We start from the raw sequence: 72089 nt of genomic DNA on the forward strand, positions 1-72089 counted from the left end.
TGTTAAGTTAGCGGTCCAACGTTAGTAATCTACAACTAGTTGTCCACAGTTGGATGTACAGAAATAAATCAATATATATTATCTCGAATCAATCCACGACCCAGTGTATACAAGTCTTAGGCTAGATCAGAACTCAAAGTATATATATATATATTATTTTGGAATCAACCTCAACCCTGTATAGCTAACTCAAGCATTACTGCATATAGAGTATCTATGGTTGTTTCAAATAATATATATAGATGGGTCGATATGATATGTCAAAATATTGTATACGTGTCTATGGTATCCCAAGATTACATAATATATGTTAGAATACATGTATAATACAATTTAAGTTAGTTAAGTTATGGTTAGTCTAGATTTGTTACAAAATTTTCGTAGCTAAAACTAGCAAATTTATCCAATTTTGTTTTACCCGTCATTTCTTCGTTTCAAATCCGTTTTGAGTGATTCAAGTTGCTATTGTTTCATAATGAACTGAAATTTATGAAACTAAACAGAAAAAGTATAATTTTATAGTCGGAAATACATGTTACAAGTCATTTTTGTAAGAGGTAGTCATTTGAGTCGAAAGAACGACGTCTTGATGACCATTTTGAAAAACATACTTCCAGTTTGAGTTTAACCATGATTTTTGGATATAGTTTCATGTTCATAAGAAAAATCATTTTCCCAGTAGGAAAAATTTTAAATCAAAGTTTATCATAGTTTTTAATTATCTAACCCAAAACAGCCCCCAGTTTTACTACGACGGCGTATGTCTGGTTTTACGGTGTTCTTCGTGTTTCTAGCTTTTAAATCATTAAGTTAGCATATCATATAGATATATAACATGTGTTTAGTTGATTTTAAAAATCAAGTTAGAAGGATTAACTTTGTTTGCGAACAAGTTTAGAATTAACTAAACTATGTTCTAATTATTACAAGTTTAAATCTTCAAATAAGATAGTTATATATATATGAATCGAATGATGTTATGAACATCATTACTACCTCAAGTTTAGTAGGTAAACCTACTAGAAGTGATAAGAAATAATTTAGCTTCAAAGGATCTTGGATGGCTTGAAAGTTCTTGAAGTAGAATCATGACACAAAAACAAGTTCAAGTAAGATTTTTACTCGAATTAAGATAGTTTATAGTTATAGAAATCGAATCAAAGTTTGAATATGAATATTACCTTGAATTAGAATGATAACCTACTGTAAATAACAGAGGTTTCTTGATCTTAGATGATTACTTGGAATGGATTAGAAAGCTTGGAAGTAGACTTGTAAACTTGAAAATATTCTTGATTTTATGAAACTAGAACTTATAGAATTTATGAAGAACACTTAGAACTTGAAGATAGAACCTGAGAGAGATCAATTAGATGAAGAAAATTAAAGAATGAAAGTGTTTGTAGGTATTTTTGGTCGTCAGTATATGGATTAGATATAAAGGATGCGTAAGTTTGTTTTTTTGTAAATAATTCATGAATGATTTATAATATTTTTTGTAATTTTGTGAGATATTTCATTCTAGTTGCCAAATTATAGTTCTCACATGTTTAGGTGACTCACAAGGGCTTCTAAGAGCTGATCATTGAAGTGTATATACCAATAGTAAATACATCTAGAAGCTGTGTATTGTACGAGTACGAATACGGGTGCATACGAGTAGAATTGTTGATGAAAATGAATGAGGATGTAATTGTAAGCATTTTTGTTAAGTAGAAGTACTTTGATATGTGTCTTGAAGTCTTTCAAAAGTGTACTAATACATATAAATACACTACATGTATATACATTTTAACTGAGTCGTTAAGTCATCGTTAGTCGTTACATGTATGTGTTGTTTTGAAACCTTTAAGTTAACGATCTTGTTAAATGTAATTAATTCATTGTTATTATACTTAAATGAGATGTTACATTGTTATGTTAACATGATAACATGGTGTATTAATATATCTTAACATCATATATATGTTAAAATACTATTACAACGATAATCGTTACATATATATATTGTTTCGAAATCCTTAAGTTAGTAGTCTCATCTTACTTGTATAGTTCATTGTTAATATGCTCAATGATATACTTAATTATCATTTTATCATGTTAAATGTAGTATATCAATATCTTAATACAATACATATGTATTTAGTAAGACGTTGTTATAACAATAATCGTTATGTATATCGTTTCGAGCTTCATAATTCAATATTCTCATTTTTTATGTATATCACACATTGTTAATATACTTAGTGAGATACTTACTTATCATAATCTCATGTTAACCATATATATGTCCATATATAAGATCATGTCGTTTTTACAAGCTTTAACGTTCGTGAATCGCCGGTCAACTTGGGTGGTCAATTGTCTACATGAAACTCATTTCAAATAATCAAGTCTTAACAAGTTTGATTGCTTAACATGTTGGAAACATTTAATCATGCAAGTATAGTTTTCATTTAATATATAATCATGGAAAAGTTTGGGTCACTACAGTACCTACCCGTTAAATAAATTTCGTCCCGAAATTTCAAGCTGTTGGAAGTGTTGACGCATCTTCTGGAAGTAGGTGCGGGTATTTCTTCTTCATTTGATATTCACGTTCCTAGGTGAACTCGGGTCCTCTACGAGCGTTCCATCGAACCTTAACAATTGGTATTTTATTTTGCTTAAGTCTTTTAACCTCACGATCCATTATTTCGACGGGTTCTTCGATGAATTGAAGTTTTTTATTGATTTGAATTTCGTATAATGAAATAGTGAGATCTTCTTTAGCAAAATATTTCTTCATATTCGAGACATGAAAGGTATTATGTACCTCGGCGAGTTGTGGTGGTAAGTCAAGTCGGTAAGCTACTGGTCCAACACGATCTATAATCTTGAATGGCCCAATGTACCTTGGATTTAGTTTCCCCCGATTACCAAATCGAACGACGCCTTTCCAAGGTGAAACCTTAAGTATGACCATCTCCCCAATTTCAAATTCTATATCCTTTCTTTTAATGTCCGCGTAACTCTTTTGTCGACTTTGGGCGGTTTTCAACCGTTGTTGAATCTGGATGATCTTCTCGGTAGTTTCTTGAATTATCTCCGGACTCGTAATTTGTCTATCTCCAACTTCACTCCAACAAATCGGAGACCGGCACTTTCTACCATAAAGTGCCTCAAACGGTGCCATCGCGATACTCGAGTGGTAACTGTTGTTGTAGGAAAATTCTGCTAACGGTATATGTCGATCCCAACTGTTTCCAAAATCAATAACACATGCTCGTAGCATGTCTTTAAGGGTCTGTATCATCCTTTCACTTTGCCCATCAGTTTGTGGATGATAGGCAGTACTCATGTCTAGACGAGTCCCCAATGCTTGTTGTAACGTTTGCCAAAACCTTGAGACGAATCTGCCATCCCTATCAGAGATAATAGAGATTGGTATTCCATGTCTGGAGACAACTTCCTTCAAGTATAGTCGTGCTAACTTTTCCATTTTATCATCTTCTCTCATTGGCAGAAAGTGTGCTGACTTGGTGAGACGATCGACTATTACCCAAATAGTATCATAACCACTTGCAATCCTTGGCAATTTAGTAATGAAATCCATGGTAATGTTTTCCCATTTCCATTCTGGAATTTCGGGTTGTTGAAGTAGACCTCATGGTTTCTGATGTTCAGCTTTGACCTTAGAACACGTCAAACATTCTCCTACGTATCTAGCAATATTGGCTTTCATACCCGGCCACCAAAAGTGTTTCTTGAGATCTTTGTACAACTTCCCCGCTCCGGGATGTATTGAATATCTAGTTTTATGTGCTTCCTTAAGTACCATTTCTCTCATGTCTCTAAACTTTGGTACCCAAATTATTTCAGCCCTATACCGGGTTCCGTCTTCTCGAATATTTAGATGTTTTTCCGATCCTTTGGGTATTTCATTCTTCAACTTTCCTTCTTTTAAAACTCCCTGCTGTGCCTCCTTTATTTGAGTAGTAAGGTTAGTACGAATAATTATATTCATAGCTTTTACCCGCATAGGTTCTCTGTCTTTTATACTCAAAGCGTCGGCTACCACATTTGTAACAACCCGGAGTTTTCCAACGTTTATTATTAATAATTATTATTAATACTTGCGCTTTAATAAATGTATTGTTATGCATTTACTTGTTACCGCATTTAACTTTACTTGGCCCGACAAGTCTTTGTGACACGCGTAACTTTCATGAATAATATTTTTAGAATATTATTTACATTCATGATTATTTATTTTTAATCATTTTAATTAACTAAGGTTAGTGGTTAATTACTTGAGCTTTATCTATTTAATTGCATACTTACTTGGACTTGGGCCTTTAATTAATAAACTTGGACTAGTAAGCCCACCTTACACTTTAATGCACTTGTAAGCCCATTCTTTAAACTAGTATTACATTAAGTTTAAGTGTAGTTTTATTAAGCTAATTTAGAGACAAAGTACTACAAGCATGCAAGACCATTTCTCCATGCTTTTAACCTTATTACTCTTCTTAGCTTTTCACATCTTTCCCATGCTTGAAAGTTGCCATTTGACCTCCCATTTTTGTTACAAAAACCGTTGGCATTAGCTAGCATATGGGGAGCTCATTTTTCACTTCACTTGTTACTTGTATACTTGCATTTCTCTTTCATTTACACACACATCCAACACCACTTCATACTCTCTCAATTTTTCCCTCTTTTTCTTGTAAGTAATAAACTTTTCTTCTCATTTTTCTTGCTACCAAAACCGTAACATTGTACATCATCATCATCTAGATTACTTGCTTTATTACTTGTTTGTTACTTGTAGTTTGTTAGTTGTTATTCAAGATCAAACTTATTAGTTTGCATCTCCATGAACCTTGTTTTTCTTCACTTCTTTTGTTGATGAAAATCAAGAACAAGAACAAGAACTCAAACTTGTTAGTTTGGAGGTCTACATTTAAGTGTTTCAAAAGTTCATAAGATTTATAAATTTCTTTCTTTGTTTTAATGTTTGTAGACTTAAACCCTAAGATTCAACTTTGTTTTGAATCTTCCTAAGTATGACACAAACATGAAACATAATACTTATAGATCTAGTTATTTTCTTCATTTATGTTCACTTTAAATTCGTTATTTCAAGTTCATAAGTTTTAGAATCTTCTTTATGTTTATGTTTTGTAGACTTGAACTCTTAAGATCTAAACTTTGGGTTGGATCTTCTCAAGTATGAAACAAATATAAACATAATACTTGTAGATCTATGTTATTACTTTCTTTTGTGCAATTTTGAATTCGTGATTAATGTTCTTGGTCAAGTATTTACTAGTTAAATCTTGATTATTATTCTTGAAACTTTGTAAGTTCAAGACATAGAAGTTTATCTTTCTAGTTACAACTTCATATACTTGTGTTTGATTTAACTTAAGAACTATAGATCTAGACTTTTGAGTCTTGGATCTTCAAGATCTAACTAAGAACTATGTTCTACATCTTAAGATCTTGATTAGTTAGTTACTTTCAAGTTTGTAGTTCCATATTTACTTTTATAGTTCATGAAAGTGTCAAACCTAAGATATTGATGTAACTTTGGTTCATCAAAACACTTACAACTCTTAAGTGAAGTTGTGCTACATGTCTTAGATTACACTTGGGTTATGATGGTCAAATCTTGGTAAAGATGATGTAAACACATCAATGAGTTGTACACTTGAAGCTATAGGCATCAAGGATGAGAACCATGATGAACATCAAGCACCAAACTCACCGGAACCCATTATTTTTCTGTTTACTGTCTTCTACCTACTGTTTTGGTGATTCTGTAACAGACCAGTAGACCTGGGCTGTTGTGATTATGATTTTCAGATATCTCAGTTCGTGTAGATAACTTTTCATTTAAGACTCGTCTTAATCCGAGTTACGGTTTAGAATTTATGGCCCTCCGATCATCACTTGGTCCTTTTAACGTTGTGCAGAAATTTCAGACCTACTCGCACTTAAACCGTCACCACGGTTAAACGAAGAAGAGTTTGCTTCTGTAAATTTTACCACACTTATAGGACTCATATATGGAGTCATGGTCACTAGTCTCACCTCTGTTCGGTTTGTGTAGAGGCCGTGGCAACTGACCGATGCCAGCCTTCGATTTAAACTTCTTTTATAAACGAAACTTACTTTGTACCTTTTGTTTGATGATGATTGATGATGACCTTTATGACCTTAATTACATACTTATAAACCTTTTGAGACGATTTACTGACCTAGTACTATTTAACTTAGGTTGAGGACTTTCGGACCGACTACTTGCACACCTTTCCCGACTCAACTTAACCGCTACTTATCATTGTGAGTTATAGGATTCCCTTTTTACTTTAACTTATTTTGGGAACTGAGAATACATGCGGATTTTATGTTTTACATACTAGGCACGAGTACTTAAACTTATATATGTGTGGGTTATACAACGGCATAAACATTCCCTTTAGCTCGGTAACGTTTAATCATTGGTTTTTGAACCGTGAACGTGAATCTTAGATATGGATCCATAGGGTTTGACATCCCCACTCGGGCTAGTAGCGCTAGCATTTAATGAGTGTTGAATACTTCGTAAACATACGCACTTGCCAAGTGTACTTTCAGGGGGTATAAACGTTAAGTTAGTTACCAAGTGCCCACGGTTAGCATATACTTTACATACTTTTGAAACGCTCGTTGTAGCACTGAAATCTCGTGGCCTACTTACATTACTGTTATACTTAAACTATAGCTCACCAACCTTTGTGTTGACATTTTTAAGCATGTATTTCTCAGGTGCTTGAGGTTGCTTCCGATGTGTACTAGTTGTGCTGTAGACACCCGCTGCTTAGAGTTGTCAACGCATGAACTACTTTACTTTGCATTCAAACTTTAGTACTTTTGAACTATGACTTATAACGACCATTTGGGGTCACGTACACTTATTTATTGCTTCTACTTAGTGAAGCATACTTTTGGGATGTAAAACTTTCGATGTTGGATTGACATCACTTTTAATTATGAATGCAAACTCTTTTTGAAAACGCATATAGTACTTAACCTTGTAATGATCCTGTTGTTGATGGTCCGTACATGATGATTTAGTACGGGGCATCACATTTGGTATCAGAGCATTGTTTGTAGGGAATTAGGTTGCATTAGTGAGTCTAAGACCGACCCGAGTAGGAATCACTAATAGGACTAATCTACAACTTGCTAGTTTACGTATTTCTGCTGAACTTACTACATGCTGTTGCTTACTTTTACTGCTATATGCCTTATGTTATTACATGATTTCACTACTGCATGATATTACTTGCTTTCGATTTCATGCTACTTCTGTATGATTCGTTTTTATTGCCATGCTACTTATTGTTATACATGATTTTAACATTTTGGCCTAATATTTGCTTGCTATACGACTTACTGACATGGAAAATTTATTTTTCCTTGTTCAGATGTCGGATGCTCCACCTGCTAGCGTTTTGGGCAGTTCAGACTCAGACCCCGTCGCCCCACCTGCTGCTGCTGCCGATACACCGGTCCCGCTACCCATTAGTGATCCCGTCGCTTCTACTTCTGGAGCCAGTAGTAGTACACCTGCCCCAGTGGCTGCTTCCGATGGACACGTAGGCCCTACGGAGATCCCAGCTCCGTCTGCTCCGGAACCCTCGGGGTCACAGCCCCGCATCGGTGGGATTGAGATTCCCGCGGAGTTCGGGGAAGGGCCATTTCGTAACCATATGCGCACGCCTTGCCGACGCACTCCCGACGGATGTTTAGTGCCAATTCCGCCAGGCAGACACAGACAGATGTTGGCCGCCTTCGGACTGCCAGTTGAGCCACCCGTGTCGCCACCACATGATTCAGACGACGGGTCTTCCACTGATGCTCCATCAGACGACACCTCCTCGAATGACTCCAGTGATGATGAGGATCCCGCTGACGTACCTATTCAGGCACCCTCTACCCCATCGAAGAAGCGGTACCGCTTCGATGGCATTATTTCGGGTATCAACGGAGGCCGTGCTTTTACTGACGCTTTTGGTCGGCGTCGTAGGGTTACCGCCCGTAAACGGCTTGTGCCGTCCCCTGCCGACCCACAGATACGTAAGGTTCCCCGTTACGTATTGACTATTCCTAGAACAGTACCGCCTAGATTTAGATACGGACCATCTACATCTAGGGACGTACCGTCTACGTCTAGAGTCGGACCATCTACATCAGCACCACCCGCACCACCGGCACCTCCTGCACCACCTGCACCACCCGCACCACCTGCCCCACCATCTCCCTCTAACGAGGAACTGAGGCGGGAGATTGAGATTCTCCGAGCTCGGGTTACTAAGCTCGAGGAGCAGATGGCTCAGGTTTTGGACATCCTACACCCACCTTCACCGTAGGACTTTTGTATTAGATTTCGTGATGTAATCTAGTTGTAGTTTATTGTATTACTCATGTATTGTACGGACTTATTCAGATGTATGAAACTTATTATTATTAATGAATGGAACTTTGCGTTATTTAATTCTTGCACAACGTTCTATTCACATTACTGTACGATGATTCTGTGGTATTGTACCTAGATGCGCTAATTGATAACATGTGATGTTTTGATTCCATGTTGGTTACTATATACTGTATTATTACATATTGAATGCTGGATTTTGACTTAAGTCAAAACTTTTGTTTAGAACATCATGGCTAACGGTCGATCCATACCTACTGCTGCTCAAATTGAAGAGATGATCCAAGAATGTGTAGCCGCAGCCCTAGCAGAAAGAAACCTTCAAGCTCCACCACCACCACCACCGGTTATCCCACCCGTTCGAAATGGGTGTACTTACAAGGAATTCCAGAGCTGCAAACCGCATAACTTCAGCGGCACTGAGGGACCGGTTGATCTCACCAGATGGTTCGAGAAACTTGAATCAGTATTCCGAGTTAGCAACTGTTCGGAGGACAACAAGACCAAGTTTGCATCTTGCACGCTATCTGACGGTGCGCTAACGTGGTGGAACACGTTAGCTCAAGCGAAAGGCATTAACGAGGCGTATGCTACGCCATGGGAGGAATTCAAGGCTGCTATGATTGATGAGTATTGTCCGAGAACCGAAATCCAGAAGATGGAAATCGAATTTATGCAGTTAAAGGCCATTGGGAACGACCTTGATGGCTACAACAGGAGATTTTTGGAACTAGCTCTTATGTGTCCGACAATGGTCACCCCGGAATTCAAGCGTATGGAGAGATACTTTTGGGGACTCCCTAAGTCCATCAAGGGTAACGTCACCTCGTCCAAACCACCGAATGTTCCCAAAGCAATGCACATGTCGCATACCCTCATGAATCAGATTCTTATTGATGAGCCGGAGAAGGCTAAGTTTGAAGCTGGTGGTAGCGAAAAGCGAAAGTGGGATAATAATAACAACAACAACAACAACAGGGGGAGAACCTATGACCAGACCCCCGCCAAAAGGCAAAACAACAACGGTGGAAACCCCAACAACAACAATAACTCCAACCCGAATTACAAAGGAACCTTACCACAATGCAAGAGGTGTTACAAACACCACACTGGGTATTGCAATGTTGTCTGCGAGAAGTGCCAACGGACAGGGCATATCGGGAAGGACTGCAAGGTCACCACTTTGAATGGGAAGCCGAACACCAATGGGCCGAAGAAGTGCTACGAATGCGAGCAGACGGGCCATTTCAGAAATGCGTGCCCAAACAAGCGAAAAGACGGCGGACCACCCCGTGGTAGAGCTTTCAACGTTAATGCAAGGGATGCACGCGATAACCCCGACTTGGTGACAGGTATATTCACAATCAACAATCTTTTAGCTTCTGTCTTGTTTGATACTGGTGCGGATAGAAGTTATGTATGTAGACATTTTTGCGATAAGATTAATTGGTCATTAGTCCCGTTAAAAGAAAGTATGCTTGTCGAGGTCGCCAATGGAAAACTTGAAAAGGTTGACCATATTAGTCGTGGAGCTATTATCAACATAGCTGGTGCAGATTTCGAAATTGACTTGATACCTATCAAACTGGGAAGTTTTGACGTGATTGTTGGTATGGATTGGTTGAGCAAGATAAAGGTCTATATTATTTGTGGGGATAAAGCTCTTAGTATACCGCAAGGAGACGACGAACCACGGGTTATCTATGGAGAGAGATGTACCTCGAAGTTGAACCTCATTAGTTGCGTGAAAGCGCAAAAGATTATGAAGAAGGGACGTTTTGCTGTTCTAGCACACGTGAAAGCAGTAGAAACCAAGGAGAAGAGTGTGAACGATGTACGTATTGTGAACGAGTTTTCTGATGTCTTTCCCGAAGAGTTGCCTGGATTACCGCCAGCGAGAGCCGTAGAGTTCCAAATTGATTTAGTGCCAGGAGCTGCACCTGTAGCTCGCGCACCCTATAGACTCGCACCTTCCGAGATGCAAGAATTACAAAGCCAACTGCAAGAACTACTTGATCGAGGATTTATCCAACCAAGTTTCTCACCTTGGGGCGCACCTGTGTTGTTTGTGAAGAAGAAGGATGGATCCTTTCGTAGGTGTATCGACTACCGTGAGCTCAACAAATTGACAATCAAGAATCAGTATCCTCTTCCATGAATTGACGATCTTTTTGATCAACTACAAGGATCGAGTGTCTACTCAAAGATCGATTTGCGATCCGGTTATCACCAGTTGAGGGTGAAGGAAAGTGATGTGATGAAAACTGCATTCAGAACTCGTTATGGTCATTATGAGTTTCTTGTGATGCCATTCGGGTTGACAAATGCACCTGCCGTGTTCATGGACCTCATGAATCGTGTCTGCAAGCTGTACTTGGACAAGTTTGTCATCGTCTTCATAGATGATATCCTCATCTACTCTAAGAGCAAAGAAGAACATGAGCAACACCTCCGACTAGTACTTGAACTCTTGAGACAAGAACAACTTTACGCCAAATTCTCCAAGTGTGAATTTTGGTTGAAGGAAGTTCAATTCCTGGGTCATGTTGTGAGCGACCAGGGTATCAAGGTTGACCCCGCTAAGATTGAAGCTATCAGTAAGTGGGAGACCCCCACTACTCCGACGCATATTCGCCAATTCCTAGGTCTCGCCGGTTACTACCGAAGGTTCATTGAAGGATTTTCACTGATTGCACGTCCTTTGACCGCGTTGACTCACAAGGGCAAGAAGTTCATTTGGGAACCCGCACACGAATCAGCATTTCAAACTTTGAAGAAGAAGTTAACCACCGCACCTATCCTATCACTTCCTGAGGGCAGTGACGACTTTGTTGTTTATTGTGATGCATCGAAGAGTGGTTTTGGTTGTGTACTGATGCAACGATCGAAGGTTATTGCCTATGCCTCCCGCCAATTGAAGATTCACGAGCGGAACTACACTACTCATGATCTTGAACTTGGAGCCGTCGTCTTTGCGCTCAAATTGTGGATACACTATTTGTATTGAACTAAGAGCACTATCTTCACCGATCACAAGAGTCTCCAGCACATCTTTGATCAGAAGCAACTGAATATGAGACAGCGTTGATGGATTGAGATGCTCAACGACTACGATTGTGAACTCCGTTATCACCCTGGCAAGGCCAATGTTGTAGCTGACACTTTAAGCCGAAAGGAGAGGACGACACCTCTTCGTGTTAGGGCTCTGAACATCACCATCTATTCGAACCTCAACAGCCAGATCAGAGTAGCCCAAGATGAGGCTCTTAAGGAGGAGAATATATCTCATGAACATTTGAACATACTTGTCTCTCGATTCGAGGTTAGGGAGTCTGGACTCCGATGTTATGCCGGAAGAATTTGGGTACCTCTTTATGGAGATCTACGGAACCTTATACTTGACGAAGCACACAAATCAAGGTATTCGATTCATCCTAGAGCGGGCAAGATGTACCACGACCTTAAAGAACAGTATTGGTGGCCGAATCTTAAGAAGGACGTTGCGACTTATGTTGGTAAGTGTTTGACTTGCTCAAAGGTTAAAGCCGAGCATCAGAGACCTTCTGGTTTACTTCAATAGCCGGAAATCCCACAATGGAAGCGGGAAAGGATTACGATGGATTTCATTACTAAGCTGCCGAAGACGGTGGGCGGATACGATACTATTTGGGTTATTGTTGACCGCCTTACTAAATCTGCACATTTCCTAGCGATGAAGGAAACTGATACGATGGAGAGACTTGCTCAATTATACATTAAGGAAGTGGTATCTCGTCATGGTATACCTTTATCGATCATCTCCGATCGCTATCCCCGTTTTGCTTCTAGATTTTGGCGTTCTTTGCAAGAAGCCATGGGAACTCATCTTGACATGAGTACTGCTTATCATCCTCAGACTGACGGGCAAAGTGAACGAACGATTCAGACATTGGAAGACATGTTGCGTGCATGTGTCATTGATTTCGGAAAGGCCTGGGAAAGGCATTTGCCACTCGCCGAATTTTCTTACAACAACAGTTATCACTCGAGCATTAATGCTGCACCTTTTGAAGCATTGTATGGCCGCAAGTGCCGATCTCCTATTTGTTGGGCCAAAGTAGGCGAAAAGCAAATCACCGGACCCGAGGTAGTCCACGAAACGACGGAGAAGATTGCTCAGATCCAAGCTAGACTTAAGACTGCCCGTGATCATCAAAAGAGTTATGCTGATCTTAAACGTAAGGACTTTGAATTCAACGTTGGTGACCACGTAATGTTGAAGGTTGCACCTTGGAAAGGTGTGATCCATTTTGGAAAACGTGGAAAGTTAAACCCACGATACATTGGTCCTTTTGAGATCTTGGAACGTGTTGGACCCGTTGCTTACCGCTTAGATCTCCCAGCACAATTGAGCTCAGTTCATCCTACCTTCCACGTGTCGAACTTGAAGAAGTGTCTTGCTGCACCAGAACTTATCATACCACTGGAAGAACTTACGATTGACGACAAACTCCAATTTGTGGAAGAACCTGTTGAGATTATGGACCGAGAGGTCAAGACTTTAAAACGCAACAAGATTCCGATCGTCCGAGTACAATGGAATGCCAAACGAGGACCTGAGTTTACCTGGGAGCGAGAGGATCAAATGATGCAGAAATATCCTCACCTTTTCCCAACTCCTCCATCTACCTCAGCTTAAAATTTCGGGACGTAATTTTCTTTAACAGGTAGGTAATGTAACAACCCGGAGTTTTCCAACGTTTATTATTAATAATTATTATTAATACTTGCGCTTTAATAAATGTATTGTTATGCATTTACTTGTTACCGCATTTAACTTTACTTGGCCCGACAAGTCTTTGTGACACGCGTAACTTTCACGAATAATATTTTTAGAATATTATTTACATTCATGATTATTTATTTTTAATCATTTTAATTAACTAAGGTTAGTGGTTAATTACTTGAGCTTTATCTATTTAATTGCATATTTACTTGGACTTGGGCCTTTAATTAATAAACTTGGACTAGTAAGCCTACCCTACACTTTAATGGACTTGTAAGCCCATTCTTTAAACTAGTATTACATTAAGTTTAAGTGTGGTTTTATTAAGCTAATTTAGAGATAAAGCACTACAAGCATGCAAGACCATTTCTCCATGCTTTTAACCTTATTACTCTTCTTAGCTTTTCACATCTTTCCCATGCTTAAAAGTTGCCATTTGACCTCCCATTTTTGTTACAAAAACCGTTGGCATTAGCTAGCATATGGGGAGCTCATTTTTCACTTCACTTGTTACTTGTATACTTGCATTTCTCTTTCATTTACACACACATCCAACACCACTTCATACTCTCTCAATTTTTTTCTCTTTTTCTTGTAAGTAATAAACTTTTCTTCTCATTTTTCTTGCTACCAAAACCGTAACATTGTACATCATCATCATCTAGATCACTTGCTTTATTACTTGTTTGTTACTTATAGTTTGTTAGTTGTTATTCAAGATCAAACTTATTAGTTTGCATCTCCATGAACCTTGGCTTTCTTCACTTCTTTTGTTGATGAAAATCAAGAACAAGAACTCAAACTTGTTAGTTTGGAGTTCTACATTTAAGTGTTTCAAAAGTTCATAAGATTTATAAATTTCTTTCTTTGTTTTAATGTTTGTAGACTTAAACCCTAAGATTCAACTTTGTTTTGAATCTTCCTAAGTATGACACAAACATGAAACATAATACTTATAGATCTAGTTATTTTCTTCATTTATGTTCACTTTAAATTCGTTATTTCAAGTTCATAAGTTTTAGAATCTTCTTTATGTTTATGTTTTGTAGACTTGAACTCTTAAGATCTAAACTTTGGGTTGGATCTTCTCAAGTATGAAACAAATATAAACATAATACTTGTAGATCTATGTTATTACTTTCTTTTGTGCACTTTTGAATTCGTGATTAATGTTCTTGGTCAAGTATTTACTAGTTAAATCTTGATTATTATTCTTGAAACTTTGTAAGTTCAAGACATAGAAGTTTAACTTTCTAGTTACATACTTGTGTTTGATTTAACTTAAGAACTATAGATCTAGACTTTTGAGTCTTGGATCTTCAAGATCTAACTAAGAACTATGTTCTACATCTTAAGATCTTGATTAGTTAGTTACTTTCAAGTTTGTAGTTCCATATTTACTTTTATAGTTTATGAAAGTGTCAAACCTAAGATATTGATGTAACTTTGGTTCATCAAAACACTTACAACTCTTAAGTGAAGTTGTGCTACATGTCTTAGACTTACACTTGGATTATGATGGTCAAATCTTGGTAAAGATGATGTAAACACATAAATGAGTTGTACACTTGAAGCTATAGGCATCAAGGATGAGAACCATGATGAACATCACGCACCAAACTCACCGGAACCCATTATTTTTCTATTTACTGTCTTCTACCTACTGTTTTGGTGATTCTGTAACATACCAGTAGACCTGGGCTGTTGTGATTATGATTTTCAGATATCTCAGTTCGTGTAGATAACTTTTCATTTAAGACTCGTCTTAATCCGAGTTACGGTTTAGAATTTATGGCCCTCCGATCATCACTAGGTCCTTTTAACGTTGTGCAGAAATTTCAGACCTACTCGCACTTAAACCGTCACCACGGTTAAACGAAGACGAGTTTGCTTCTGTAAATTTTACCACACTTAAAGACTCATATACGGAGTCATGGCCACTGGTCTCACCTCTGTTCGGTTTGTGTAGAAGCCGTGGCAACTGACCGATGTCAGCCTTCGTTTTAAACTTCTTTTATAAACGAAACTTACTTTGTACCTTTTGTTTGATGATGATTGATGATAACCTTTATGACCTTAATTACATACTTATAAACCTTTTGAGACGATTTACTGACCTAGTACTATTTGACTTAGGTTGAGGACTTTCGGGCCGACTACTTGCACACCTTTCCCGACTCAACTTAACCGCTACTTATCATTGTGAGTTATAGCATTCCCTTTTTTACTTTAACTTATTTTGGGAACTGAGAATACATGTGGATTTTATGTTTTACATACTAGGCACGAGTACTTAAACTTATATATGTGTGGGTTATACAACGGCATAAACATTCCCTTTAGCTCGGTAACGTTTAATCATTAGTTTTTGAACCGTGAACGCGAATCTTAGATATGGATCCATAGGGTTTGACATCCCCACTTGGGCTAGTAGCGCTAGCATTTAACGAGTGTTTAATACTTCGTAAACATACGCACTTGCCAAGTGTACTTTCAGGGGGTATAAACGTTAAGTTAGTTACCAAGTGCCCACGGTTAGCATATACTTTACATACTTTTGAAACGCTCATTGTAGCACTGAAATCTCGTGGCCTACTTACATTACTGTTATACTTAAACTATAGCTCACCAACCTTTGTGTTGACATTTTTAAGCATGTATTTCTCAGGTGCTTGAGGTTGCTTCCGCTGTGTACTAGTTGTGCTGTAGACACCCGCTGCTTAGAGTTGTCAACGCATGAAATACTTTACTTTGCATTCAAACATTAGTACTTTTGAACTATGAATTGTAACGACCATTTGGGGTCACGTACACTTATTTATTGCTTCTACTTAGTGAAGCATACTTTTGGGATGTAAAACTTTCGATGTTGGATTGACATCACTTTTAATTATGAATGCAAACTCTTTTTGAAAACGCATATAGTACTTAACCTTGTAATGATCCTGTTGTTGATGGTCCGTACATGATGATTTAGTACGGGGCGTCACAACATTCGCCTTCCCCGGGTGGTAACGAATCTCAAAATCGTAATCATTTAACAATTCAATCCACCTACGCTGCCTCATGTTCAGTTGTTTTTGATTAAATATATGTTGAAGACTTTTGTGGTTGGTATATATAATACTTTTGACCCCATATAAGTAGTGCATCCAAGTCTTTAATGCAAAAACAACAGCGCTCAATTCCAAATTGTGAGTCGTATAATTTTGCTCGTGAATCTTCAATTGTCTGGACGCATAAGCAATTACCTTCGTTCGTTGCATTAATACACAACCGAGGCCTTGCTTTGAGGCATCATAATATATCACAAAATCATCATTCCCTTCAGGCAATGACAATATAGGTGCCGTAGTTAACTTTTTCTTTAACAATTGAAACGCTTTCTCCTGCTCATCCTTCCATTCAAATTTCTTCCCTTTATGCGTTAATGCAGTCAAGGGTTTTGCTATTTTAGAAAAATCTTGGATGAACCTTCTGTAGTAACCAGCCAGTCTTAAAAATTGGCGTATATGCTTCGGAGTTTTCGAGGTTTCCCACTTTTCAACGATTTCAATCTTTGCCAGATCCACCTGAATACCTTCTTTGTTCACTATGTGGTCGAGGAATTGAACTTCTTTCAACCAAAATGCACACTTTGAAAACTTAGCGTACAATTTTTCCTTCCTCAATAATTCTAACACCTTTCTCAAATGTTCACCGTGTTCTTGATCATTCTTTGAGTAAATAAGTATGTCATCGATGAAGACAATGACAAATTTGTCAAGATATGGCCCACACACTCGGTTCATGAGGTCCATGAACACAGCTGGTGCGTTAGTCAATCCAAACGGCATAACCATAAACTCATAATGACCGTAACGCATCCTAAAAGCAGTCTTTGGAATATCATCCTCCTTCACCCGCATTTGATGATACCCAGAACGTAAATCAATCTTCGAATAAATCAACGAGCCTTGTAGTTGATCAAATAAGTCGTCGATTCTCGGTAGTGGGTAGCGGTTCTTGATGGTAAGTTTGTTCAACCCTCAGTAGTCGATACACAACCTGAATATACCATCCTTCTTTTTGACAAACAAAACAGGAGCTTCCCATGGTGATGTTCTTGGTCGTATGAAATCACGCTCTAAAAGTTCTTGTAATTGGCTTTGAAGTTCCTTCATTTCGCTGGGTGCGAGTCTGTATGGAGCACGAGCTATTGGTGCAGCTCCTGGTACAAGGTCTATCTGAAATTTAACGGATCGATGTGGAGGTAGTCTCGGTAATTCTTTCGGAAATACATCGGGAAATTCTTTTGTGATGGGAACATCATTGATGTTCTTTTCTTCGGGTTTGACTTCTCGACATGTGCTAGCGCAGCATAGCAACCTTTTCTTATTTGCTTTTGTGCCTTTAAATTACTAATAAGATTAAGCTTCGCGTTGCTCTTTTCTCCGTACACCATTAAGGGTTTTCCTTCTTCTCGTACAATGCGAATTGCATTTTTGTAACATACGATCTCTGCTCTCTCCTTTTTCAACCATTCCATGCCAATCATTACATCAAAACTCCCTAACTCTACCGGTATCAAATCAATCTTAAACGTTTCGCTAACCAGTTTAATTTCTCGATTCTGACATATTTTATCTGCTGAAATTAATTTACCGTTTGCTAATTGGAGTAAAAACTTGTTATCCAAAGGTGTTAATGAACAACTTAATTTAGCACAAAAATCTCTACTCATATAGCTTCTATCCGCACCCGAATCAAAGAAAACATAAGCAGATTTATTGTCAATAAGAAACGTACCCGTAACAAGCTCTAGGTCTTCTTGCGCTTCAACCGCATTAATGTTGAAGACTCTTCCTCGGCCTTGCCCATTATTATCCCCCTGATTTAGACACATATTTTTATAATGGCCCTTCTTCCTGCATCCGAAACAAGTAATGTCTGCATAACTTGTTCTGGCATTATTTGTTCCCTTAGTCATTGATCCGTAGATTTCGCACTTTGTCGCACCATGGCCCTTTATTTTACACTTAGTACACACTGCCGTACAGAGCCCAGTCAGATGGTATCCTTCACACCTCTAGCATGGTTTCTACCTCTTGTTGTTATTGAAATGGTTGTTGTTGCGATTGTTATTATTGTTGAGACGGTGGTTGTAATGGTTATTATTGTTGGGATGGTTGTTGTTGCGAAATTTGGTGCGATTGAAGTTGTGATTGTTATGTTGATTGTTAAAATTGTGACCCTTGTCAATGGTTTCTTCCCACTTTCTCTTGACTTGTTTTGTGTTGGCTTCTTCGGCCACCTGCTCTTTAATTCTTTCCTCAATCTGATTTATGAGTTTATGAGCCATTCGACTCGCCTATTGTATGGAGGCAGGCTCGTGTGAGCTCACATCTTCTTGAATCCTTTCTGGTAACCCATTCACAAACGCGTCGATTTTCTCTTCTTCATCTTCGAACGCTCTTGAACACAATAAACACAACTATGTGAATCTTCGTTCATACGTGGTAATGTCGAAACCTTGCGTTCGTAATCCTCTAAGCTCTACCTTGAGCTTATTGACCTCGTTTCTGGGACGGTACTGCTCGTTCATCAAGTGCTTGAATGCTGGCCACGGTAGTGCGTAAGCAGCATCTTGTCCCACCTGCTCGAGATAGGTGTTCCACCATGTTAACGCAGCACCTGTGAAGGTATGCGTAGCGTACTTTACTTTGTCTTCTCCAGTGCACTTACTTATGGCAAACACCGATTCGACATTTTCGGTCCATCGTTTTAATCCGACTGGACCCTCGGTTCCATCGAATTCCAGAGGTTTGCAAGCAGTGAATTCTTTGTAGGAGCATCCTACACTATTTCTTGTGGCATTATTTGCATTGCTAGATTCAGAGTTATTGTTGTTGTTTTGCATTGCAGCCTGTACTGCGGCTATGTTTGCTACAAGAAAAACACGGAAGTCTTCCTCGCTCATATTCATGGTGTGTCGAGTCGTCGGTGCCATTTCCTTCAAAAATAGCCAAAAGAATTGAGTTAATCATATAGAATATTAAGAGTAGTCAATAGTATTTCGTAGCGTAATATGAACTTATTTATAAAAGCTTTTTCTTCATATTAGCGTTTTTTAAGTTTTAATTCGGGTAGTACCTACCCGTTAAGTTCATACTTAGTAACTAACATACAATTCAACTACTACAATTCTATATGAAAAACTGATTACAATAAATTTCACGTTCAAACTTTTATACAATATTTTATAAATTTATGCTATTTTACATATAACATAAAATATAGCACACAATAACTTTGATACAAAGTAGTTTCGAAGACAATCCTAGTTAATACGCAAGTCGTTCAACAAAGGCAATAAAGACACGTAATTCATAAGTTCAGAAACAAGTCATGCATTCTGGTTGTACTAATATTATTTCCCATCCTTGGTTATGTGGCAGATAACCATTGTGACCGTTAGCTAGGCAGCATGTTGTAACGTCGTCAAAAGGACGAGGGTTTCGTAATGCCCAATAGCCCCGTAACAATCTAAAAACCTTGTTTCTCACCCCAACTACCGAATCCGTCACTTGTGGAAAGGTTTTATTTAAAAGTTGTAATCCGATGTTCTTTTTCTCACTTTGGTGAGAAGCGAACATCACTAACCCGTAAGTATAACATGCTTCTTTATGTTGCATGTTAGAAGCTCTTTCTAAAGCACGAAGTCCTATGTTGGGATATGTTGAGTCAAAATAGGTTCTTAACCCGTAGTGTAAAATTGCACTTGGGTTCCCCGCATTTAACGCTTTAAAGAAAACACGGCGTAACTTAAGGTCTCCCCAATGTGATATACCCCATCTTTCAAAAGAAAGCCTTTTATAAACTAAGGCATGCCTGGAACGTTATTCAAATATTCTACAAACTAATTTTGTCGTAAATAATTGTGCCGACGAATTCTGACCGACTCTAGACAAGATTTCATCAATCATGTCCCTGGGTAGGTCTTCTAAAATTTTTGGTTGTCTATCATTAACATCCATTTTGTGTTTTTATACTGTAAAAATAGACGAGGGTTAGATTCATAAAAGATACTTAACAAACAATACAAGCAATTTTTACATATATCATAAAAGCACAAGCACACTATATTACATATATTACATCACATGATTACAACTCTTTATTCCGACTCACTTGTTTCTTCTTCTTCGGACTTGGTTTGTTTCGCTAATTTCCTAGGGATATATGGTGCTCCCCTAATACGAGCCGTTCTTTTCACAAATTGTCTAGAAAAACCTGGTGGCTTAGATGTTCTCGGGTTATAGCTAAAGCTTAAGAAATACGGGTGTTGACGGTATTTCCCATCGGGATATTTCATGTTAACATAGAGGTCATCGGGGTTGAAATTAGGTTTCTCTATTTTGATGCCTTTTCCCTTATTATTTTCTTTTGCCTTTTCAAATTGGGTCGGGGTAATTTCTATAACATCATCGGAATCCTCATCGGGATCCGATTCATCGGAAAATTGGTAATCTTCCCAATATTTTGCTTCCTCGGCGGAAACACCATTGACCATTATTAATTTTGGTCCATTGGTTGAGGGTTTTCTTTTATTTATCTGTTTTTCAGTGGTTTCTAATATTTCCACCTCCGGAACCTCTTCTTCTTCTTCCGGTTCCTCTTCTTCCGGTTCCTCTTCTTCCGGTTCCTCTTCTTCCTGTTCCTCTTCGGGAATTTGTGAGTCTTCCCAATATATATTCAACTCTTCATTATTATTAGGTGAGTCAATGGGATTTGTACTAGAGGTAGACATCTATCACACAATATCAAACACATTAAGAGATTAATATATCACATAATATTTACATGTTAACGATACATAGTTTTCAACAAAAAGTGTTAAGCAATCATTTTTAAAGAAAAATATACGGTCGAAGTCCAGACTCACTAATGCATCCTACAAACTCGATAAGACACACTAATGTAAATTTCTGGTTCTCTAAGACCAACGCTCGGATACTAACTGAAATGTCTCGTTCATAATAATTATAAATGTTTCATATTAATTGATTTCGTTGCGAGGTTTTGACCTCTATATGAGACGTTTTTCAAAGACTACATTCGTTTTTAAAACAAACCATAACCTTTATTTTATCAACAAAGGTTTAAAGGACATAACCTAGGTTATCAAGTAATGATAATCTAAAATATCACGTTTACACACGACCATTACATAATGGTTTACAATAAATATTATGTTACAACAAAGAAAACTTTCTAATGCAGTTTTTAGACAATATCATACAAGCATGGACTCCAAATCTTGTCCTTAATTTAGTATGCAACAGCGGAAGCTCTTAACAATCACCTGAGAATAAACATGCTTAAAAAGTCAACAAAAATGTTGGGGAGTTATAGGTTTAACCTATATAATTATCAATCATAATAATAGACCACAAGATTTTATTTTTATAAACACATCTCATATCAGGCATTTCAAAAACTGCATAGAGATAAAAATTATTCATATGTTGAACACCTGGTAACCGACATTAACTTAATGCATAGAATATCCCCAAACAGAACCTCTCGTCTGTATAATAATCTCGAAGTACTAAAGCCATCCATAATCAGAATGGGGGTTGTTAGGCCCAATAGATCTATCTTTAGGATTCGAGTCAATTAGGGGTCATTTCCCTAATTCTTAGGTTACCAGACTTGAAGGGCGATATTCGGTTTAATAATCTAACCATAGAATGTAGTTTCGCATACTTGTGTCTATTTTGTAAAACATTTATAAAACTGCATGTATTCTCATCCAAAAAATATTAGATTTAAAAAATGGGACTATAACTCACTTTCACAGATTTTTACTTCGTCGGAAATTTAAGAATTGGCCACGGATCGATTCATGAACCTATAACAAATATATATACATATATATCAAAGTATGATCGAAATATATTCACAACATTTTTTATTACGTTTTAATGATTTAAGTTTATTAAGTTAGCGGTCTAACTTTAGTAATCTACAACTAGTTGTCCACAGTTAGATGTACAGAAATAAATCAATATATATTATCTCAAATCAATCCACGACCCAGTGTATACAAGTCTCAGGCTAGATCACAACTCAAAGTATATATATTATTTTAGAATCAACCTCAACCCTGTATAGCTAACTCAAGCATTACTGCATATATAGTGTCTATGGTTGTTCCAAATAATATATATAGATGGGTCGATATGATATGTCAAAACATTGTATACGTGTCTATGGTATCCCAAGATTGCATAATATATGTTAGAGTACATGTATAATACAATATAAGTTAGTTAAGTTATGGTTAGTCTATATTTGTTACAAAATTTTCGTAGCTAAAACTCGTAAATTTATCCAATTTTGTTTTACCCGTCATTTCTTCGTTTCAAATCCGTTTTGAGTGATTCAAGTTGCTATGATTTCATAATGAACTGAAATTTATGAAACTAAACAGAAAAAGTATAAGTTTATAGTCAGAAATACAGGTTACAAGTCATTTTTGTAAGAGGTAGTCATTTGAGTCGAAAGAACGACGTCTTGATGACCATTTTGAAAAACATACTTCCACTTTGAGTTTAACCATGATTTTTGAATATAGTTTCATGTTCATAAGAAAAATCATTTTTCCAGAAGGAAAACTTTTAAATCAAAGTTTATCATAGTTTTTAATTATCTAACCCAAAACAGCCCCCGGTTTTACTACGACGGCGTATGTCCGGTTTTACGGTGTTCTTCGTGTTTCCAGGTTTTAAATCATTAAGTTAGCATATCATATAGATATAGAACATGTGTTTAGTTGATTTTAAAATTCAAGTTAGAAGGATTAACTTTGTTTGCGAACAAGTTTAGAATTAACTAAACTATGTTCTAGTTATTACAAGTTTAAATCTTCAAATAAGATAGTTATATATATATGAATCGAATGATGTTATGAACATCATTACTACCTCAAGTTTAGTAGGTAAACCTACTGGAAGTGACAAGAAATGATTTAGCTTCAAAGGATCTTGGATGGCTTGAAAGTTCTTGAAGTAGAATCATGACACAAAAACAAGTTCAAGTAAGATTTTTACTCGAATTAAGATAGTTTATAGTTATAGAAATCGAATCAAAGTTTGAATATGAATATTACCTTGAATTAGAATGATAACCTACTATAACAGAGATTTCTTGATCTTAGATGATTACTTGGAATGGATTAGAAAGCTTGAAAGTAGACTTGTAAACTTGAAAATATTCTTGATTTTATGAAACTAGAACTTATAGAATTTATGAAGAACACTTAGAACTTGAAGATAGAACTTGAGAGAGATCAATTAGATGAAGAAAATTGAAGAATGAAAGTGTTTGTAGGTGTTTTTGGTCGTTGGTATATGGATTAGATATAAAGGATGTGCAAGTTTATTTTTTTGTAAATAATTCATGAATGATTTATAATATTTTTTGTAATTTTGTGAGATATTTCATGCTAGTTGCCAAATGATGGTTCCCATATATTTAGGTGACTCACAAGAGCTGCTAAGAGCTGATCATTGAAGTGTATATACCAATAGTAAATACATCTAAAAGCTGTGTATTGTACGAGTACGAATACGGGTGCATACGAGTAGAATTGTTGATGAAAATGAATGAGGATGTAATTGTAAGCATTTTTGTTAAGTAGAAGTACTTTGATATGTGTCTTGAAGTCTTTCAAAAGTGTACTAATATATCTAAATACACTACATGTACATACATTTTAACTGAGTAGTTAAGTCATCGTTAGTCATTACATGTAAGTGTTGTTTTGAAACCTTTAAGTTAACGATCTTGTTAAATGTAATTAATTCATTGTTATTATACTTAAATGAGATGTTAAATTGTTATGTTAACATGGTGTATGAATATATCTTAACATCATATATATATGTTAAAATACTATTACAATGATAATCGTTACATATATATATTGTTTCGAAATCCTTAAGTTAGTAGTCTCATCTTACTTGTATAGTTCATTGTTAATATGCTCAATGATATACTTAATTATCATTTTATCATGTTAAATATAGTATATCAATATCTTAATACAATACATATGTATTTAGTAAGACGTTGTTATAACGATAATCGTTATGTATATCGTTTCGAGCTTCATAATTCAATATTCTCATTTTTTATGTATATCACACATTGTTAATATACTTAGTGAGATACTTACTTATCATAATCTCATGTTAACCATATATATGTCCATATATATATCATCATGTCGTTTTTACAAGTTTTAACGTTCGTGAATCGCCGGTCAACTTGGGTGGTCAATTGTCTACATGAAACTCATTTCAAATAATCAAGTCTTAACAAGTTTGATTGATTAACATGTTGGGAATATTTAATCATGCAAATATAATTTTCATTTAATATATAATCATTGAATAATCATGGAAAAGTTTGGGTCACTACAATCGGATCCAGAAACCGGTTCCGGCTCTGACACAAACCGGATCCTATCAGATTCGGTTCCGGATTTTTTTCGGTTTTTTTTCGGATCCGGTTTTTATGCCCTCCTATAGTCATGGCAACCCATAGTCGACAAATTAAAAAAAAAAAGATTCTCGAAATGAAAGTGCAAAATAGTCTCATTCGGTGGAAGGTTAACAATCGTGAAATCTATTCTTAGTAATTTACCTTTATATTATTTTTCTTTATTCCGTGCACCATCTTCTATTATAAACGTACTAGAATCATTAAGATGCAACTTCTTTTGGGGCGGTTCGGAATCAGGTAAAAAAATTTGTTTGGTTAAGTGGGATAGGGCTTTGCTACCTTACAAAAATGGGGGTTTGAACATAGGATCGTTATTAATAGTATTAATAGTATTTATGGTAGTGGAGATTCTGTCGATGTTTCTATTCCTTGCAGGGCAGTGACCGGAACAACCGTCTAGGAGGAGATCGTGAAATCTGGAAAGCTAATCGATGACTTGGGGATGAATTTTTCAAACTCATTTATCAAAATAACAGGAAGAGGGGATTCAACTTGCTTCTGGAAGGAGCCATGGATAGGTAGTCACTGCTTCAAGACTCGTTTTCCACGACAGTAAAATCTTGAAACAAACAAGGAAGCTCTAATGATGGAAAGAACCACCAATGTGGATGGTCATTTCTGTGGTCTATGGAATTGGATCAGGCCTATTAGAGGCTCTGTGATCGATGAACTTACTAATCTTAATCTGCTAATTCATAATCATGATTTACCGGAGAGGCCCGATATATCGATTCGAACTTGAGAATGTTCAAAAGACGACCAGTTATATGATTGAACTCGAGAGTAGTAAAAAACACTTATTCCACGCGATTTTACTTTAAAAGTCATTATTTGTGATAAAATTATGTGGTTAGTCTACGTGATTATATCAAAATAACTTGTTAAGTCCTTCACATTTTTTATTTATGTGGTTATTCCTTTATTTTAAAACTTCACCGTGTTTAGTCCTTTACGCTAATAGTCTTTCAACTAGTTATTGAACCCTCGCTTCGCGCCGGGGTTCGATTTTTAATGTATTTTATTGCGTTTAGTAAAATTATTTTGTGACTAACGATGATATCGTTGAAGCGCAACTCGAGTTGAACTAAAAGGTATAACCCGTGAGAGATTTAAATGTTATTTTAAATTAACAATATATGTGCATCTCCGCGTTTCGCTATGGAATTGTCGACTTTTAAAAATTTAACGCAAAATCAACGTGTATGAAAAGTACCCCAAATATTTAGCGTTTTTTAAAAAGCGTCCGTTTTGCGTATAGCTAGTGACATTGTGTTCCTAAAATTATTTCGAGTTTAACGATGGTGTTGGAAAAATTTAACTCGTTGCAAGCGAGAAGATATGACCCGTTGAATATTTGGGTGGAGTTTATTTAAGATTTTTTATGAAAATAGTTATTTGACACTTTACCTCCTGTTTGGGGGGTCGATTTGAATTTTTTTTAAAAGTGTAGGGGCCTTTGTTGGTAAAATGAAATTTAGTTAAAATTAAAAAAAAAAAGGTGAGAAGTCGAAAATGTACCTGATACTATTTATAATTTTTGTCTATTAGTTGATATGTAAATTTTCGGTTGTATCATATAATTCCTTATTTAGTCTTTTTCCATTTATTTTATTTCTGACTTAGGCCTTTGTATTTACTCTTTATTTATATCTGTTACTATCTAAAAATATACATAAGAAGATAACAATTATATTCATATAATGTTTACAAAAAGTGAAAATTCATATATAAATTAAAAAATAAATCAAGAAAAAGAATTAGCAGTATATAAATTTAATGATAAATCATAAAATTTTAACTTATTTAGGTAGTATGGAAGTACTTTTCTTTCTTCTTGTGAATTTCTTATATAAAGATACACTTATATTTACTACATGTGATTTCCATTTAGATTAATCTATCATTGTGAATAACACACCTTAAAAGTAATCGTAGGTCACTATGATGTAATCAATAATTATTTGTAACCAATTGGGCGTTAATTTTCCATCGGTCATTGATAATCAAAGTTAATGTTCTAGATTATATACATGTTTCATATTAATGGTACCTTTTACCTTAGTTGTGAAGTAATACACGTCTAAGCACAAAAATCTCTGATATTTATTGGTCTTAAATTTGTGCAATACATCATTAAAATTATGTACTAGAATTTTTTTTCTCATTTGTTAGCTAGTATATATAAGGATTTTGTATTGTGCTTACAAAGATTATATAAACGGTTACCATCTTAAATATATTTTTATTAAAACAAAATTACACTTACACTCCCAAATGTCAAACCTCGGAAGGCTAATTTGGCAAGCCGTCGAATGGATTTGTGTTTATTTCGTTTGGAAAAATCGTAATAATAGGGTTTTCCGCTGTAAAATGTGGAATACTCCGATTGCTCTAAATGAAATACAATCCAAATCCTTCGAATGGATATCACATAGATTGAAAGGAAAGAAACTAGATTGGTTCGATTGGTTAAACAACCCGAGTGTGTATCTTACAATTTAATTCTTTGTTTCGGGTTTGCTATCTTTGCAAACCTTTGTAGTGTGTAATCATCTTCGTGTGCTTATGGATGATATTCATCCGATCATTGTACTATCTTATTAATCTATAAAATTTCGCTTGCTTTAAAAAAAAAAAAAATTACACTCCTTGTTCCTGTGATAAACCTGAAATAACACTCCTCGTCCTTTTTTCATTTTTACGACATTCCTCATCCTCGTGGTATCAATTTATCTCACTAGTTCTTCCGTCCAGCTGCCGTCAATTTAAGTCGTTAAGTATAGTCATGTGCTAAGCATATGAGGGTATTTTTGTCATTTTTTAATCAGGTTGTACTTGTCATCTAAATAAAAGTGAAATCTCATTGAACCCTCATCTCATCCAAACCTATCTTCTAGACTAAATAAAATCAAATCAATTTTTAAACCAAATCAAATAAAAAAACCCTCGATCATACCTAATCAAGTAAATAGATCCGGAGCTTCATATTTCAAACGTATCTTGATTTTATAAGCAAATCTACCCCCACCTACTATATTACTGTGACGACCCGGGAAAATCCGACCAAATTTAAACTTAAACTTTATATGATTCTGACACGATAAGCAAAGTCTGTATTATTGAGTCTTAAAATGTTGGAACTATTATTCATAAATGCATTTGACCTTGATTATTTCCGACGATTCACGAACAATTGTGTATAAATAAATATGTAAACATACACACACACACACACACACACACACACACACATATATATATATATATATATATATATATATATATATATATAAGTGTATAGATAATATTCTTAAATAAATAAAAATATACTTTAATCAATTGGAATTAAAAATGTAAAATACTAAATAAAATAATTAAGTATTATTAAAATGAATATATATATATATATATATATATATATATATATATATATATATATATATATATATATATATATATATATATATGATTGCTAATAACAATTATATTGTATTATATGTAAAATATATAGATATTAAATATTTAATAAATGTTAAATATTACACAATTGATACAATGTAATATTAATATATTAAATGTAATTAAAAGCTTAATTATAGATAGTATATTATTGTGTTCATTAATATTAATATCAGTATTACTAATATTATTAAATTATAATATGAAATTGATACATTTGATTTGTTATCAATACTATTGTTATCATTGTTAACATCATCCTTATATTAACTAGTAGCTATAATTTTAGTGATTATGAATAATATTAGTATTATTAGTAAATATTATTATTACCATTATCATTAATAATTATTGTTATAAATTATTATTACTATCATTATTATTATAGTACGATCTATTATTATCATTAATAATAAAATTTCTATCATTACTATAGTGATCATATTTCGTATTTATATAAACATAATACAATTTATTATTATTATTAGAATTTTTGTATTAGTAATTATTATCACTATTATTATTTAAACTTATTATCATTAATATAGTTTATATTATTATCATTATTATTATTATTTTCTTAGTATTATTATTATTATTATTATTATTATTATTATTATTATTATTATTATTATTATTATTATTATTATTATTATTATTATTATTATTATTATTATTATTATTAGTATTATTTCTATTATTATTATTATTAGTATTCTTATTAAAATTAATAACAATTACAAGTTTATTAATAGGTTTATATTATTAATTATTATTACAAAATTTAATATAATGGGTATATATATAAACAGATGTATAAATACGGTTGTTAATATATACTGTTATTGTAACAACCCAAACCAATAACCAACCGAACACGCGAAACAAAAGATTTTTTTATAACAGTAGAGTGCGCCACGCGCACCACCTCTGGGTGCGCGCCGCAGGCCCTAATCAGTTCTGTCCGGTTTTACAATTTTTCAAATAAAGATCTCCCACTTCCCGACATATTTAGGCGAAACGCTTTTTTACCACATGTTCATATATGTAAAACTAACACGAATCAATCATAAAACAAGTTTTACAAAACGGGGCCCACATCGGCCGTTTTACGAGTTTCGTTCAAAACATAAAAGTTCGACCATAAGAGTTTAATTTTCAAACGACACTATGAGCATGGTGTTTGGGGGTTAAACTACCCAAATCTCGGTCAAACTCCAAAAGCTATCACATCTCAAAAGCGTCCCCTAAACAACAAGCGGGATCTCTAATCCAATCGAATGCCCTTACCCTTGTCAACGCCGGAGCCTATAAAAAGATAAACAATGAGTGGGTAAGCAAAGCTTAGTGAATGCAATAATTATACCCATATATATAATATATCTACTTGCAATCACTTACACATATACCGCATACACGCTAGCAATACAATTAGCATACCATCTCAAGTACAAAGCTAATAATCTCCAACAAACCGCTACTAGCGTAATCAATAACATATAATCGACATAATATAATATGCTACAAAATAATACCCAATCATGGTTAACCATTCTCGCGTCATGGTGCTACCGGCTCTTTGGTTCACACCATACGCATTTGTCATGATGCTACCGGCTCTTTGGTTCACATCACAACTCGAGTCATACTCATGCTAGAGTGCTACCGGCTCTTTGGTTCACACTCTAACAACGCTAAGGTGCTACCGGCTCTTTGGTTCACATCCTAACAAATCATGCTATAGTGCTACCGGCTCTTTGGTTCACACTACAACACACGTACTATGACGCTACCGGCTCTTTGGTTCACACCATAGCACGCTCGCACATACTATGGCACTACTGGCTCTTTGGTTCATACCATAGCGTACAAATAAATACATTACATACATATGCATATAATCATTCCACTCACCTTAACGATTTGGTGACGATTTATACCTCCACAAGCTTCAAAGCAAGGTACCTAATATAATAAGTACTCGATCAACAAACAAACTTGTTGGACTAAATACCAACACTTCACTCATGTGCATTTAATGACTTAAATGCATTAAATGCTCCATTTTCACCAAAACCGCCCTTAAGGGTCAAGACCATCATTAATCACTTAAAAGCTAGTGATTAAGGTCCAACAACACTAACTATTACATAATTAGGGTATTTCATACCCATATTTTCCAACTAGGTCAATCATTAGCCCTTTGACTAATTTAAAGTCAACACGCCCATTTCGGGTCATCCACTAACCCATCTAACACCCATTTACTAATTTACTAGGTGTGCTAGTGATTAACTAACCAATTAGGACCCAAAACATCAATTAACACTTTGAAACCCTAGGTTAGTTACCATTGAGTCTTCATGACTCCATCTTACCCAAGATCACCCAGCATCACCAAATATAGGTTTTATGTTCTTCATTTACCCAAACCCTAACACATACATAAATCAAAGTAAGGAAATCCAAGTTAGAACATACCACTACAACCAAAACGTAGCTAGAGAGGAGATGGACAACTTTAGAACGCGAGCTAAGACCCAAAACTAGCTCCTCCTTCCTTGGCTTGAGCTTTCTCACACAAGAATCTCACTCTCTCTCTAAAATTGAAGTGGAAAGGATAAGGTTGTTGATAATGGAGTTATGACTCTCCCAAAACTGACCTACTGGCCTTAAACTCGCCCACAAGTGAAATTACCAAAAAGCCCATCAAAATATCTAATTAAAACAAGCAGAACCCGGCTACAGTGGACAGTGCGCCACGCGCACCAACAGGTGTGCGCTGAGCGCACTTTGCCCAGCTCAGCTTCTGACCTCAGTTTTAATGCACAACGTCACTCACGCTTCATGTACTCTATTTACAGCTCTGTATAATTATTATTAGGGTCTTACAACTCTCCCCCACTTGAATCGGAGCGCGTCCTCGCGATCCAAGCCGCATGACAAGAGGGAAGGTAAACAAATACGAACTCTTCGGGCTCCCAAGTAAACTCGGAACCTTTACTACGACGCCATTGAACTTTAAAAGTTCTCACCTCTTTATTTATCAACTTTTTGACTTTCTCATCGAGTATAGCAATAGGCTCCTCAATATACTCTAACTTATTGTTTAGCTCGATCTCGTCTAATGGCACCCAAGAAGAATCATCCGCAAGACACTTACGGAGATGGAAATCATGAAATGTATTATGGATCCCCGCAAGCTCTTCGGGTAATTCCAAACGATACGCAACTTCACCAACACGAGCTAGAATTTTAAATGGCCCAATAAACCGAGGAGCTAACTTTCCCCGTTTTTGAAACCGAATAACACCTTTCCATGGTGAAACCTTAAGCATCACCATGTCACCTTCTTGAAATTCGATCATTCGTCTACGCTTGTCGGCATACGACTTTTGTCTATCTTGCGCCTTTTTCAAATGATCCCGAATCATATCAATCTTGCTATTCGTTTCTAAGACCAAATCGGTACTCCTGATTTCTTTTTGACCAACTTCACCCCAACAAATCGGAGTTCGGCACCTCCGCCCATAAAGCATCTCGTAAGGTGGCATCTCGATACTAGTATGATAACTATTATTGTACGAGAATTCCACCAAAAGTAAGTGCTCATCCCAACTACCACCGAAATCAATAATACACGCCCGTAACATATCCTCCAAAGTTTGATTCGTACGTTCGGTTTGACCGTCCGTTTGAGGATGGTACGCCGTGCTCAATTTCAATTGTGTGCCCATATCTTCATGAAACTTTTCCCAAAACCGAGATGTGAAACGAGTATCTCGATCCGAAATAATAGATATAGGAACCCCGTGTCTCGCTATCACCTCTTTGATAAACAACTTAGCCAAAGTCTCCGATGATATCGCTGATGTTATGCGAGGTGTATACGAAATAGTTATATATTTACTACGAAAAACTATTAAATAAGATACAATTTTACACAAGATATTTATTTATTTATAGAATGGAAATACCTAAACCTTGCTACAACACTTATAGGCAGTGTACCTAATCGTACAGTAGTGTAGTTTTTAGTAAGTCTGGTTCGTCTACAGGGAACTCGTCAAGTTTAACGCTATATTTTTAAAACTATATTTGTAAATATATAAATATATATAAGTAGTATTATTATTATAAAAGGGGGTTTTTACCGTTTAATGACCGATTTATCGATTTTAAAACTTTAGTCGCAATTAAAACCTAATGTAAAATATTAAAAATAAATATAACTTAACTTAAAGCGTAAAGTAAATGACAATAATGAAATTGCAATAAATAAAAGTGCGATAAATAAAATTGCGATAATTAAAAAGTACGATAAATAAAATGACAATAAATTAAAGTACGATAATTAAAAGTGCAATTAAATATGAAATAAAGGAATTATGCTTATTTAAACTTCCGTAATCATGATGTTTGACGTGTTGATTTTAGTTTATTACCATGGGTTTATTGTCCTTTGTCCGAGATTATTCAATATGTCCGTCTGGTTTTTGTCCATAACAGTCCATTAATCATAAATATAAAGTGCGAGTGTCCTCGTCAAATTATCCTTATATCCGAAGTCAAATATTCCAACTAATTGGGGACTTAAACTATAATTATACCAATTTTCCTTGTATATAATTCACCCCTGTTTTAATAAGTCCATTGACTATTAATCCATTCCCGTGTCCGGTTAAATGAACGATTATTAGTACTTATAAATATCCCGCCCATCGTGTCCGATTGAGTGTATGTGGTTATTTATAGGTACGTCCAATTGTAAATCTTTATATTAAATTAACAAACTATCATTTAATTAAAAAATATAAAGCCCATTAATAGCCCATAGTCTAATTTCCACAAGTGTCGTTCTTTTGTCCAAACCTCAATTATGGTGCAAAGCCCAATTACCCCGTCTTAAATATTTAGCCCAACATCACGATTACTTCGGCTTAAATAAGCATAATAATAACTTAGCTACGAGACATTAATTTAAAAAGGTTGAACATAACTTACAATGATTAATAATAGCGTAGCGTTACACGGACAGAATTTTGACTTACACCCTTGCAACATTCGCTAACATACCCTTATTATTAAAATTAAAATTAAAATTATAATATATATATATATATATATATAAATATATATATATATATATATATATATATATATATATATATATATATATATATATATATATATATATATATATATATATATATATATATATACTTGAGATTGAGAGATAGAGAAAAAGATGTAAACATTTGATCAAAAACTGCGAAATTTATAGGATGTCACTTGATTCTATTCACCATGCGATCGCATGGGTTTATAGCTGCCAGGCCATGCGATCGCATGGCCCCCTGGGACAGCTCAACTTTGGTTGTTTTCTTCTTGCCGACGGTTTTATATAATAATATAATATATATATAATTTTAAGAATTAATTATATATTATATTATATTCATGTGCATAGTTGACTTGTAATTTTTAGTCCGTTGCGTCGAGCGTTGAGAGTTGACTCTGGTCCCGGTTCTGAATTTTTGAACGTCCTTTCGTACAATTTAATATCTTGTATTTTGCGTTTTGCGGCTTGTACTCTTCTAATTTTGAGACGTTTCTCATCAATAATTTGAACCACTTTGATTGTACTTTGTACTTTTGAGCTTTTTGGTCGTTTGCGTCTTCAAATCGTCGAATCTGTCTTTTGTCTTCACCTTTTATTATATAAACGAATATCACTTGTAAATAGAACAATTGCAACTAAAAGCTTGTCTTTCTTGAGGGATAATGCTATGAAATATATGTTCGTTTTTAGCATTATCAAATATTCCCACACTTGAGCGTTGCTTGTCCTCAAGCAATATAGTCTTGAAAATAAAAATACTAGAATCACTTCTTTTATTCTTCACACTTTGTACATCAGTGATTTCTATACGGCGGTATAAACAATGATAGTAACGTTGTGGTTTACAGTCCCACATGACTATGAAAATTTAGATCCTTTAGGAAATTGGATGTTTATGAAAACATTTGATCGTTTGAAAATTCAATCTAGCTTTTACCCTAGATAAGTTTTCCGGAATAACCCTTCACCGGTGTTTGCAAAATTGTTTTTGTGGGTTTTGTGAGTTTCAGATTTGAAAATTTTAGCTCAAAACTTGCGGTTTTGTGTCACCCACTTGCTAACCTTGTATTAGGAAAGCAACACGTCCAGTATACTTGCTCCGTATATTACCTTTCGGTAAACTACCATCCGGTTGTAAAGGAAAGCGTTGAACAAGTAACTGTTAAGGCAATGTCCCGTGACATGCTTTTGATTATGGTCTATAACGTGTCAGATGCAATTACTATCCTTGGTAGGAGCAATAGTAAAGCTCACCCTATAGTTTTTCGGTCTGGCACAAGGTCCTGTCTTCAACCATGCTATGCAACCACCGTTCTTACAGTTGACACCCGATTTGGTTCAGGTGACCTAATGAATTCCAGGTAAATTCCTTGGATTTTACGTTCAATGGTAATGAACGCATTAAAAATGAGTTTTCAGAAATCAAATCGGTTTGTAATTTTGATCAAAATATTTTCTCGTTCAAGCTCGAGTTTAGATATCATCGAATTCCATGAGTTTGAATTCTCAATCTTTAAAAGTCAATCTCAAGGATTGAGTAATATCAGTCTTAAAAGCTGATTTTTGATCTTTAAGGAGATTATCCTTTCTGGGGATCTGATTCATTAGTCTTATCAAGCTAATTTGCACGTCGCCCTCTCCATTTTACGAGACAGATCCTCTCATGGTTAGGATAAGTCTGACCACTTGGCGACCCTGTTTGATGCTGAGGTCCGTGGATTTTCAGCTGATTTTTGAGAAAACTTTTCAAGGTTTTTCGTAGACTCTACAACTGGTCTGGACGACAACTTCCTGACCTAAATCAAGAAGCGCGTGTCCTTTTCGGAAGACTTTACTTCCTTTTAATGATGGAATTAATTCATCGTGTAGATCCATCTATTCTTTCAAAGGTATTACAATAAATCGGGTAAAATTGATTAGTTTAGTCCAAAGCAAAAGTACCTATAATAATCTGTACCAAATATGTGATATGTGTTTTAAATAAATTGATAAATTCTTCCCACACTTAGTTTTTATTTATTCTTTTATTTGCCTTTTTATTCTCTTCTATTCCATTTTAAATGAATTCAAGTATTTTGGGTTGTTTCTCCATTTATGTTCTCTCTAAGGTAACAATAATTTCGGTGTTAACACCTAGTTTTATCGTTCATAAATATGTATAAACATGATTTTTAATTCATTTATTTGAAAATTTTGAAAAATTTTACTGGAATTGGGTAGCCAGTATATAAGACTAGGGCTGTTCTTTATTATCAGAGAGCACTAGATTCTAATACAAGTACTGCGTTACTAGTATTTTTAATAGTAACTAAGTGTATAAGTTAAAATTTTTAAAAATCCGAAAGAATTTAACCTCTTCCCACACTTAAGATCTTGCAATGCCCTCATTTGCAAGAAATCAGTAACAATTTAAATTATTGAGGGTGATTAGCGTAGAAAAATGATTAAATTTTACCAAAGTTTCCAAACATATTGGCGTTTGTTTGCTGAATGATAAATGGTGCACATCATTTGTTCATTCCGTCTTATTGTTACATCATATTTGTTTTTCGTTTTGTCGTCAAAATTAGTAGCTTTTGCTAAACTTAATGCCAGTCTATGAAAATGCATTGTTTTACCCTGTTGTGTACAATTGACAATATACATACATACAAATAATAACATGCATGGTAATTTGAAATGGGACTTAACATCCCACTTTCAAATCAAATATGAAATATTAGCACAACATAATAAAAATATTAAACATTACATTAAAAGTATCACAATTTTATATGTTTAAACATAAATAAATAAAAATAATAAAAAGATAAAAATCATAGAAATAACCAACGGAACTATATCAATCTGGATAGGGGTTCCAGTTCATGTCGTCGGGCGGGTTCCATGGTTGGTTATAGGTGTACTGATAGGCCTGGTTAGGGTCGTAGAGAGTAAATGGTGGTCGCATATCGGGCTGGTGTGGAGGATAGTAAGCAGGTAGGGTCGGTACGTAGTGATCCTGAGGTGATAGCCGGCTCATGATCTGACGCTGATGATAGTCCCATCTATCATGCTGTCGTTGCCTGGAATGCTCATACTCATTCCGAGCTTGCCACTACTCGTATCGATTATGTCTATCTTGGTTTATCATTTCTACCTCATCTAAACGCTGGTAGACGTCAGTCATAGCCTCCCTAATTACATCCCTAATGTCATCTGCTTCCTCCATTTCCTCATCCGAACCTCTCTCTACCTGTGGATGACGACCAACATATGGTACTGCCTGATTGCGTCTGCTCTTTAATACCTTAGCACCCTGATAGACCTTCAATCCTAAAGTATCATCCTGTTCCCTACAAACCAAGAGTGGACCCCATTGATCCCTATCTACACCCAAATACTCTCCAATTAGAGTAACAAAAATACCTCCTCCTATTATTCCCCCTTCCTGTATTCCTTCCACTATCTTAGACAAATAAAAACCAACACAGTAGGGGATATTAACAAAGCCTCTTGGGTCTCGAATACACTTAAGGTAGAATAAATCATGTAAGGTCATTTTCTCCTTGTTGTGACCTCTCTGTGTAATCGAGTTAGCCAGAAATCTATGAATTATACGAAGCTCGGCTCTGTGAATATGTAAGTAGGAGTGTGTTCCTGCCCGCCCAAAAACATTATAATCTAGGAGTGTGTTCCTGCCCGCCCAAAAACATTATAATCTGACATACGCCTCCAGACAGCGTTAGCATCAAAATTCCTATCTACCCTTTCACCATGATAAATCAAATTCATATAATCGGGTAGTAGTAATTCAGCGGGCGTATATATCTGTAAAGCCCTGACCATGTCCAGCATGGACATCCTGTACATCCTACGGCCAAGTATAAATCTAAGAAAACTTCTATCATCTAACCTAACTACATCCGCATTAAGTGAAAGAGTACTCATAAGCTCAACGCATCATTCCTTATATACAGGCCTACGAATGGTGAATAAACGTTTCCAATCGGGAAAAGAAGAGCTGCCATATCTTTGGATCAGATGCTGTCTAACTGAGTTAGCAAGTTAGACCCTTTTCAAAGGCTCCCAATCGATTACCCTTGGCACTTCTACATTTTTTGTTACCAGTTTGAATTTGTTACTTTGATATGTCGGGTAATCTCTCCAACTTCGATCAAACCTCAGATTAGGATGCAACTGTTCTTCATGAATCATTGGGTGTTGTACTATCGGATGCATCGGAAATAGTACGTAGGCATCAATATATTCTAGTTGCGGATCATAATATGGAACGTGTTGATCAGGTTGTTGTTGTTGTTCCTGTTGTTGCTCCGGTTCAGGTTCATATTGCATTTCTGGTTCAGGTTCTGGAGCAGGTTGTCTAGATGATGATGATGCACCATCAATATTAGTAAATCTCTGCAAAACACATTAAACACAAATTTTGTGCATCCAAATATGCATTAGTGTTAGCAAAATAACAACTTGAAACAATTACAATAACATGTTTAATCAAAATTAAACTTATACACATTTTCACAATTTTAACAATTCTACACTTTTTCAAATAAGCATATATGAAAATGTTTACAAAGTTCATAAGTATTCAACTCAAATAACATGTTAAAACAACCATTACTAGCAATTAAACAAGTTTCAAATAGCATTTACATCAATTTAATCAAGTTCATGAATTTTATACTTAAAAAATCCACTTTAATTCTCAAAAATCATGTTTAGGATCAAAGTTTGGATCATTTAGCTACCTAAACATGTTACACTACTTAATTTAGCAATAATTCATGAAAAAAATCAGCCATAACCTGTTTATATCAAAAAGCCCCAAATTGCTCAAGAACACAAACCCTAGATTCCTTAAATTTTTGAAGTTTTTGGCTACAAATCATGTTAAATAGCATCAATCTAGGTTATACATGCATAATATACTAACAATTTAACTCTAATTATACTAGAAATTAACAAAATCAAATTAGGTAAATTATAGCTCAAGAACAATAAAAATCAAATTTAAAGAGGTTTAGGGGTGTAATTGTTACCCTTCTTGATAAACTTCTTATCAAATTCATGATTAGAGCGGATTATAGCAAAAATTTGGTTGATTTTGGTGAAAAATTGATGAAAATTGAGAGAGTTTGGGAGTAGGTTCGTGTGTTTTGTGTGTGTGTTTGTGATGCAGCAGCAGACCCGCTGGAACTTTTGTTCCTGACCTGAAATTGGTGTCCATGCGACAGCATGGAAATGAAGGCCAAACCCCATGTGATCGCATGGGGGTCTGGACTTTTTTTTTTAAAAAAAAACCTTATACTTTTAAAATATAGATTAATAAATTTTAAAAATTTGTCCCTTTTTTAGGAGTGAGGACGTTTCGGATCGTTGTCCTAGTCCGTCCCTCGACAAAATATTAAAATTTGTCATTTTTAAGCGCAGTTTTAAAAGCAAAGATTTTTGGGTTTTTTAAATGTTTTTGGAATACTTTAATTCAATAACATTAAAAATAATGATAATAAAAGTTCTCGTCCCTCCCTTGGGTAGAGCAATTTCGGTTCAACGACCTAGTTTTCAACTCACGACGAATTTTAAAAATCATATTTTTAACTTAGTGAAATAAAGTAAATTTTTGTTTTTAAATTCAAACCAAACTTAAATTTAAAATGCATAAAATTAAAAATTGACACTAAATTTATATTATATTTTTGTTTTTATACATACAAACTTATATTAAAAATATTAATTTTTTAAATATTTACAAACTTAAATATATTAATTTTAAAAAGTTTACAATAATAATTTAATATTTATATATTAATTTTAAAAACATGGGAAAAATTAAAAATTAAAAATCTTTTTGGTCTTTTATCCCACTTTAATCAATCAAATATTATCAAAAATATACGCCCCTCTTTTCGGTAAAGTAATTTCGGCTATATTACATAGTTTTACTCCTGACGAATTTTTGAAATATTTTGGGTTGATTGATTAAAGATATTTATACCTTAAGAATAAACGGTAAATTTCGCAGTGATGTAATAAATTTTTGTATGATATCAATAATTTCGGTTACGCATACCTAATTTTATTGAATACCAATTTAATACTTTATAGCGAACGATTCAGCGTTTATTATCAAAAGGTTAAAAGCAATAAAAATAAAAATAAAAACTGTACATACCTACCTGTGAGATAGAATTCTCAGAGACCTGCTTTAGCCGACTCATAGGAGAGTCGTGTGATTTGGTTCTCCATAGCTATGTAAGAATAACCTCGAATCTTCAATATCTTTTCCTCTAAACATATAAACGGTCCTTCTCTGCATAGAGTAACATATTCGGTGTTTGAATATGTTTGATTATTTGAACATTTACCTTCGTGTGACCATTTTCCGCATTTGTAACATCTTTCAAGGTGTCGTGCTCTTCTTTTTGTTGCGGATTTTGATTTTCCTTTACCAAAATGTATCTTATGATGACCTTTTCTGAGTTCTTTTCTTACTCCGTCCATTTTGCCTCTTATGAATGATACCAGTTCACTTGGAAGTGTGTCATTATTACATTTAGTAATCATAGCGTGTAGCATTAGACCATGGTTCAGATCAAAGGAATTCTTCATCTCGTAAAACCTAAAAAAATTAAAAATTCAGAATGGGGGGAGAAGACTAGTTCTTTAGGGTCTACTAGGGAAAGACCATACGGATTCCATTTTCGGAAACTACACGAAAACAGAATATCTAACCCTAACAGAAATATATATTACCCTAAAAAGATTCGAACCTTCCCACACTTAGTTAGCTGTGGTATCGAAATTGTGATTAACTTCATCTTCAACTTCCATTAGATTATCTATGTAATTTTTAACTCTGTGACCATTAACCTTAAATTCAATCCCATTTGAATTTATTAATTCTACTGTTCTATATGGGAAAACTCTTTTGACTATGAATGGTCAAGACCATCTTGATTTCAATTTTCCAGGAAATAGCTTGAATCGTGAATTGAAAAGAAGAACTCTGTCTCCTTCTTTAAATTCTTTTGAACTTCTGATTCTTTTATCATGCCATTTCTTCGTTCTTTCTTTATAGATTAACGAATTTTCATACGCTTCATGTCTTAATTCTTCTAATTCGTTTAATTAACTTAATCGTAGACGTCCAGCTTCATGTAAATCAAGATTACATGTCTTCAAAGCCCAAAATGCTTTGTGTTCAATTTCTACTAGAAGATGACATGCTTTTTCGTAAACGAGTCTAAAAGGTGCGATTCCAATTGGAGTTTTGTAGGCTGTTCTAAAAGCCTAAAGTGCATCCTCTAATTTCATAGACCATTCCTTCGGATTTGATCCTACGGTTTTCTCTAGAATACATTTTAAAGCTCGGTTGGTATTTTCAACTTGTCTACTTGTTTGTGGATGATAAGCGGTTGAGATTTTATGAGTTACTCCATATCTTTTGAGAACTTTTTCAAGTTGATTATTACAAAAATGAGTACCCCGATCACTTATTAAAGCTTTCGGTGTTCCGAACCTTGCAAAAAGATGTTTTAAAAAGTTGACTACAACTCGTGCATCGTTAGTTGGGAGACCTTGTGCTTCCGCCCATTTAGATACATAATCAATGGCAACGAGAATGTAGAGATTATTATGAGATTTTGGAAATGGACCCATAAAGTCAATACCCCAAATGTCAAATACTTCACATACTTGAATGACATTTTGTGGCATTTCATCACGTTGACTTATTTTTCCGGCCCTTTGACATGCATTACAGGATTTGTAAAGAAGGTGTGCATCTTTGAAAATTGTAGGCCAATAGAATCCAGCATCGTAAACTTTTCTTGCTGTGAGTTGAGGCCCATAATGCCCTCCTGTTGGTCTTGTGTGACAATGGTTTAATATTTAACTAGCTTCATCTCCGAATATGCATCGGCGTATTACTCCATCGGGACAACTTTTAAACAAATGTAGATCTTCCCAAAAATAGTGTTTTATATCACTAAAGAATTTCTTTCATTTTTGGTACGACAACCCTTTTTCAAGGAATCCACATACTAAGTAGTTTGCATAGTCTGCAAACCATGGAATTTTATTATAATCTATCTTCAATAGATATTCATCAGGAAAGTTGTCTTGTATAGCTGATTCATTTGGAACTTCTAATTCGGGATTTCCAAGACGAGAAAGATGATCAGGTGCGAGATTTTCTGCTCCCTTTTTATCTCGGATCTCAATATCGAACTCTTGTAAGAGTAAGATCCAACGAATTAATCTTGGTTTAGCATCTTGTTTCGAAAATAGGTATCTAAGAGCAGAATGATCGGTATAGACCACTGTTTTAGCTAGAACGAGATATGAACGAAATTTGTCAAAAGCAAAGACAATGGCAAGGAGTTCTTTTTTAGTAGTTGTGTAATTTGTTTGTGCTCTTTGTAACGTCTTACTAGCATAATAAATAGGTTGAAATCGTTTTTCAATCCTTTGTTCTAAAACGGCTCCCATTGCAAAATCACTTGCATCGCACATTAGTTCAAACGGTAGATTCCAATTTGGAGTTATCATGATCGGCGCATTAGTAAGTTTTTCTTTAAGAATATTAAAAGATTTAATGCATTCATCTGAAAAGATGAATGGAGCATCCTTTTCTAGGAGTTTATTCATAGGAGTGGCAATTTTAGAAAAATATTTTATGAAACGTCGGTAAAAACCGGCATGCCCTAGAAAACTCCTAACTCCTCTAACATTGGTGGGATGTGGAAGTTTAACAATTACATCTACTTTAGCTCTATCCACTTCAATTCCTTCCTTTGAAATTTTATGACCAAGAACGATGCCTTCTTTAACCATGAAATGGTATTTCTCCCAATTAAGTACTAGATTTGATTGCTTGCATCTAATAAGCATTCGTTCAAGATTGACTAGAATTGATTCAAATGTATCACCGAAAACTGAAAAGTCATCCATGAAAACTTCCATGCATTCTTCTATCATGTTGTGAAAAATCGCCATCATGCACCTTTGAAAGGTTGCAGGTGCGTTGCAAAGTCCAAATGGCATGCGTTTGTAAGCAAAAGTACCATAAGGGCATGTGAACGTGGTTTTCTCTTGGTCCTCGGGTGTTATTGGGATTTGAAAATATCCGGAAAAACCATCAAGAAAACAATAGTAACTATTTCCGGCTAATCTTTCCAACATTTGATCAATGAAAGGTAAGGGAAAGTGATCTTTTCTAGTGGCGTCATTTAATTTTCTATAATCAATACAAACACGCCATCCTGTTACAGTCCTAGTAGGAATAAGCTCATTTTTCTCATTTGTGATGACAGTCATGCCACCCTTCTTAGGTACACATTGAACTGGGCTTACCCATGGACTATCTGAGATTGGATAAATTAAACCTGCATCTAGCAGTTTAATAATTTATTTCTTAACAACATCTTGCATATTAGGATTTAGTCTTCGTTGGCGTTGCACATACGTTTTATGACCTTCTTCCATAAGGATTTTATGTGTGCAATACGAAGGACTTATTCCTTTAATATCATGAATCTTCCATGCAATAGATGGTTTATTAGCTTTTAGCACAGAAATGAGTTGAGATTTTTCATTTTCAGTAAGAGAAGACGATATTATAACAGGTAATTCAGATTCACCATGTAAATAAGCATATTCCAAATGGTTTGGAAGTGGCTTTAACTCTAATGTCGGTGGTTCTTCTATCGATGATTTATATCGATATCTGTCTTCTTCTTTTAGCATTTGAATTTCTTCTGTTGTTGGTTCATATCCATTAGCCATAAGTGTAGCTAACATTTCAGTTTCATCAATTGATTCAGTTCCTTCTCCTAAAGAACATTCTCCTGATCCTTGTAATTCTGGAAATTCTTCTAACAATTCTGCATGTGAATCTATAGTTTGAATATAATAACATATATCATCTGCAGATTGCTGTTGTTGCATTGCTCTATCAACTGAAAAGGTAGCACTCTCGTCCTCTATACTTAGGGTCAGTTTCTTACCAAACACGTCTATTATTGCTTTAGCTGTGTTTAAGAATGGTCTTCCTAATATGAGAGGAACTCGAGAATCTTCTTCCATGTCCAGAATAACAAAATCTACTGGAAATACTAAAGTACCAACTTTAACTAGCATGTTTTCCATTATCCCTCTAGGATATTTTACTGATCGATCGGCTAGTTGTATGCTTATTCGTGTTGGTTTCAATTCTCCAAGGTCTAGTTTAGCGTATAGTGAATACGGCATTAAATTTATACTAGCACCTAAGTCTGCCAATGCTTCTATTGAACTAAGACTACCCAGAAAACATGGAATTGTGAAACTTCCTGGATCTGATAGTTTTTCTGGTATCTTATTCAATAGCACTGCAGAACAATTAGCATTCATAGTAACAGCCGAGAGTTCTTCCATTTTCTTTCTATTTGTGATTAGATCTTTCAAGAATTTAGCATATCTAGGCATTCCTGAAATCACATCAATGAAAGGAAGATTAACATTTATTTGTTTAAACATATCCAATAATTTGGATTGCTCGGCTTCAAGTCTTTCTTTTCTCATTTTACCCGGGTAAGGAAGTGGTGGTTGGTATGGTTTAACATAAGGTTTAGCCTTAACTGTGTTATCTTCATTAACCTTTTCAACTACAGGTTCTGTTTCCTTATCTTGCTCAGGTTGCGGTTCTTGTGGAGTAGGAATAGAGTCATCGAAAATTATAGGTATTTCAGGTGATTTAAGTGTAATACCACTTCTTGTGGTAATGGCTTTAGCTGTTTCATTCCGGGGGTTAGCATTTGTATCACTAGGTAGACTTCTCGGTTTTCTTTCACCTATCAACCTTGCTAGGTTGTTTACTTCTTGTTCCAAATTTAGAATAGAAGCTTGTTGATTTCTAAATGCTTGAGCATTTTGTTCATTGCTTTGTTTCTGAGATGTGAAAAACTGAGTTTGAGATTCAACTAGCTTCGACATCATATCTTCTAAATTTGGCTTTTTATCATCGGTTTGTGATGGTTTGTTTTGAAAAATAGGTCTTTGCTGATTGTAAGTATTATTGGATACTTGTTGATTGCTAGGACCTTGTTGGTTGTTGTATAGAATATTTCGGTTATAGTTCTTATTTTGATTGTAAAATGGTCTTGGCGGTTGATAATTATCCTGATAATTATTTCCAGGCCTTTGGTTTATGTATGAAACATTATCTCTTTGTTCCATTGTTTGTTCAATACTGAGACAATCTTTTGTTAAATGTGGTCCTCCACACTGCTCACAACTAATTCGTATTGAGTGAATATCTTTAGTCATCTTTTCCATTCGTCTCTCGACATCATCTATCTTTGTGGAAATGGAATCGAAGTCATGGCTAGAATCGGCTCTAGCTGCTTTAGATGATCTAACGATATCTTTTTCTTGGTGCCACTCATGTGAGTGGGAAGCAGTGTTATCAATAATTCTGTAAGCGTCAGTTGCAGTTTTCTTCATAATGGAACCACCAGCTGCTATATCGATGTCTTTTCGTGTAGTGATGTCGCATCCTTGATAGAATATTTGTACTATTTGACAAGTGTCTAAACCATGTTGAGGACATCCTCTCAATAACTTTCCAAATCTTGTCCACGCTTCATATAGATTTTCATTTGGCTTTTGCGTGAACGTAACAATTTCTCCTTGAAGTCTCACGGCTTTAGATGCCGGAAAGAATTGTTTAAGAAATTTTTCAACTAAAACATCCCATGTATCAATCGCCCCTTCAGGTAACGATTCTAATCAATCTTTGGCTTCTCCCTTTAAAGTTGATGTTATGCGAGGTGTATATAAAATAGTTTATATTTTACTAGGAAAAACTATTAAATACGATACAATTTTACACAAGATATTTATTTATTTATAGAATGGATATACTTAAACCTTGCTACAACACTTATAGGCAGTGTACCTAATCGTACAGTAGTGTAGTTTTTAGTAAGTCCGGTTCGTTCCATAAGGAAATCTTTAAACAAAGCTCAACGCTATATTAGTTTACTTTTATAAAAATACAAATATATATATAAGTAATATTATTATTATAAAGGGGGGTTTTTACCGTTTAATGACCGGTTTGTCGATTTTAAAACTTTAGTCGCAGTTAAAACCTAATGTAAAATATTAAATAAATAAAAGACTTAATTTAAAGCGTAAAGTAAATAACGATAATAAAATTGCGAATAATAAAATTGCGATAATTAAAAAGTACGATAATTAAAAGTGCAATTAAATATAAAATAAAGGAAATTAAATATGAAATAAAAGAATTATGCTTATTTAAACTTCCGTAATCATGATGTTTGACGTGTTGATTTTAGTTTTATGCCCATGGGTTAATTGTCCTTTGTCCTGGATTATTTAATATGTCCGTCTGGTTTTTGTCCATAACAGTCCATCAGTCATAAATATAAAGTGCGAGTGTCCTCGTCAAATTATTCTTATACCCGAAGTTAAATATTCCAACTAATTGGGGATTCGAATTGTAACAAGGTTTTAATACTTTGTTTAATGAATACACCAGGTTATCGACTACGTGTAAACCAAGGTTTTATTACTTTGTTAACAATTACACCAATTACCCTTGAATGTAATTTCACCCCTGTTTTAATTATTCTAGTGGCTATTAATCCATTCCCGTGTCCGGTTAAATGAACGATTATTCGTACATATAAATACCCCGCCCATCGTGTCCGATTGAGTGTATATGGTAATTTATAGGGACGCCCAATTGTAAATCTTTATATTAACATTAACAAACTATCATTTAGTTAAACAAATATAAAGCCCATTAATAGCCCATAGTCTAATTTCCACAAGTGTCGTTCTTTTATCCAAACCCCAATTATGGTACAAAGCCCAATTACCCAATTTAAGTAATTAGTCCAACATCATGATTACTTCGTTTTAAATAAGCATAATAATAACTTAGCTACGAGACATTAATATAAAAAGGTTGAACATAACTTACAATGATAAAAAAAATAGCGTAGCGTTACACGGACAGAATTTCGACTTACACCCTTAAAACAATCCTTAACATAACCTTATTATTATTATTAATTAAAATTAAAATTATAAATATTTATTTATATATGTTTGAGATAGAGGGAGATAGATATTATGGTGTGTCTCAAACTGAATCATGAACTCGCTTTATATAGAAGGTGGCCTGGAAAAGTAAGCCATGCGACTCGCATGGGCTTACCCTTCCTGCCATGCGAGTCGCATGGCTGGTGATGACAGCTCACATTCTTTTATCTGATTGCTTGCCGACATAATAAATAAATAATATAAATATATAAATAATTTTAATAATTATTTATATATTATATTATATTTATATGCATAGTTGAGTAGATATTTTTAGTCCGTTGCGTCGGGCGTTTCTTCTAGGCTCAGGCCCCTGTTCCGGATTTTCGGACGTCCTCGCGTATTATTTTAAATCGCGTACTTTGCGTCTTGTAACTTGTACTCTTGTCATTTTGAGACGTTCCTCATCAATATTTTGAACTTTTTTAATTGTATCTTGTACTTTTTAGCTCTTTGGACCTTTTTGTCTTCAATTTGTCGAATTTGCCTTTTATCTTCTCTTTTTAATATTTAAACGAATATCGCTTGTAATTTGAACAATTGCAACTAAAATCTTGTCTTTCCGGAGGAATAATGCTATAAAATATGTGTTCATTTTTGGCATTATCAAAAGTCCAGGGAAATAACATGAGATATATCTGTTCATCCTCAACTTCTCTTATTTTAAATAGTGTACAGATCTTATTAAAAGTACGAAGATGTTCATTTGGATCTTCCTTCGACGCACCACTAAATTGGCATTGATTGGTCACCATGTGTAGAATTTGTCCTTTGATTTCATAATCTGGCGCATTAATGTCTAGTTGAGTAATTGCGTGACCTTGGCCAGTGCGTTTAGCTCTCATTCGGTCTTCCATACTTAGAGGTTCCAGATTTTCCATTATTGAATTTGTTGAATCTGAATCACTCGAGGATTCTGACTTAATGGGTTGTTCCTCGACAATCTCTGTTTGAATAATTGGTGGTTCCGGAGAAAAGATTAGTGGTTCAGGATCTCTGAATTGTCCCTGAATATCCTCCGGATTCTCAATTGTAAGGTCGGGTTCAAAAAATGGATTATCGGAAATTTAAATTGGAGTACTTGGTCAACTGGATGACGATTCTAAAGAAAAATCAACGACGACAATATTGGCTAGATGTCTTGATCGTGTTACAGGTGGTGAACGTATGAAAGGTGGTGAACGTTTTGCTCGGTGCATTCACTGAATATCCTATTAGTTATAAAAGATAAAAATTATATAAGTTATCAAATTAATAGACTTTTCTGCTTTTGCCCACGTTTCGAATTGCCAAAAGTTGTAGCAGGGAGCCAGAACCCTTTAAATCGAAAGCTCAACTCAGCCACTAACAAATCTAACTATTACTACGAAGCAGAAAATTTGGATGTCTATCAATTTAACCACTTAAAATAATTTTTAGTTGAAATTTAAAGAAATTTTAGAGAAGAAATAGAAAATTCTATGTCCTAAAAACTAGAGCGGCGAAAAATAAGAAAGAAAAAGAGCGCGTCGAAAAATGTCAAAAAATAAAAGGTCGAAAAATAATAAAAAGAACGTAGTGCGTCGAAACTTAAAAGTCTAAAAACTAAAAATTAAAAGTTACGTCTAAAGATATTAAAGCTTAAAGAAATTCTATATCCAAAACGGTAATAACTTAAAAAGTACTAAAATCTTAGAAAATATTAAGGCGATAAGTGACGTCGTAAAATTCTAAGGCGTCTAAATTTTAATCTAAAGAAAAAGCACTTAAGGGATTTTACGCAAAGCCTAAAAATCTAGAAATAAAAATAACTATGGCAAAAACTATGACGTAAAACTAAATAATAACGAAAAATACAAATATTACGCTAAAACAAATAAAAAGATACAAAATATAAAAATAAACTTACAGTTGTAAAAAGTACAATTTTTATATTATTTATTTTATAAAAGTATCAATTTTATAATTTATTAAAACTAATTAAAACTAAAAATACAAATTAAATAAATAAAACTAAAACTAAATAATTAAATAAACTAACCCTAATTAGGGTTTTAATTAATAATAATAATAATTAATACACCATAATTATTGCAGAAATCAGTCAAACCTGGCGTGTCAGATCAGGCCATGCGATCGCATGGATATCCCATTAAATTTTCATGCGGTCGCATGGGCTAGGGTGCCAGGCCAGAAGTTGGGCTGCTACAGTACCTTGGCCCGAATACTTTTTATATGTTTTTTTTTCTGTTTTATATTTAATTTTCTGTTTTTATAAAATATTTATATAAATAAAAACTTATATTTTAAGAACTAAAATAAAAATAAAGAAACTTTATAATTTTATATATATTTAACAAACTATTAAAAATATATAATTTTTTTGTTTTTGTTTTTATATTTTTGTATTTTTAATAATTAAAACGTATTTTTACAAAAGCGTATTTTTACAAAAGTAAACTAAGAATCTTTTTTTTATAGCGTTTCGCTTCCGGCGTTTAAGCAGTTCCCCGGCAGCGGCGCCAAAAATACTTGATGTTATGCGAGGTGTATACGAAATAGTTATATATTTACAACGAAAAACTATTAAATACGATACAATTTTACACAAGATATTTATTTATTTATAGAATGGATATACCTAAACCTTGTTACAACACTTATAGGCAGTGTACCTAATCGTACAGTAGTGTAGTTTTTAGTAAGTCCGGTTCCTCCACAAGGAACTCGCCAAGTTTAACGCTATATTTTTAAAATTATAGTTGTAAATATATAAATATATATAAGTAGTATTATTATTATAAAAGGGGGTTTTTACCGTTTAATGACCGGTTTGTCGATTTTAAAACTTTAGTCGCAGTTAAAACCTAATGTAAAATATTAAAAATAAATATAACTTAATTTAAAGCGTAAAGTAAATGACAATAATGAAATTGCAATAAATAAAAGTGCGATAAATAAAATTGCGATAATTAAAAAGTACGATAAATAAAATGACAATAAATTAAAGTGCGATAATTAAAAGTGCAATTAAATATGAAATAAAGGAATTATGCTTATTTAAACTTCCGTAATCATGATGTTTGACGTGTTGATTTTAGTTTATTATCAAGGGTTAATTGTCCTTTGTCCTGGATTATTCAATATGTCCGTCTGGTTTTTGTCCATAACAGTCCATCAGTCATAAATATAAAGTGCGAGTGTCCTCTTCAAATTATCCTTATATCCGAAGTCAAATATTCCAACTAATTGGGGACTTAAACTATAATTATACCAATTTTCCTTGTATATAATTCACCCCTATTTTAATAAGTCCATTGACTATTAATCCATTCCCGTGTCCGGTTAAATGAACGATTATTAGTACTTATAAATATCACGCCCATCGTGTCCGATCGAGTGTATGTGGTTATTTATAGGTACGTCCAATTGTAAATCTTTATATTAAATTAACAAACTATCATTTAATTAAAAAAATATAAAGCCCATTAATAGCCCATAGTCTAATTTTCACAAGTGTCGTTCTTTTGTCCAAACCCCAATTATGGTGCAAAGCCCAATTACCCCGTCTTAAATATTTAGCCCAACATCACGATTACTTCGGCTTAAATAAGTATAATAATAACTTAGCTACGATACATTAATTTAAAAAGGTTGAACATAACTTACAATGATTAATAATAGCGTAGCGTTACACGGACAGAATTTCGACTTAAACCCTTACAACATTCGCTAACATACCCTTATTATTAAAATTAAAATTAAAATTAAAATTAAAATTAAAATTATAATATATATATATATATATATATATATATATATATATATATATATATATATATATATATATATATATATATATATATATACGTGAGATTGAGAGATAGAGAAAAAGATGTAAACATTTGATCAAAAACTGCGAAATTTATAGGATGTCACTTGAATCTATTCACCATGCGATCGCATGGGTTTATAACTGCCAGGCCATGCGATCGCAGGGCCCCCTGGGACAGCTCAACTTTGGTTGTTTTCTTCTTGCCGACGGTTTTATATAATAATATAATATATATATATAATTTTAAGAATTAATTATATATTATATTATATTCATGTGCATAGTTGACTTGTAATTTTTAGTCCGTTGCGTCGAGCGTTGAGAGTTGACTCTGGTCCCGGTTCTGGATTTTCGAACGTCCTTTCGTACAATTTAATATCTTGTATTTTGCGTTTTTCGGCTTGTACTCTTCTAATTTTGAGACGTTCCTCATCAATAATTTGAACCACTTTGATTGTACTTTGTACTTTTGAGCTTTTTGGTAGTTTGCGTCTTCAAATCGTCCAATCTATCTTTTGTCTTCACCTTTTATTATTTAAATGAATATCACTTGTAAATAGAACAATTGCAACTAAAAGCTTGTCTTTCTTGAGGGATAATGCTATGAAATATATGTTCGTTTTTAGCATTATCAATCGCTTCCCGAATGGGAAGAAACAAAGCACTCTTCGTCAATCGATCAACTATTACCCAAATCGAGTCAAATTGGGTTCTCGCCGTCTTTGGTAACTTTGTGATGAAGTCCATGGTAATGTGCTCCCATTTCCATTTCAGAATTTCTAACGGTTGTAACTTACCATACGGCTTTTGGTGTTCGGCTTTCACTTGCAAACACGTGACGTATTGTTCAACATACTTAACAACATCACGCTTCATGCCCGGCCACCAATACTCTTTCCTCAAATCAAGATACATTTTCGTCGCACCCGGGTGAATGGAATACTTTGACTTATGTGCTTCATCGAGTAGCACTCTTCAATGATCACCCATTTTAGGCACCCACACTCTTCCTTGAAAAGATAACAAACCATGCGGACCTAAGGTAATAAACTCCGTTTGTCCCACGATTCGTTCCCCATGCTTATTGTTAACAAAAGCTTCGATTTGAGTCTCGCCAAGCTTTACAAGGAAATTGTTAGTAATAATCATGCGTAACAATCCTACTCGTATCGCCGAATGTTTACTCTTTCGACTTAATGCATCCGCGACCACATTCGCCTTACCCAGATGATAAAGTATTTCACAATCATAGTCTTTCACCACATCCATCCATCTACGTTGACGATAATTCAAATCTCTTTGATCAAAAAGATGTTTCAAACTCTTGTGATCTGAATAAATCGTACACTTGACACCATACAAGTAATGGCGCCAAATTTTCAACGCATGAACAACCACCGCCAACTCAAGATCATGAGTCGGATATCTCGTTTCGTGTTCCTTTAATTGTCGGGAGGCATACGCGATGACTTTACCTCTTTGCATTAGAACACACCCGAGCTTGACATAACTTCTCTTTTAATAATTGAAAGGCAATTTCTTGCTCGTTCTTCCAATTAAATCTTGCGTTCTTTCTCGTCAATGGAGAAGCAGTCTTGGAAAAGTCTTGGATAAACTGACGATAATAACCGGCCAATTCGAGAAAACTTCGGATCTCCGTAGGCGTAGTAGGTCGTCCCCAACTATTTACCGTCTCTATCTTCCCTGGATCTACTTGAATACCATTTTCGTTTACAATATGGCCAAGGAATTGAACTTCCCTTAGCCAAAATTCACATTTGGAGAATTTAGCATACAACTTCTCCTTCCACAACGTCTTTAACACGCACCGCAAATGATGTTCATGTTCCTTCATACTCTTCGAGTAGACAAGTATGTCGTCAATGAACACAATTACCGACTTGTCCAACATAGGTTGGCACACTCGGTTCATAAGATCCATGAATGCCGCCGGTGCATTCGTAAGACCAAAAGGCATAACTACGAATTCAAAATGCCCATAACGCGTTCGAAAAGCCGTTTTCTCGATATCTTCCTCATGGACCCGCATTTGGTGATAGGTGGACCGTAGGTCGATTTTAGAGAAATATGTTGCACCTTGGAGTTGGTCAAACAAATCGTCAATCCTAGGCAAAGGATAATGATTCTTGATCGTTACTTTGTTTAACTCCCGATAATCGATGCACATCCGCATACTACCATCCTTCTTCTTCACGAATAAAACCGGAGCGCCCCATAGCGAAGCACTCGGTCGAATAAAACTCTTTTCAAGTAACTCTTGGGTTTGATTTAACAACTCTTTCATTTCGGTCGGCGCTAAACGATAAGGAGTTTTAGCAATGGGGGTAGCCCCCGAAACCAACTCAATGCGAAATTCAACTTGTCTTTCCGCCGGAACACCCGGTAACTCATCCGGAAAAATTTCTTCAAATTTATTAACCACTGGAATTTCACGAATGGGTGGTGGCTCATCACGAGTATCAACAACATGGGCAAGAAAATCCATGCCACCACTAACAACGAAACGACGTGCCCGTGCAAAAGTGCATATCGGCACAAGTCTTCTTCGTTTATCACCATGAATAATTAACTCTCCCCCACTAGGGGTCTTCACACGAATAGATTTTTCATGGCATACAATATCGGCTCTATTATGATCGAGCCAATCCATACCAACAACGATATCAAAATCACCCAAAGTCATCGGGATGAGATCGATTTTAAAGTTTTCGGCACCAAACACAACATTACAATTTTAACACACATCAACCACTAGCACCGTCTTGCCATCCACTATTTCAACTTCTACCGGACGACTTAACTTAGCTAGCGATTTATTAAGTTTAGGCACAAATTTCGGTGACACAAACGACAAGTTTGCACCAATATCAAAGAGTATCCTTGCCGGATTAAAATTAACCATGAAAGTACCTGAGACAACTTCGTTAGATTGCTTGGCTTCCTCATTGGTCATCAAATAATTGCGACCCCTAACATTATCATTGCGCAATTCGGGACACTCCGACCTCTTGTGCCCTTCTTTGTTACAATTAAAACAAACGATTTTGTTGGAAGATGAGTTCGTACAATCATGGGCCAAGTGCCCTTATCGACCACAATTGTAGCACGTGGGCCCAAAACTCTTAGAAGCCCCTTTTTCGCACTACCGACGCTCTCGGTCACACTCTTGCTCTTCTTGTTCGAGTGGCTAGGATCTTCAAATTTTCGTTTGCCAAAGGTGAAGTCACTCTTTCTTTGAGCAAGCGACTCAAAACCCTTAGCGATATCAAATAGCTCATCAAAAGTCTTCGCCGAATTCCTACTAATCCTTTCTTGATAGTTATCATTCAAGGTTCGGTAGAAATCCTCTTTCAACATGTGATCGTTACCTTCATACTCCGGGCAAAATTGGGTCTTTGATAAGAAAGTGGACTTGAGAGTGTTCAAATCCATTGACCCTTGCCTTAAAGTACGTAACTCGTCCTTAAGCTTTGAAAGATCGGCCGAAGTTCGGTACTCCTTGAAAAATTCTTCTTTAAACTCGTCCCACGTCAAACTCATACTTTGTTCTTCGCCATAAAGTCGGATTTTCGCGTCCCACCACAACTTGGCATCACCCCTCATCATGGTACTACCAAATCTCGTCTTTTTATCGAGAGGGCACTCACTAGTACGGAAAGCCCCCTCCATATCGGAGATCTATCGAGCACTCTTGAGTGGGTCTCGTTCACCTTCAAAGGTGGGAGGTTGAGCATCTTTGAAGTTTTTATAGTGGAAGTCTCGCCTTCCCGCGTTATCCTCTTTAAGAACAATCTTAACTTGTTCCTTGACTAGATTGACTACTTGTTCGTCAATCGAATCCAAGAACCTCTTCTTAACATCCTCAAAGAAGGCCTCATGACGCCTTTGCATAATGGCCTCAACCTTGGCCGTAAACTCAACATCCTCGCTCGAACCCCCTTCATTGGTCTCGGGTCCGTTTCTCGTCTTCATACTATAAAACGGAAAACTTTAAGCAACGAATGAAAATACTTAACACATATGTATATACACCACACTACCCCATCTTGCTCAACAATCATCGTACATTTCTTGTTTGACATGATTTGAACCCGTAACAATGGTAGCTAATCATTGTTACGCGAGCACGTCGCATTAACTTACTAGTACAACGTCTATCTCGCTTGATGATTGCTAACACAACACAAAACAATTAGCGCAAGGTTAGTTCACATAAACCTAAGCACTAATCAACTCCCGGTTCGACTCGTGTCCTACAAGTCCCGCATAAAGCGCATACACAAATAAATCTAAGTCTAGGCACCTATCTCAAGTCGCCTAAATCCCTTAGACCATGCTTTGATACCACTTGTAACAACCCAAACCTATAACCAACCGAACACGCGAAACAAAAGATTTTTTTTATAACAGTAGAGTGCGCCACGCGCACCACCTCAGGGTGCGCGGCGAGCACAGGCCCCAATCAGTTCTGTCCGGTTTTACAATTTTTCAAATAAAGATCTCCCACTTCCCGACATATTTAGGCGAAACGCTTTTTTACCACATGTTCATATATGTAAAACTAACACGAATCAATCATAAAACAAGTTTTACAAAACGAGGCCCACATCGGCCGTTTTACGAGTTTCGTTCAAAACATACAAGTTCGACCATAAGAGTTTAATTTCCAAACGACACTATGAGCATGGTGTTTGGGGGTTAAACTAGCCAAATCTCGGTCAAACTCCAAAAGCTATCACATCCCAAAAGCGTCCCCTAAACAACAAGCGGGATCTCTAATTCAATCTAATGCCCTTACCCTTGTCAACGCCGGAGCCTATAAAAAGATAAACAACGAGAGGGTAAGCAAATCTTAGTGAATGCAATAATTATAGCCATATACATATATATATATATATATATATATATATATATATATATATATATATATATATATATATATATATATATATATATATATATATATATATATATATATATATATATATATATATAATATACCTACTTGCAATCACTTACACATATACCGCATACACGCTAGCAATACAATTAGCATACCATCTCAAGTACAAAGCTAATAATCTCCAACAAACCGCTACTAGCGTAATCAATAACATATAATCGACATAATATAATATGCTACAAAACAATACACAACCATGGTTAACCATTCTCGCGTCATGGTGCTACCGGCTCTTTGGTTCACACCATACGCATTTGTCATGATGCTACCAGCTCTTTGGTTCACATAACAACTCGAGTCATACTCACGCTAGAGTGCTACCGGCTCTTTGGTTCACACTCTAACAACGCTAAGGCGCTACCGGCTCTTTGGTTCACACCCTAACAAATCATGCTATAGTGCTACCGTTTCTTTGGTTCACACTACATCATACGTACTATGACGCTACCAGCTCTTTGGTTCACATCATAGCACACTCGCACATACTATGACACTACCGGCTCTTTGGTTCATACCATAGCATACAAATAAATACATTACATACATATGCATATAATCATTCCACTCACCTTAACGATTTGGTGACAATTTATACCTCCACAAGCTTCAAAGCAAGGTACCTAATATAATAAGTACTCGATCAACAAACAAACTTGTTGGACTAAATACCAAAACTTCACTCATGTGCATTTAATGACTTAAATGCATTAAATGCTCCATTTTCACCAAAACCGCCCTTAAGGGTCAAGACCATCATTAATCACTTAAAAGCTAGTGATTAAGGTCCAACAACACTAACTATTACATAATTAGGGTATTTCATACCCATATTTTCCAACTAGGTCAATCATTAGCCCTTTGACTAATTTAAAGTCAACACACCCATTTCAGGTCATCCACTAACCCATCTAACACCCATTTACTAATTTACTAGGTGTGCTAGTGATTAACTAACCAATTAGGACCCAAAACATCAATTAACACTTTGAAACCCTAGGTTAGTTACCATTGAGTCTTCATGACTCCATCTTACCCAAGATCACCCAACATCACCAAATATAGGTTTTATGTTCTTCATTTACCCAAACCCTAACCCATACATAAATCAAAGTAAGGAAATCCAAGTTAGAACATACCACTACAACTAAAACGTAGCTAGAGAGGAGATGGACAACTTTAGAACTCAAACTAAGACCCAAAACTAGCTCCTCCTTCCTTGGCTTGAGCTTTCTCACACAAGAATCTTTACTCTCTCTCTAAAATTGAAGTGAAAAGGATAAGGTTGTTGATAATGGAGTTATGACTCTCCCAAAACTGACCTACTGGCCTTAAACTCGCCCACAAGTGAAATTACCAAAAAGCCCATCAAAATATCTAATTAAAACAAGCAGAACCCGGCTACAGTGGACAGTGCGCCACGCGCACCAATAGGTGTGCGCTGAGCGCACTTTGCCCAGCTCAGCTTCTGACCTCAGTTTTAATGCACAACGTCACTCACGCTTCATGTACTCTATTTACAGCTCTGTATAATTATTATTAGGGTCTTACAGTTATATATACAAAAATCATATATAGGCAATTGCAATTCCAATTTTAAGTCACTGTCTTAATTACAATTCACAGATGACAAATTTTGTTATAAGTTAGAATAAGTGTTTGTATTTTTCTCTTGTCTCTGTACTTCCGTTTTCTTATTCGTGATTCCATTGTCGACTGAGATCTTCACAAAAATACAAGACGTTATAATTATCCTGCCTCAGTAATTATCATCCACTCGTACCACCTAATCCCCTCTGCTATAATTTGAGAATGAAAAATAGATATGGAGAGAAAGCAGGAAGCGGTACTCTGCTCGTGACAGATGGAAGACAATAGTCCAATTCCGAGTTGCTTTCTAAAATCTAAAAATAGGGAAGTAATCTAATTCATGTTGTGATGCTTTCTGTAAATTTTCAGTTCTTAATTCAAGAAATCAAGGATTAACTTCGAAGTCAAACTTTCAAAATAAAAAGTCAAACTTTTGTGTTCTTCGCGAAATTGGAATCTGTTTTGATGATTCATGTTAAATTGATGAATTAGAAAGTCTATAGGTGTAGTGACCCGAACTTTTCCATGTATATATATATTAAATGAAATTGTTATTTACATGATTAAGTGTTTCCAACATGTTAAGCAATCAAACTTGTTAAGACTTGATTAATTGAAATAGGTTTCATATAGACAATTAACTACCCAAGTTGACCGGTGATTCAGGAACGTTAAAACTTGTAAAAACTATATGATGACATATATATGATTATATATATAGTTAACATGATATTATGATAAGTAAGTATCTCATTAGGTATTTTAACAATGAGTTATATACAATAAAATTGCTTTTATTGAATTAAGAAACTCGAAACGATATATATAACGATTATCGTTATAACAACGTCTTACTAAATACATATGAATCATATTAAGATATTGATATACTATGTTTAATCATGATAAATGATAAGTAAACATGTCATTAAGTGTATTAACAATGAACTACATATGTAAAAACAAGACTACTAACTTAATGATTTCGAAACGAGACATATATGTAACGATTATCGTTGTAACAACATTTAACTGTATATATATCATACTAAGATATATTAATATATCATAATATCATGATAATGTAATAATTTAACATCTCTTTAGATATAATAAACAATGGGTTAACAACATTTAACAAGATCGTTAACCTAAAGGTTTCAAAACAACATTTACATGTAACGACTAACGATGACTTAACGACTCAGTTAAAATGTATATACATGTAGTGTTTTAATATGTATTCATACACTTTTGAAAGATTTCAAGACACTTATCAAAATACTTCTACTTAACAAAAATGCTTACAATTACATCCTCGTTCAGTTTCATCAACAATTCAACTCGTATGCACCCGTATTCGTACTCGTACAATACACAGCTTTTAGATGTATGTACTATTAGTATATACACTCCAATGATCAGCTCTTAGCAGCCCATGTGAGCCACCTAACACATGTGGGAACCATCATTTGGCAACTAGCATGAAATATCTCATAAAATTACAAAAATATTAGTAATCATTCATGACTTATTTACATGTAAACAAAATTACACATTCTTTATATCTAATCCATATACCAACGACCAAAAACACCTACAAACACTTTCATTCTACAATTTTATTCATCTAATTGATCTCTCTCAAGTTCTATCTTCAAGTTCTAAGTGTTCTTCATAAATTCTATAAGTTCTAGTTTCATAAAATCAAGAATACTTCCAAGTTTGCTAGCTTACTTCCAATCTTGTAAAGTGATCATGCAACCTCAAGAAATCTTTCTTATTTACAGTAAATATCTTTCTAATATAAGGTAATACTCATATTCAAACTTTGATTCAATTTCTATAACTATAACAATCTTATTTCGAGTGTAAATCTTACTTGAACTTGTTTTCGTTTCATGATTCTGCTTCAAGAACTTTCAAGCCATCCAAGGATCCTTTGAAGATAGATCTATTTTTCTCATTTCCAGTAGGTTTATCCACAAAACTTGAGGTAGTAATGATGTTCATAACATCATTCAATCCATATATATATAAAACTACCTTATTCGAAGGTTTAAACTTGAAATCACTAGAACATAGTTTAGTTAATTCTAAACTTGTTCGCAAACAAAAGTTAATCCTTCTAACTTGACTTTTAAAATTAACTAAACACATGTTCTATATCTATATGATATGCTAACTTAATGATTTAAAACCTGGAAACACGAAAAACACCGTAAAACCGGACATACGCCGTCGTAGTAACACCGCGGGCTGTTTTGAGATTGATAATTAAAAACTATGATAAACTTTGATTTAAAAGTTGTTCTTCTGGGAAAATGATTTTTCTTATGAACATGAAACTATATCCAAAAATCATGGTTAAACTCAAAGTGGAAGTATGTTTTTCAAAATGGTCATCAAGACATCGTTCTTTCGACTGAAATGACTACCTCTTACAAAAATGACTTGTAACTTATATTTATGACTATAAACCTATACTTTTTATGTTTAGATTGATAAAATATAGTTCAATATGAAACCATAGCAATTTGATTCACTCAAAACGGATTTAAAACGAAGAAGTTATGGGTAAAACAAGATTGGATATTTTTTTATTGTTGTAGCTACGGGAAATATTGTAACAATTCTATACAAATCATATCCTAGCTAACTTATATTGTATTATACATGTATTCTAATATATTATGTAATCTTGGGATACCATAGACACGTATGCAAATGTTTTGACATATCATATCGACCCATGTATATATATTATTTGGAACAACCATAGACACTCTATATGCAGTAATGTTTGTGTTAGCTATACAGGGTTGAGGTTGATTCCAAAAATATATATACTTTGAGTTGTGATCTAGCCTGAGACGTGTATATACTGGGTCGTGGATTGATTCAAGATAATATATATCAATTTATTTCTGTACATCTAACTATGGACAACTAGTTGTAGGTTACTAACGAGGACAGCTGACTTAATAAACTTAAAATATCAAAATGTATTAAAAATGTTGTAAATATATTTTGAACATACTATGATATATATATGTATATATTTGTTATAGGTTCGTGAATCGACTAGTGGCCAAGTCTTACTCCCGACGAAGTAAAAATCTGTGAAAGTGAGTTATAGTCCCACTTTTAAAATCTAATATTTTGGGATGAGAATACATGCAGTTTTATAAATGTTTTACGAAATAGACACAAGTAAATGAAACTACATTATATGGGTGAATGATCGAAGCCGAATATGCCCCTTTTTCTTAGTAGCCTAAGAATTAGTAAACCGATCTACTAATTGACGCGAATCCTAAAGATAGATCTATTGGGCCTAACGAACCCCATCCAAAGTACCGGATACATTAGTACTTCGAATTCGTTTTTATCATGTTCGAAGAATTTCCCGGAATGATAGGGGATATTCTTATATGCATCTTATTAATGTCGATTACCAGGTGTTCACCATATGAATGATTTTTATCTCTATGTATGGGATGTATATTGAAATATGAAATCTTGTGGTCTATTATTATGATTTGATAATATATAGGATAAACCTATAACTCACCAAAATTTTTGTTGACGTTTTAAGCATGCTTATTCTCAGGTGATTATTAAGAGCTTCCGCTGTTGCATACTAAAATAAGGACAAGATTTGGAGTCCATGCTTGTATGTTATTATGTAAAAACTGTATTCAAGAAATTTATTTTTGATGTAATATATTCTTATTGTAAACCATTATGTAATGGTCGTGTGTAAACGGTATATTTTAGATTATCATTAATTGATAATCTACGTAATACTTTTTAAACCTTTATAGATAAAATAAAGGTTATGGTTGTTTTAAAAATGAATGCAGTCTTTGAAAAATGTCTCATATAGAGGTCAAAACCTCGCGACGAAATCAATTAATATGGAACGTTTATAATCAATATGACGGGACATTTCAGTTGGTATCCGAGCGTTGGTCTTAGAAAACCAGAAATTTGCATTAGTGTGTCTTATCGAGTTTGTTAGGATACATTAGTGAGTCTGGACTTCGACCTTGTTTTCTTTAAAAACGATTGCTTAACACTTTTGTTGGAAACTATATAATATTAACATGTAAATATTATGTTATATATTAACCTCTTAATGTGTTTGATATTGTGTGATAGATGTGTACCACCAGTACAAATCCCATCGATTCACTTAATAATAATGAAGAGTCGAATATATTTTGGGAAGATTCACAAATTCCCGAAGAAGAACCGGAAGAGGAGGAACCGGAAGAAGAGGAACTGGAAGAGGAGGAACCGGAAGAGGAGGAACCGGAAGAAGAAGAGGTTCCGGAGGAAGAAATATTGATACCTATAGTAAATCGATTAAATAAAAGAAAATCCTCAACCAACGAACCAAAGTTAATAATGGTCAATGGTGTTTCCGCCGAGGAAGCAAAATATTGGGAAGATTACCAATTTTCCGATGAATCGGATCCCGATGAGGATTCCGACGATGTTATAGAAATTACCTCGAACCAATTTAATAAAGCGAAAGAAAATAATAAGGGAAAAGGTATAAAAATAGAGAAACCCGATTCCAACCCCGATGAACTTTATATGTATCGTCAACATCCGTATTTCCTAAAATGTAACAATGACCCGGGAACCTCTAAACCACCAGGTTTTTCTAAACCATTGTGGAAAACGACGGCTCGTATTAGAGGAACACCATATATTCCCAGAAAATTAGGAAAACGAACCAAGTCCGAAGAATAAGAAACCAGTTATTCAGATTAGAGGGTTGTAATCATGTTGTGTATAATATGTATTGTAGTGTGCTTGTACTTTTATGTTCTATGTAAAAATTGCTTGTATTGTTTGTTAATTATCTTTTACGAATCTAATCCTTGTCTATTTTACAGTATAAAAAAAAAATGGACGTTAAAGGTAGACAACCGAATATTTTAGAAGATCTACCAGAGGATATGATTGAGGAAGTCTTGTCTAGAGTCGGTCAGAATTCATCAGCACAATTAATTATGGCAAAATTAACTTGTCAAACATTTGAAAGACTTTCCAGAAATGCCTTAGTTTATAAAAGGCTTTCCTTTGATAGGTGGGGTATATCACATTGGGGAGACCGTAAGTTACGCCGTGTTTTCTTTAAAGCGTTAAATGCTGGGAACCCAAATGCAATTTTATGCTACGGGTTAAGAACCTATTTTTGACTCAACATATCCCAACATAGGATTTCGTGAATTAGAAAGAGCTTCTAACATGCAACGTAAAGAAGCATGTTATGCTTACGGGTTAGTGATGTTCGCTTCTTACCAAAGTGAGAAAAAGAACATCGGATTGCAACTTTTAAATAAAACCTTCCCACAAGTGACGGATTCAGTAGTTGGGTGAGAAACAAGGTTTTTAGATTATTACGGGGTTGTTGGACATTACGAAACCCTCGTCCTTTTGACGACATTACAACATGCTGCCTAGCCAATGGTCATAACGGTTATTTTCCACAAGACCAAGGATGGGAAGTCGTCTTAGTAAAACCAGAATGCATGACTTGTTTCTGGACTTATGAACTACGTGTCTTTATTTCCTTTGTTGAACAACTTGCGTATTAACTAGGTTTATCTTCAAAAACTGTCATGTATCAAAGTGTATTTCATGTTATATCTAATAGAGCGAAGTTGTAAGTTTGAAGAATATTTGTATGTGATATATTATTATAATCAGTTTTTCATATGGAATTGTAGTAGTTGAATTGTATATTAGCTACTAAGTATGAACTTAACGGGTAGGTAGTACCGAATTTAATCTTATAAAACGCTAATATGAAGAAAAAGCTTTTTATAAATGAGTTCATATTATGCTACGAAATACTATTGACTACTCTTAATATTCTGTATGATTAACTCGATTCAGTTGGCTATTTTGAAGGAAATGGCACCGACTACTCGACACACCATGAATATGAGCAAAGAGGAATTTCGTACCTTTCTTGCTACAAACATAGCCACAGTACAGGCTGCGCTACATACCAACAATAACTCTGAATCTAGCAATGCAGCTAACGACGCAAGAAATCATGCAGGAGGCTCTTACAAAGAATTCACTGCCTGCAAACCTTTGGAATTTGATGGAACCGAAGGACCAATTGGATTGAAACGGTGGACCGAGAAAGTCAAATCGTTGTTTTCCATAAGTAAGTGTACTGAAGAGGACAAAGTTAAGTATGCTATGCATACCTTCACAGGTACTGCGTTAACGTGGTGGAACACCTATCTTGAACAGGTAGGACAAAATGCTGCTTACGCACTACCTTGGTCGGCATTCAAGCAATTGATGAACGAGCAGTACCGTCCTAGAAACGAAGTCAATAAACTCAAGGCAGAACTTAGAGAGTTACGAACACAAGGGTTCGACATTACCACATATGAACGACGATTCACAGAGTTGTACCTATTATGTCCGGGAGCATTCGAAGATGAAGAAGAGAAGATCGACGCATTTGTAAAAGGGTTACCAGTAAGGATTCTAGAAGATGTGAGTTCACACGAGCCCGCTTCTATACAGAAGGCAAGTCGAATGGCTCATAAACTCATAAATCAGATTGAGGGAAGAATTAAAGAGCAGGCAGCAAGAAGCCAACATGAAACAACTCAAGAGGAAGTGGGAGGAAAACGGTGACAAGAGTCACCAGTACAACAACAACAACAATTACAACCACAATCGCAACAACTATCCCAACAACCGCAAAAACAATCGCAACAATAACCGCAATCCTAACAATAACTACAACAAACATCCCAACAACAACAATAACTACAACAACCGTTTCAACAACAATAACAACCCCAACAACAACCTCAATAACAACAACGACAACAAAAACCAAAAACAGTCATGTCATAGGTGTGAAGAAAATCATCAGGGGTTTTGCATGACATTTTGCAACAGGTGTAAAAGAAATGGTCATAGCGCGACAAAGTGTGAGGTTTACGGACCAAAGTTTAACAGAACTAAAGGAACAAATAATGTCAGAACAAGTAATGCCGAAACTAATAGTGTCGGAGCAAGTAATACCAACGCTGTTTGTTATAAATGTGGAAAACCGAGCCACATTATTAGAAATTGCCCAAATCAGGGGAATACTAATTGGCAGGGCCGTGGAAGAGTTTTCAATATTAATGCGGCAGAAGTACAGGAAGACCCAGAGCTTGTTACGGGTACGTTTCTTATTGACGATAAATCTGCTTATGTTTTATTTGATTCGGGTGCGGATAGAAGCTATATGAGTAGAGAATTTGTGCTAAATTAAGTTGCCCATTGACGCCTTTGGATAATAAATTTTTACTCGAATTAGCAAATGGTAAATTAATTTCAGCAGATAATATATGTCGGGATAGAGAAATTAAACTGGGTGATGAAATGTTTAAGATTGATTTAATACCAGTTGAGTTAGGGAGTTTTGATGTAATAATTGGCATGGACTGGTTGAAGAAGGTAAGAGCAGCGGTCGTTTATTACAAAAATGCGATTCGCATTATGCGTGAAAAAGGAAAACCTTTAATGGTGTGCGGAGAAAAGAACAACGCGAAGTTAAATCTTATTAGTAGTTTGAAGGCGCAAAAACTAATAAGAAAAGGTTGTTATGTCATTCTAGCACACATCGAGGAAGTTAAACTTGAAGAAAAGAACATCAGTGATGTTCCCGTCGTAAAAGAATTTCCCGATGTATTTCCGAAAGAATTACCGGGATTACCCCCACATCGATCCGTTGAATTTCAAATAGACCTTGTACCAGGAGCTGCACCAATAGCTCGTGCTCCATACAGACTCTCACCCAGCGAAATGAAAGAATTACAAAGTCATTTATAGGAAATTTTAGAGCGTGGTTTCATTCGACCAAGCACATCACCATGGGGAGCTCCTGTTTTGTTTGCCAAGAAGAAAGATGGTACATTCAGGTTGTGTATCGACTACCGAGAGTTGAACAAACTTACCATCAAGAACCGCTACCCACTACCGAGAATCGACGACTTATTTGATCAACTACTAGGCTCGTTTGTTTATTCGAAGATCGATTTACGTTCTGGATATCATCAAATGCGGGTGAAGGAGGATGATATTCCAAAGACTGCTTTTAGGACGCGTTACAGTCATTATGAGTTTATGGTTATGCCGTTTGTATTGACTAACGCACCAGCTGTGTTCATGGACCTCATGAACTAAGTGTGTGGGCCATATCTTGACAAGTTTGTCATTATTTTCATCAATGACATACTTATTTACTCGAAGAATGATCAAGAGCACGAAGAACATTTGAGAAAAGTGCTAGAGTTGCTGAGAAAAGAAAAACTGTACGCTAAGTTTTCAAAGTGTGCATTTTGGTTGGAAGAAGTTCAATTCCTCGGCCATATAGTGAACAAAGAAGGTATTCAGGTGGATCCAGCAAAGATTGAAACCGTTGAAAAGTGGGAAACCCCGAAAACTCCGAAACACATACGCCAATTTTTAGGGCTAGCTGGTTATTACAGGAGATTCATCCAAGATTTTTCTAAAATAGAAAAACCCTTGACTGCATTAACGTATAAAGGGAGGAAATTTGAATGGAAGGATGAACAAGAAAAAGCGTTTCAATTGTTGAAGAAAAAGTTAACTACGGTACCTATATTGTCATTACCTGAAGGGAATGATGATTTTATGATATATTGTGATGCCTCAAAGCAAGGTCTCGGTTGTGTATTAATGCAACGAACGAAAGTAATTGCTTATGCGTCTAGACAATTGAAGATTCACGAGCAGAATTATACGACGCATGATTTGGAATTAGGCCGGTTGTTTTTGCATTAAAGACTTGGAGGCACTACTTATAGGGGGTCAAAAGTATTATATATACCGACCACAAAAGTCTTCAACACATATTTAATCAGAAATAACTGAACATGAGGCAGCGCGGAAGGATTGAATTATTGAATGATTACGACTTTGAGATTCGTTACCACCCAGGGAAGGTAAATCTGGTAGCTGACGCCTTGAGCAGAAAGGACAGAGAACCCATTCGTGTAAAATCTATGAATATAATGATTCACACTAACCTTACTACTCAAATAAAGGAGGCGCAACAAGGAGTTTTAAAAGAGGGAAACTTAAAGGATGAAATACCCAAAGGATCGGAGAAGCATCTTAATATTCGAGAAGACGGAACCCGGTATAGGGCTGAAAGAATTTGGGTACCAAAATTTGGAGATATGAGAGAAATGGTACTTAGAGAAGCTCATAAAACCAGATACTCAATACATCCTGGAATGGGGAAGATGTACAAGGATCTCAAGAAACATTTTTGGTGGCCAGGTATGAAAGCCGATGTTGCTAAATACATAGGGGAATGTTTGACGTGTTCTAAGGTCAAAGTGGAGCATCAGAAACCATCAGGTCTACTTCAACAACCCGAAATTCCGGAATGGAAAAGGGAAAACATAACCATGGATTTCATCACTAAATTGCCAAGGACTGCAAGTGGTTTTGATACTATTTGGGTAATAGTTGATCGTCTCACCAAATCAACACACTTCCTGCCAATAAGAGAAGATGACAAGATGGAGAAGTTAGCACGACTGTATTTGAAGGAAATCGTCTCCAGACATGGAATACCAATCTCTATTATCTCCGATAGGGATGGCAGATTTATTTCAAGATTCTGGCAGACATTACAGCAAGCATTAGGAACTCGTCTAGACATGAGTACTGCCTATCATCCACAAACTGATGGGCAGAGTGAAAGGATGATACAAACGCTTGAAGACATGGTACGATAATGTGTTATTGATTTCGGAAACAGTTGGGATCGACATCTACCGTTAGCAAAATTTTCCTACAACAACAGCTACCATTCAAGCATTGAGATGGCGCCGTTTGAAGCACTTTATGGTAGAAAGTGCAGGTCTCCGATTTGTTGGAGTGAAGTGGGGGATAGACAGATTACGGGTCCAGAGATAATACAAGAAACTACCGAGAAGATCATCCAAATTCAACAACGGTTAAAAACCGCACAAAGTCGACAAAAGAGCTACGCCGACATTAAAAGAAAAGATATAGAATTTGAAATTAGAGATATGGTCTTGCTTAAGGTTGCACCTTGGAAAGGCGTTGTTCGATTTGGTAAACAAGGGAAATTAAATCCAAGGTATATAGGACCATTCAAGATTATTGATCGTGTCTGACCAGTAGCTTACCGACTTGAATTACCACAACAACTCGCGGCTGTACATAACACTTTCCACGTCTCAAATTTAAAGAAATATTTTTCTAAAGAAGATTTCACTATTCCGTTAGACGAAATCCAAATCAACGAAAAACTTCAATTCGTCGAAGAACCCGTTGAAATAATGGATCGTGAGGTTAAAAGACTTAAGCAAAACAAGATATCAATTGTTAAAGTTCGATGGAATGCTCATAGAGGACCCGAGTTTACCTGGGAACGAGAAGATCAGATGATGAAGAAATACCCGCACTTATTTCCAGAAGATACGTCAACACCTCCAACTGCTTAAAATTTCGGGACGAAATTTATTTAACGGGTAGGTACTGTAGTGACCCGAACTTTTCCATGTTTATATATAATAAATGAAATTGATATTTATATGATTAAGTGTTTCCAACATGTTAAGCAATCAAACTTGTTAAGACTTGATTAATTGAAATAGGTTTTATATAGACAATTGACCACCCAAGTTGACCGGTGATTCACGAACGTTAAAACTTGTAAAAACTATATGATGACATATATATGATTATATATATAGTTAAAATGATATTATGATAAGTAAGTATCTCATTAGGTATTTTAACAATGAGTTATATACATAAAATTAAGTTTATTGAATTAAGAAACTCGAAACGATATATATAACGATTATCGTTATAACAACGTCTTACTAAATACATATGAATCATATTAAGATATTGATACACTATGTTTTATCATGATAAATGATAAGTAAACATGTCATTAAGTGTATTAACAATGAACTACATATGTAAAAACAAGACTACTAACTTAATGATTTCGAAACGAGACATATATGTAACGATTATCGTTGTAACAACATTTAACTGTATATATATCATACTAAGATATATTAATATATCATAATATCATGATAATGTAATAATTTAACATCTCTTTAGATATAATAAACAATGGGTTAACAACATTTAACAAGATCGTTAACCTAAAGGTTTCAAAACAACATTTACATGTAACGACTAACGATGACTTAACGACTCAGTTAAAATGTATATACATGTAGTGTTTTAATATGTATTCATAAACTTTTGAAAGACTTCAAGACACTTATCAAAATACTTCTACTTAACAAAAATGCTTACAATTACATCCTCGTTCAGTTTCATCAACAATTCTACTCGTATGCACTCGTATTCGTACTCATACAATAAACAGCTTTTAGATGTATGTACTATTGGTATATACACTCCAATGATCAGCTCTTAGCAGCCCATGTAAGTCACCTAACACATGTGGGAACCATCATTTGGCAACTAGCATGAAATATCTCATAAAATTACAAAAATATTAGTAATCATTCATGACTTATTTACATGTAAACAAAATTACACATCCTTTATATCTAATCCATATACCAACGACCAAAAACACCTGCAAACACTTTCATTCTTCAATTTTCTTCATCAAATTGATCTCTCTCAAGTTCTATCTTTAAGTTCTAAGTGTTCTTCATAAATTCTATAAGTTCTAGTTTCATAAAATCAAGAATACTTCCAAGTTTGCTAGCTTACTTCCAATCTTGTAAAGTGATCATCCAACCTCAAGTAATCTTTCTTATTTACAGTAAGATATCTTTATAATACAAGGTAATACTCATATTCAAACTTTGATTCGATATCTATAACTATAACAATCTTATTTTGAGTGGAAATCTTACTTGAACTTGTTTTCGTGTCATGATTCTGCTTCAAGAACTTTCAAGCCATCCAAGGATCCTTTGAAGCTATATCTATTTTTCTCATTTCCAGTAGGTTTATCCATAAAACCTGAGGTAGTAATAATGTTCATAACATCATTCGATTCATATATATAAAACTACCTTATTCGAAGGTTTAAACTTGAAATCACTAGAACATAGTTTAGTTAATTCTAAACTTGTTCGCAAACAAAAGTTAATCTTTCTAACTTGACTTTTAAAATCAACTAAAAACATGTTCTATATCTATATGATATGCTAACTTAATGATTTAAAACTTGAAAACACAAAAAACACCGTAAAACCGGACATACGCCGTCGTAGTAACACCGCGGGCTGTTTTGGGATTGATAATTAAAAACTATGATAAACTTTGATTTAAAATTTGTTCTTCTGGGAAAATGATTTTTCTTATGAACATAAAACTATATCTAAATATCATGGTTAAACTCAAAGTGGAAGTATGTTTTTCAAAATGGTCATCAAGACATCGTTCTTTCGACTGAAATGACTACCTCTTACAAAAACAACTTGTAACTTATATTTCAGACTATAAACCTATACTTTTTCTGTTTAGATTCATAAAATAGAGTTCAATATGAAACCATAGCAATTTGATTCACTCAAAACGGATTTAAAACGAAGAAGTTATGGGTAAAACAAGATTGGATATTTTTTTATTGTTGTAGCTACGGGAAATATTGTAACAATTCTATACAAATCATATCCTAGCTAACTTATATTGTATTATACATGTATTCTAATATATTATGTAATCTTGGGATACAATAGACACGTATGCAAATGTTTTGACATATCATATCGACCCATGTATATATATTATTTGGAACAACCATAGACACTCTATATGCAGTAATGTTTGAGTTAGCTATACAGGGTTGAGGTTGATTCCAAAAATATATATACTTTGAGTTGTGATATAGCCTGAGACGTGTATACACTGGGTCGTGGATTGATTCAAGATAATATATATCAATTTATTTCTGTACATATAACTATGGACAACTAGTTGTAGGTTACTAACGAGGACAGCTGACTTAATAAACTTAAAACATCAAAATGTATTAAAAATGTTGTAAATATATTTTGAATATACTTTGATATATATATGTATATATTTGTTATAGGTTCGTGAATCGACCAGTGGCCAAGTCTTACTCCCGACGAAGTAAAAATATGTGAAAGTGAGTTATAGTCCCACTTTTAAAATCTAATATTTTGGGATGAGAATACATGCAGTTTTATAATTGTTTTACGAAATAGACACAAGTAAATGAAACTACATTATATGGGTGAATTATCGAAGCCGAATATGCCCCTTTTGCTTGGTAGCCTAAGAATTAGTAAACCGATCTACTAATTGACGCGAATCCTAAAGATAGATCTATTGGGCCTAACGAACCCCATCCAAAGTACCAGATGCTTTAGTACTTCGAATTCGTTTGTATCATGTCCGAAGAATTTCCCGGAATGATAGGGGATATTCTTATATGCATCTTGTTAATGTCGGTTACCAGGTGTTCACCATATGAATGATTTTTATCTCTATGTATGGGATGTATATTGAAATATGAAATCTTGTAGTCTATTATTATGATTTGATAATATATAGGTTAAACCTATAACTCACCAACATTTTTGTTGACGTTTTAAGCATGTTTATTCTCAGGTGATTATTAAGAGCTTTTGCTGTTGCATACTAAAATAAGGACAAGATTTGGAGTCCATGCTTGTATGTTATTATGTAAAAATTGCATTCAAGAAACTTATTTTTGATGTAATATATTCTTATTGTAAACCATTATGTAATGGTCGTGTGTAAATGGTATATTTTAGATTATCATTATTTGATAATCTACGTAATGCTTTTTAAACCTTTATAGATAAAATAAAGGTTATGGTTGTTTTAAAAATGAATGCAGTCTTTGAAAAACGTCTCATATAGAGGTCAAAACCTCGCGACGAAATCAATTAATATGGAACGTTTATAATCAATATGAAGGGGACATTTCAATAGGAAAGATTTAAAACGTATTTCATGAAGGAACTTGGGTCTAAAATTGTCTAAATTTTTAAAACGCGATTCAAGTTTTTCATATTCAAAAAGTGTCGACTGCTACTGCTTGGAAATTCATTTTATCTTGTTTTGTTTCTGTTTTAACGATTCAAATGTCCCACAATCAAATCGTATATGTTTCAATCTCACATACTAAATCAAACAAATTAATTTGATGTTAAGAACTGATCTGAGCGACTAGCTGTAGAAGAAGATATCGGACAGGAATATTTTGGTTTATATATTAAAGGGTTTAATATAATTTCGGATGATGGGCAACAGCCTAACTGGTTTGATGTGTTGAGGGGTTTGCGAGTGGTCTCGGGTTTAATCCCTGCTGGGTGTAACTCTTTTTAAAATGAGCTTATAAGGTAGTTTATTTATCAATTATTATTTTTATTATTATTATTGTTATTGTTATTATTTTTATTATTATGATCATTATTATTGTTATAATTATTATTATGATTGTATTATTAGTAATATATTAATTATTATTAATATCATGGGTGCACTTATTATAATTATTACTGATGTTATTATTACCATTATTATTATTATTATTATTAAAAGTATTACTAATGTTATTATTATTATTCCTTTAGCATTTTAGTATCATTATCATTATTAAGACTATGGTTACTATTATTATTATTATCATAATTATAAGCAATATAATCATTATTATTATTATTATTATTATTATTATTATTATTATTATTATTATTATTATTATTATTATTATTATTATTATTATTATTATTATTATTATTATAAGTAACAATTATGATATTACTAGTAAATTTTAAACTTTAATATTATTATCGTGAATATGATGATTATTATTATTATTATTATTATTATTATTATTATTATTATTATTATTATTATTATTATTATTATTATTATTACTATTATTATTATTATGAAAGTAATATAAATTATTATCATTTTCGTAAATATTAGTATTAATATGTTTTTATAAATAATAGAAGTGTTAATATTGACAAAAGTAATAATATTATCACAAGAATTATTATTATTATGTAAGTATCAAAATTATTATCATGACTATCATTAACAGTAAAAATCAATATTATTACAAGCATTATTATAAATATCACTATTATTACTACTACGATTCTTATT

The sequence above is a fragment of the Rutidosis leptorrhynchoides genome, chromosome 5 (genome assembly GCF_046630445.1).
Source record: "Rutidosis leptorrhynchoides isolate AG116_Rl617_1_P2 chromosome 5, CSIRO_AGI_Rlap_v1, whole genome shotgun sequence".
NCBI classification, from domain to species: domain Eukaryota; kingdom Viridiplantae; phylum Streptophyta; class Magnoliopsida; order Asterales; family Asteraceae; genus Rutidosis; species Rutidosis leptorrhynchoides.